General features: G+C 37.4%; 3 protein-coding genes across 10 annotated transcripts in view; 2 read left to right on the forward strand and 1 right to left on the reverse strand.

Moving 5' to 3' along the window:
- LOC124392213 (histidine--tRNA ligase-like) overlaps positions 1–1335 on the forward strand; it is a 7457-nt gene extending 6122 nt beyond the window's left edge. For 5 of the 6 annotated variants that reach the window (XR_006927123.1, XR_006927125.1, XR_006927124.1 and 2 more), the window contains 2 exons: positions 1–141; positions 1199–1335. The exon at positions 1–141 is cut by the window's left edge and continues 12 nt beyond it. Coding sequence is in view for 1 of the 6 variants with exons in the window: in XM_046858979.1 (XP_046714935.1) it covers positions 1199–1258 (60 nt within the window). In the remaining 5 variants the exon portion in view is untranslated. The remainder of the gene's footprint in view (positions 142–1198) is intronic. The other variant, XM_046858979.1, reaches the window with a different exon arrangement.
- A 21627-nt stretch (positions 1336–22962) lies between these two features.
- Positions 22963–36460, forward strand: LOC124392453 (histidine--tRNA ligase-like). 2 transcript variants are annotated; one of them, XM_046859514.1, is made up of 14 exons: positions 22977–23117; positions 23943–24258; positions 25376–25465; positions 25569–25688; positions 28841–28936; positions 29795–29920; positions 30089–30196; positions 31364–31462; positions 32586–32679; positions 32994–33121; positions 34162–34437; positions 34912–35028; positions 35291–35437; positions 36368–36460. In XM_046859514.1, the coding sequence occupies exons 2-14, from the start codon at positions 24148–24150 to the stop codon at positions 36425–36427; spliced, it is 1572 nt and encodes a 523-aa protein (XP_046715470.1). In that variant the 5' UTR covers positions 22977–23117; positions 23943–24147; the 3' UTR covers positions 36428–36460. The 2 variants fall into 2 exon arrangements, with proteins under 2 accessions (XP_046715471.1, XP_046715470.1); XM_046859515.1 differs by lacking the exon at positions 23943–24258 and having other exon boundaries at positions 22963–23117.
- Positions 36461–37727: 1267 nt separating this feature from the next.
- On the reverse strand, positions 37728–51862 carry dnd1 (DND microRNA-mediated repression inhibitor 1). 2 transcript variants are annotated; one of them, XM_046859517.1, is made up of 5 exons: positions 51663–51862; positions 51257–51362; positions 46292–46753; positions 38729–39252; positions 37728–37835 (listed from the first exon to the last, which is right to left on the reverse strand). In XM_046859517.1, the coding sequence occupies exons 2-5, from the start codon at positions 51360–51362 to the stop codon at positions 37746–37748; spliced, it is 1182 nt and encodes a 393-aa protein (XP_046715473.1). In that variant the 5' UTR covers positions 51663–51862; the 3' UTR covers positions 37728–37745. The 2 variants fall into 2 exon arrangements, with proteins under 2 accessions (XP_046715473.1, XP_046715472.1); XM_046859516.1 differs by having other exon boundaries at positions 51585–51861.
- Positions 51863–72089: the final 20227 nt, after the last annotated feature.

A 72089-nucleotide genomic window follows, 5' to 3' on the forward strand; every position in this document is an offset into this window, starting at 1 on the left:
TATAAAAAAAAAAAAAAAAAAAAAAACTGCTGACTCAGCTTCAGCACTGTGAGGAGAAAGGCATCCCCTGGTGGCCATTTTGGTGATCACGAATAACAAAATGGAATATTTAAACTCAGCAATGTGGCCACCAGAGATGAGGTAAGAGCTCAGCCAAAAAACCATCAGAGCTTTAGCGTTTAACTGTATTACATCATTATTCACTTTTTCCACTCAGTGTGCTGCTTCAGTGAATATCAGAATCAAATGAATATTGATTTTTCATCAGTTCAAGAGCCGAAATAATCAGATGTTAGTTTTCTAGCAAAAGGCATAAAAATAATTAGTCAGGTCCAGGTGGTTCATTTCTTTCAACGAATCAAAATAAATACATCAGTTAGTTTTTTTTGGTCTTAATAAATGGCTTGATAAAACCAAATTAAAAGGACCCACAGTGGTGTTAAGAAAAAAACTCATATGAAGTGAAGACTGGGGCTTATTAGTTATCTGTGTAGCCCAAACTAAAGAATCAGAGCCTGTCATTTACTCTTGTGTCAAGTGATTACACCAATTAAAACATTTCCAAAATGTAGTGTCCATTAAGGCCACTTTACACTTACACTTTACTTGTCACTGTAATGAGAATAGATTGAAATAGGTGCAAGTAATAATAATCATGTACATTCTCCATACTGAGTTACAACTCGTTTATCTATACTTGTGAGCAGTTGATGGTTAAGGTCCTTGCTCAAGGGCCCAGCAATGGCATCTTTGTTGATGTAGGATTTGAACACATGACCTGATCAGCAGTCCAACATTCACAGCATTGTAGAGACTTGAGTGGACACGATTTTCCCACCATGCTTTACTGTATGGCTGGTGTTCTCAGGGCGTAGCACAAATGCAGCACTGTTTTGCAGAGGCTTCAGTTAAGTTCAGTTTTGCAAGCTTCTTTTTTAGCAAACTCCAGAGTATTTGAAAACAAATAGCAAATATATTGTATCTGTGCACTACATGGAGTCGGTAGCTCTGTGGTAAATATGTTGAAATTCTGATCAGAAGGCCACAAGTTTAAATTCCAGCACCACCTCACTTTCACTATTGGACTCTTCAGTAAGGCCTTTGCCCCCTTAACTGCTCAGATGTATAAATAATATAATTATGAGTCACTTTGGTAAGGGTGTCTGCCAAAAGTAATGTAAATGTCTGTCCTACACAGGTCAAGGTGTCCAGGGAAAAAGTGGTCGAGGAGATAAAGAGGCGGACACTAAATGTTTAAATTGTTCATTATAATTCTTTTTGTTAGTTCTGTTCAATAAAAATGTTCTAATACAATAAAAATGTTCTAATGTTCTATTGGTATTTGTGTTTCTTTAGTTTGACTAAATTTGTGTGTAAATTAAGGTATGTTGGTCAGTTTTAGTCATGTTTTATTTTGGTCTGTTGCCAAGTTATCACTAAAGTTAAAAAATACAAAAACCCCAACATACATGACACATACAGGGAGAACACTTAATTAGGAGTCCCTGTAGAACTGCTTGTTCATGCAATTATGTAATCAGCCGATCATGTGGCAGCAGCGAAATGTGTAAAATTTTACAGGAAGATGCAGGTCGAGAGCTTTAATTGTTAATATCAAAATGAAGGGAAAAAAATCTGTGATTTTTGACCTTTGCGTGGGCCATCACGGTTAAGATATTGGAAGTCTGACCAAAAGGTCGAGATCAAAACTCAAGACCACAAATCTGCCACTGCTGGGCTCTTTAACAAGGATTTAACCCACAACTGCTCATTTGTATAAATTAGTTTGTATAGTATGTATATTTAGTGTATAAAAAGTCGATTTGCCATGACTGGAGGTTTTCAGAAATTGCTGATATCCGCAAATCATCACACTAAATGCTTTAGGGATAAAATCCAGATCCCCACAACCCTGACCAAGATTAAAATTAGGGAAGTTTGTTTATGCTTGATTTGTTAGAGAGTATCTTAAGATATTACAGTAATGTTTAAAGTGAATGAAAATCAGAAATTCTGCAAATCCCTTTTCATGCATATCCCATCCAGTACATGTGACATTAACTTTGACTTCGTATCAGTTATTTATTTCAGTTTAAACGACCCTCTGATTTGACACCTTTCACTTTGCAGCAATTTTGTGATAGTTTTCTCCAAACTGATAGACTAGATCAATTTCACACTCTGTAGGGTTTTTTTTTTTTACTTTGGCTTTGCCATTTCCTCTCAACAAACAGTTTTTCCAAGGAGACCTCACCCTGAATATATCTGAATAAATATTTCTCAAGGGAATTTTTTTTACTATATTAAGAATTATTGACTTTTAGGCAAACATTTTTATCCCATAATCACCATCAAATGTATAAATGCAGAGGTGGTAAAACTTTCTTTCGGCTTCTCCCGTTAGGGGTCGCCACAGCGGACCATCCGCATGTTTGATTTGGCACATGTTTTTACGCTGGATGCCCTTCCTAATGCAACCCTCCCCAATTTTTCCGGGCTTGGGACCGGCACTGAAAGTGGCTGGGGTTGGTTCCCTGACCGGGTATCAAACCCGGGCCGCAGCGGTGAGAGCGCCGCATCCTAACCACTAGACCGCCAGGGATATAAATGCAGAGGTGGTAAAATATTGAAATTTAAGGTACCAACACTCTTGGTCTTTGTCGGGTGGCAGGACGGGTTCTGCATGTCCTGACTCAAACATTTTCTGCATAAAGTTCAAGAAATGTTCTTTCATGTGGGGCTTTTTGTCAAGCACGTGATGCAGTGAATTGAGACGTTGACCGCTTGGTCTTGGTTGTTGGGTAGTCTGTGCCTGTTTGTTTTGAAGGGTAGTGGCGCCACTCAGCTGTCGGACTCATCCATAAACATTTGCTCATCCATGATCTCCAGGAAGAGTTCATCATCCACTGACATGGTGGGTTTGTCATCATGTGGGGTTCTCATGAGCAATTTGTTAGTGAGACAGTCGTTTTTGTCGGTCAATCAAGCTGGTCGTGTTCGAATAGTTAAATGGGAAGTCAGTGCTCAGGACCTTTTCTTTGACATGTGATGAGTTGGGGCAAGAGTCCAAAAGAGATGTGCGTCCGTTGCTCAACACTGTTGTGCGGTAAACACTGACTTTGCTTGGCACGTGAGCACCCCCAAGGCAGACCTCTCCTATTATGACCCAGCCAAGGTCGAGGCGCTGGGCGTACGGAGCATTGTGGGGCCGTTGTAGTGTTCTCTGACCTTGTGCACTTGTGATATATATCGTCCGAGGAGGACCAGTATTGAAGCATTAGGGTCCAAATCTGGAATCTCGTCTGCCAGATGCTTGAGGTGAGTGTGGTGTATTGCAACCTCCGGTGTTGGGATCTCAGACCGATCATCTGGGAGCATGTTGCACTCGATTAATGTGGGAAGCCGGACGCTAGTGTTGCCGTCGAGAGACTCAACCATGAAACCTTCAGCTTGGCATGCCCTTGTCTCACTTACACCTGAGCAGGCTTTCAACGTGTAAACTTTGGTGCCTGTGTTAACGTTAAAGATCTCAAAGAATTCTGTCTTTGCTAAAGACCTATTGCTTTGCTCGTCTAACACAGCATAGTCTTTCACTGCCTTTTCTTTGTGTCCAGCAGGATTAATGTTTACTAGACAGATTTTGGAGCATGAGCGTGAGCTATTACCTTTGCAACAGATCTCTGTACATTTGGACACAATGGCTTGGATAGAACTTTCTGGTTGCTACTCGCCATGCCTGTCTGGGGCTGCAGATCCTGGAGCTTCCACTTTCCAGGGTGCTGGTCCAAGGTGCAGCGTGATGGTGAAGTGATCGCTTTCACACTCATTGCAATGTACACTTATGTTGCAGTCTTTTGCCATGTGGTTGATGGAGGAACAGCACTTGTAACAAATATTATTTTCTTTCAGAATGGCTTTTCTCTCATCCAAGGTCTTTGCTTTAAAACCACGACACTTGCGGAGGGAGTGTGGTTTGTTGCAGAGCAGGCACAGTTTATCTGGTTCAACCATTTATTTTTCACGATAGCCCTTTGGAGCAGTTATTTCAGTTTTTTGAACAGATACTGCAGATTTGAAGTTGGGTTTGTTCAGTCTTTGAGGCCTATAAACACTTGGGCATCCAGTAGAGAGCAAGGGGGCAAAGCTTCGGTCATTGAGAGTTTCAGCTGCTTTAGCACATGCTTTTGCTGCCAAAACGCCTGCATTGGACCATTGACTGGCACGTGAGATGTTGGAACAGTTCGATCCCACCGGTTTCCCACCGGTCTCCAACGTTGCTGACTGTACTTTGGTGGTCAGGAACAGCAGTGTTGTCTTCTGCATCGACTTTTGGCTGACCTTCCATCTGTCTTTTTACTATTCTGCCTTTACTAGTGTGTTTACTAGCTTTACAGATAGCTAACAGTCTCCAATAAAGAACCAGGAAGCATCTTGCTCTTTTAGTGTGTTTTACTGGAAGGACTGTAAAACTGTAACATACAGAAACAAAGAGAATGCATATTACAATCTCAGTAGGGCGAATAGACAATGCAAATGTAAAATAAGTAGCTTAGAATTAACTAAAACCCTCAAAAAACTATTAACTAAATTAACTAACAGTAATAGCGCCACATATTTTCTTACAAATTACAAATAGAAAATATGCTAAAATGACTAAATTTGGTATCTAATGGAAGCTAATATCACTATTAAACAAATACTTACAGACAGATATTTTTTATGAGCCAAAATAATAATTTACAGACTTTAACACTCTGGAGTATGACTTGCTGTAGGAATGTTAGGAGAATAACTGACCGTAGCTCTTCATGAACAAAACACAAGAAACTCAAAACACAAATAACTCTTCCAACAAGGGGGCAGTACAGTTTAAAACAGTTTAAAACAAACATAAATCAAACATATCCTCACAGTGCAGGGCCACTTTTCTATAAAAACAGGTCTCATTTTCTGCGAATGAGAGCTCACACCTCAGACAATGTGGCACTTGGAAATTATTTTATTTTAAAGTCTGTGAACAGAGAAAATAAAACTTTTTAAAAACAATAGCAAAGTTCACCACTCTTTTTTTTTTTTAAAACCTTTGTATTGCAATACAATAAGATGCAATGATGTTTCTCTGAATTTTCTCATTTTTCATGACGATAAAGTGAAAAGTTCTACATTGCAACTCTTTTAAATACTTAATTCTAACATGATTAGACATGAAATATAAAATATTCATGTACATTTAGAATAAGAGTTTATATATAAATGATAGAAAAATAGCAAAAACATTAAGTCTTGCTGAACCATTATGAGGTCTACACAGCATTTTAAGGTATGACAACAAAACTGATAAACTGTGCTTAAGTACAAGTACCCAGCCTACAATTAATGTATAACAATGTACAAGAATTTTAAATGTTGAATTAAATTACTTTACATGTATTAAGATAAAAATAATAAGACAAAAATAATTAAAAATAAAGGGGATGTTGTACAGGAACTAAACATACCTATGAGCACAATGATTTTGTGAGGGTCCAACTGGTCATTTGAAATTTGAATACCACATTTCCCTGTGAGTTTGCAGCTTGCTAAAATTTATTTTTCAAAAAGTAATGTAAGCAGGTCTTGGGTAAAAAGAGAAACTCGTGATTTGTTGAGGCTTTCAAACATCCTCTTTGGGACTGCAATATCAAAATCAGCAAGGGCAATAATACACATAATAATGATCTTTGTAAATAGCATATGACCACTTTAAACATTTGTTTCCAGTCTGAATAAAAAATCTGAAATTAGACAATTGGAATGAAAAATGTTGCTGTGTTAGAAATCTCCTTCTTAGACAAATTGACAGCTAACCTTGCTCTATTAGGTCAGATTTGAAAATCTCTAAAATAAAGGTAGCTTCAATCTCCACTGATTATTGATGGATCCTCTGTGGAGATCGTCAAGAGCACCAAATTCCTTGGTGTTCATCTGGCAGACAACCTCACCTGGTCACTTAACACCAGCTCCATCACCAAAAAAAGCCCAGCAGCGTCTCTACTTCCTGAGAAGGCTGAGGAAAGCCCACCTCCCTCCCCCCATCCTGACCATGTTCTACAGAGGGACCATTGAGAGCATCTTGAGCAGCTGCATCACTGCCTGGTTTGGGAATTGCACCGTCTCGGATCGCAAGACCCTACAGAGGATAGTGAGAACAGCTGAGATGATCATCGGAGTCTCTCTCCCCTCTATCATGGACATTTACACCAGACGCTGCATCCGCAAAGCAAACAGCATTGTGGACGATCACACACACCCGTCACACACACTTTTCACACTCCTACCATCAGGAAAACGGTTCCGAAGCATTCGGGCCGTCACAACAAGTTTCTTTCCACAAGCCGTCAGGCTTCTCAATACACAGAACTGAAACAGAACTCGCACACACTCACTCACTCACACACACGCACTTAAATGTGTGTTACCGAACTGTACAACCTGGACTAAACACAATCATCACTCATCTCGATCCACTTCACCACCATTTATCTATTTATTATTATTTATACTCGCACCTTGTACTACAGTAGAATGTTTACATGCTGTCTTTGCACCTCCTTGCTGCTGTTTTTTTGCACTACATTGTTCTGTTCTGTTCTGTTTGTATTCTCTCCTGGGTATAGTTTTTACATTTCTCCTTCACAGTACTGTATAATCAAGTATACAGTAGGTTTACTAGTCGGCGCTATACTTGGTTTATCTTTTGTCTTGTCTTGTGTTGTCTGTCTGCACTGTCTGTCTGTACTGTTTTTTGTTTGCACTGTTTGCACCAGGTTGCACTCGATGCACTTTATGTTTGTGTTGTAGCTCTATGCTGCTGTTGTTTAGTGTAGCACCAGGGTTCCGGAGGAACGTTTTTACTGTGTACTGTGTACCACTGTGTATAGTAAAAATGACAATAAAAGCCTCTTGACTTGACTCTTTACTTGAGCTTGCCTTTTTTAATAAGAACTTAATCAGAGAGAAATATACCTTTTACATTATTTGATATGAAATTAAAATATTGCTTACTGCTCTCTTCCTTGATCTTCTCTGTTCTGAAACAAGTTAATTTCAGTGTCATCCAAGCCATTCGACAATGGAGTAACAGGAGCTGTTTTTTTCCTGTGCAACATCTCTTTTTAGTTGGTCTTCCATTGCAACATTAGCTGAATTTTGAGATACATGCAGTTGTGGTTGAGATTTTGAGGTACTTGTGACCTAAAAACAACATGTACATTTACAAAATTAACATTTTATCCCACCCCAGGTAAGTCAAAAAGGAAGGAGGAAAAAGGCAAGCAAATATTGCCTTTTTAAACTGTTAAACAGTACAACAATCCTGAATAGAAGATAATCGCAAACCTTTACAGCCTCAATGGGGTTTTTCCTTGCTGTGTACTGGGCTTCCAGATGTCTTCTACTCTCTTGAAAGCATCCCCTTTTTTCAATTAAGTTTTTGTACACATCTGTAGTTACAAATATATATCAATCAAAGAAAGGCATTATAGTTGTCAGACTGGGCTGAATGAACATAAACACAAATTAAAAGTATATTCCACCCAAAAATGAAGATTCTGCCATCCTTTATTTGCCCTCATGTCAATACAACCTGTATGCATTTATTTGTTCTTATGAACACAAAAATTATATTTAGAATTTTATTTTTAATATTTTTTATGTCCAAACAATGGAAATTATATTTAATGGAAGCTAAGAGGTCACATAACGACATGGGAAGGGAGGCATCCAAATTGTTGGGGAAATAGAGAACATAATACAACTTCATTTACATACACAGAATAGCGTCAGCAATTTTCCATCCTCTGATTGGTGTTACAGCTAAGTTCAACTAACAAAACACGTCTGTAGCGCTCTGCACACATGAATACATGTGAGATAGACTTTTGAGAGATATGCCTACAGAGGAAGAGAAATTGATTTGGTCTCGGACATACTTAAAAATAAATTTTCAAGAAAAGCTAGAAATCGTGAGAAGAAAAGCTAGCTTGTCTCAGGCCGGGAAAGGGATTGTTCTCCACTTCCAGACCAGTGAATACGAGCGGTACCACTGACTTACAGCCTCTGAGGTTTTGGACCTCCGTGGTGGATGTCACTCCACTCCAGGCCTCTGCAGGGGATGTCACTCCGTTGCAGATCTCCATAGGGGCGTCGCTCTGTTCCAGATCTTCGCAGAGGGCATCGCTCCACCTCAGAAGTCTACAGGGGACATCGCTCCGCCTCGGCTCCTTCACGGCCTTCCCCGGTTTCTTGGCGGTGCGTTCCAGGCCTCCTCCTTCGACCCTGGACCCTTCCTCTGAGTGCCCTGGCACACCTGGTGTGGGTGGTTTTGGGGCATCAGGTCCATTCCAGAGTTTCAACAAACGTGCTGCTTCGCTCCAGAGTCGCTCAGCTCCCGATCCCCGCCGAGGGCGTCGTTCTGCTCCAAACTCCCGCATAAGGCGTAACTTGGGGGGTAATGTCAGGGATCCACCTGCCACGCCCCCCCTTTGGTAGCTGTCACGCTGCCTCATTCTGCCGCTCCCAGCATTAAATAGAGACATGTGTCTCTCGTTACTGATCTTCCATAAAAGCTCTCAGTTCCATCTCACTTGTGTCGGACCTACTCTATGGCTACGGACACCGACTGAGTTCGTGACCGCCAGCATTCCTGGCTGGTTCCGAGGATCGCCTTAGTTCCGTGGATCATCCTACTCCTGTGGATTACTATCCTCCTGTGGATTACTTGCATGCCATGGAATATACCAGCCCTGTGGATTATCACCCCATCGGATTCTACCGGCTTTACGGACTAAACCCGCGTTCCGGTTCGCATGCTCCCTAACTCTGCGTTGTGCTCTGTTTATTCTCAATAAATATGATAGAGCTACTCCCGCTTCAGATTCATGGTTCGTATCCAGACAGCTGCACACCATCTGACTGTAAGTAAGATGTCATAGGTAAGATACATTTGTACAACAAACCAAATACACACACAGCCCACTTTATAGAAACCATTTCTATTCCTCGTGTAATAAAATCAAGTAATAAATACACAAGATCCAGAAATAATCTTATTGCTGTTAAAACTGGAACATGCCAGATAAGCAAACACAAAAATGTTCTAAAGCTCTTCTAAACATTATTTCACTTGCACCCAAAGCACTTATTGTAAATTAGATGATGACAGATCTTAATCTCGATGCACTCTGTCTCACTGAGACCTGGATTAAACCAAATGTTTATATGGGTCTAAACGAGTCTACACTGTCAGGATATGCTTATAAGCATAAGCCCTTAATGTCCGCTTAATGCCCTTAATAAGCTTCTTAATGTTAGTCAGAGATTAGGATTCAGGTTTAAATCATTTTAAGTGCTTGATCTTAAAGTTGTACTTTCAGATCTTTATAGAAAACCCCTACTGTCGCTCTGGCCACCGTGAGCAGACCCCCAGGGCCCAACTGTGATTTTCTTTTAAGAGTTTGCTTGTTTTCTTTCAGACCTCTTGATCAATTTTGATGAAGTGCTGCTTGTAGGAGATTTTAATATTCATTTATATGATGCAAATGATGCCCTAGGACTATTATTTGTGGACTTATTAAACTCTTTTGGGGTTAAACAAAACATAACCAGACCAACTCATTGTTTTAATCACACACTAGACTTAATAATATCCCACAGACCAGACGTCACTGATATAGATACTTTACCTCAGAGTGATGACATCACGGACCATTTTCTCATATTGTACACACTATATGGTAGAGCATATTAGCCGTGTTTCACCACGCTGTCGACTTGGTAGGACTATTGTTCCGACCACTAAAGACAAATTCAGAAATAACCTGCCTGATTAATCTCAATTTCTCACTAAACTCATAAATCAGGGGTGTCCAACTCAATTGCACAGGGGGCCAAAACTCAAAGCACACTTTAGGTTGTGGGCCGAACAGGATAAACATTTATTGAACACACTAAAACAATGTTTTTTAACATAAATATGAATAAAAACAGACAGGAATATTATTCCAGAATAATTAAACTTAAACTTTAAATAACTTAAAATATTTTGCGCTCCATAAAAATATCTCCTGTCAAAATTATACAAGTTAGAAATATGAAAGTGCTGCAAAAAAAACCTAAAAATCAATACAATTTGTGCTTTTAAGTAAACAATAAACAACAACAAATAAAAACAATCAGATTTCTTATGCCATTTTATAAAAAATAATCTTAAACTTTAAAATATTAAAAATATCTCCTGTCAAACACAAAACGTCTCACACCTTCATCATGCAGCTCTTCAGAAACTCTCCCTCGGTAAATAACCGGCTGATTTGGCTCTGATTTCTCCTCTGCCACAATAAAACTTGGTTTGTGATTTTGCTCTGGTGAAATACTTCTGCTGAAATGTCAGATTCTTCTTTAACTCTTCTACTTTCTGTATCTTCTGATCTGCATTCAGGTTTTTCAGCTTCTCCTGATGTTTTGTCTTGTAGTTCCGTCTTAGATTCAATTCCTTAATGACAGCCACATTCGCTCCTCAAATAAGACACACGGGTTTACCGCCAGTGTCAGTAAACATATACTCAGAATCAGTGTTGGGCAGTAACGCGTTACTAGTACTAGTACTACTAGTACTAGTACTTTTTACAGTGACTAATACTGTAACGCGTTACTTTTAAAAATAAAGTAACTTCTTAACCGTTACCGTATGGTGCGTTACCCTTTTTTTTTTTATGAAATAATTTCGGCTGAAGTGTAGACTACAGTCTAACCTGTTTACAGCAGCGTCGCATTGTAGGATTGGTGGATTACCGGATTATCCTCTGTATACATGAAGAAGACACACTGTGGGCGTGTCTCTGTTTATTCGGTCTGTGTGGCAGTAATGGCGAGTCGAGGCGAGAGCAAGACGAGTTTCTCAAAGTGGAAATATGATCATTATTTCACTTTAGTTGAGTATAAAGACAAAAACTTTTAAGGCAAATGTAAACTGTGTCTTTCTGGTTCGAAGCTCGCATCTACTGTGATAAACAGTAACTCCAATCTGTCGAAGCTCCTACAGAAACTCCATGCCTGAAGAGCTAGAAGCTAGAAGCTAACTCGGTGTTCTGTTCTACATTGCTGATAGTTTTTATACTTCAGCTGTGAAAGAAACATTTTTAAGAGCTCAACACAACAGCAGAAGCCACTTTAGTTTTTGATTGTGAATATATTATTCAGCTTGTTTTGTTATTTATTTCAGAAATCCTTGTGATATATTCAGTTTGTGCTGGTCTGACTTTAATAAAATAGTGTTCAAAAATTACTTTGTGTTTAAGTCAGTTTTGTGTTTGTAGACCATAATGCATAAAAGGGCATTAATGGAAACATTAAAGAAGGTTCTTTAAAAAAGTAACTAAAAAGTTACTTTTAACAGTAACGCATTACTTTTTGGTGTAAGTAATAAACAAAGTAACTAAGTTTTTGAATGAAGTAACGAGTAACTGTAATTAGTTACTATTTTTTTAGTAACTAGCACAACACTGCTCAGAATCCCATAGGTTTTGAAAGGCTCTGTTTTCAGAATCAACTTTTCTTTTTGCCATTGCGAGGGGCTTCACAATAACTTAACAATAGAGTTAAATACATCAACCAAAGCTCGATTTGATTGACGCAGGAATGTTCCCAGATAGCCTAGCTTCCGGTAAGGCAGCTGAAGCGCTGCATCATGGGATCTGTAGTTTGTGTTATCAGTGCTTCATATTGCTGGGCCATTTATAACAATAATAATAGATCTATATAAAATCATCTTGCGGGGCGGATATAATTGTACATCGGGCCGAATTTGGCCCACGGGCCTGAGTTCAACACCCCTGCCAAAAATGCTAACAACCTTGATGAAATGGCTAACAACATAGTCCTTATCCTCACTAGCACATTAGACACCGTTGCCCCCATCTGATTAAAAAAGGTTAGAAAAAAGCACCTGCACCTTGGTATAATAGTCTTACGCATGCCCTCAAGAGAACAGCCCGTAATCTGGAAAGAAAATGGAGGAAAACCAAATTGGATGTTTTTAGAATTGCGTATAAAGAGAGTATGCTCAGCTACAGGCGCTAAATGTTGCTAAAGCTAAGCACCTGAGCAAACTCATAGGATAACTCAAAACAATCAAGGGTTCCTTTTCAGTACAGTAGCTAAATTAACTACAAAGCTGGTATCTGAAAAATGTGTTCCATCACAGTTTAGAAGTAAGGACTTTATGGATTTTTTCACTGAAAAAATGTATAGTATTAAAAAAATAATTGTGGAGGTCCAACCTCTGACAGCATCTCCTGATCCAATCGTACCTAAAACTTCACAATTACATTGCATTACATGTATAGAACAGAAAGAGCTGTATGGTGTTATTATAAAAGCTAAATCAACAACGTCTGTATACAGCTGGTGAGCCTTTTCTCAATATTATTAACTCCTTACTATCTTTAGGTCATGTCCCAAAACCCCCTAACGCTAGCAGTTTTTAATCCCCTCATTAAGAAATCTCATTTGGATCCAAACCCACTATCAAATTACAGACCCATTTCAAATCTCCCATTTATGTCTAAGATTTTAGAAAAGATTGTCTCTGCCCAGTTCTGTTCCTACTTACAAGAGAACAATATCTTTGAAGAGTTTCATTCAGGTTTTAGGCCCCATCATAGCACAGAAACTGCTCTAGTTAAAATCACTAATGACCTGTTTTAAGCTTCAGACCAAAGCTACATCTCTCTGTTAGTTTTACTAGATCTTAATGCTGCATTCGACACTATAGATCATGATCTTCTCCTTGATCGCTTACAGAACTACATCGGCATTCAGGGACAGGCATTAAGCTGGTTTAAATCCTCCCTATCTGATTTTTACCATTTTGTAGACTTAAATGGAAAGCTATCCAGGTTAATGCAAGTAATTTATGGGGTGCCACAAGGCTCAGTTCTAGGACCCCTGCTTTTTACATTATACATGCTTCTGTTGGGAAATATTATTCATACATCTGATTAAATGCACATTATTAACTTGTTAATATCATATACAGCAGCTACCCTAATCCCTCTCCACTGCTTCTCTTTCTCAATCCATCCCGAGGTATCCTGAGGTTGTGCCAGCCCCAGTCACTTTCCACCTCATAAAGATTGTGGATCTTTAAAGAAGTAGATGCCGACCTTGCAAACATCCCGAACCATCCAGAGACGTACCAGCGCCAATTGGATCCCACTTCATGTGGAGTTTGTACACTGGACCTTGCATCATTAATAAACAAGCTACAGTTAGTCCAGAATGCAGCAGCCAGGGATCTCACAGGGTTGAGAAAATATGATCATATAACCCCATTCTTATCATCCCTACACTGGCCACCTGTTAAGTTTCGAATGGACTACAATCTACTGCTTCTTACTTACAAAACAATAAATCGTTTAGTACCCAATTATCTTTCCAGTCTTCATGCCGAACCATCTAGGGACGTACCAGTGCCACTTCATGTGAAGTTTGGACACTGGACCTTGAGTGTTTAAAGGCTCTGGCATAGAGAAGCTGGTGTTGGATCTATGATGATCGCAAATGTTCAGCCATTTTATGAGTTGCTCAGTAGCTCCTCCTAATCAAAATAATCGATATATTAATTAACGAAAATACTTTTCATATGTATCTTTATTATATGAAAATTTGTGAAAAAGTTGTGGTATTTTAAATTATGAAAACCAATATAAGAAAAATCTGCTTAAATACAGTAACGAAGTATTTGTAGTTCTTCTGATCTCTGGCTGTTAAGGGCGCACAATGAAGTGGGTTTTTTGTCGGACGTGCGCCCTCTTGTGACCACTGTGCGCTCGTACACTCATATATTAAGCAAACTTTTGATAGATAGATAGATAGATAGATAGATAGATAGATAGATAGATAGATAGATAGATAGATAGATAGATAGATAGATAGAGTAGGGGTTCCTCAGGTTCCTGTCAGGAATCTAACATTTAGCTAATAATGTGTCTTGTTTATTTATCATGTGTTTAAATGTTATTTTGATTATTAAGTCTTGTGCATCTAAAGTTAAATTTTAATTAAACTTTGTGAAATGTGAAATAAGATATAAAACTGAAAAACATCCGTGTTTTTTGTAATAATAAAATGCTACCCTCCAGTGGTGATATGAGGTATTTCACCCACACTTATGTGCAGCGGCGCATTTAATTTAAATAATCAAAATGATCGATATATTTATTAACGCAAATATTTTCTATATGTATCTTTATTATATGAACATTTGTGAAGTAGTTGTGGTATTTTAAATTATGAAAATCAATAATTTACTGAGCGGAACTTTTGCTATATTTGTTATGTAGAAAGTACAGATATTTGTGTAAAAATAATGAGTGAAATTAACAAGTTGTCCAAAAAATAAATAGGGAAGTAAAGAACTGATACCAGAAAAATCTGCTTAAGTACAGTAACGAAGTATTTATAGTCCATTACTGCCCACCTCTGGTTGTTAAGGGCGCACAATGAATGGGGAGCGGCGAACAAGTGTTTTTTTTTTTTGTTTTTTGTTTTTTTTGTCGGAAGTGCGCCCTCTTGTGACCATTGTGCGCTCCTACACTTGTATATTAAGCAAAATCATTTCTGCAAAATAATTAGTAATTTTACTACGAATGAATCATCGAACTGATTAAAATATTGTTAGAATAAAAATAAAATTGACATCACCTAAAAATCACAAGATTTGATTTATATGTCATGTTGGATGCATTATTTATATATATATATATATATATATATATATATATATATATATATATATATATATATACGTTATAAGCACTCGTTATATAATCATCACGGTATTATCATAGCGTGATTATAATGCATTTCCATAATATATTCATTCTGCATAGCGCACACCGTTATATATATATATATATATATATATATATATATATATATATATATATATATATATATATATATATATTGCTATTTATGTGCATTTAAAAAAACAGTGAAAAATGAATATGATCAGGGTCACAAGACAGGAAGTAGGAGCAGGAAGCAATATAACGGCCTTGTGTGTGTGTGTGTGTGTGTGTGTGTGTGTGTTTACATGTAATATTTAATGTTTTAAAGATATCTTATACATAACTATTCTACTTATTTCTGCATATTTTAACAAATGTCTTCATTCCTTCAACCCTTTATTTATTTACTTCCCTGATGTGCTGAATTCTCTTAATTCTTTCCTTTTAAAATAAATTATTGAAGCAAATGCTAAAGAATCCACATTGCATCAGATCAACCAATGTTCAACTAGTTCTCTAAAAAAGGCAAGTGAACAAGTCTGTCCTCCAAGCTGGAAGCAGGAAAAATGGCCAAGCATAAGGATTTAAGAGAGTTTTACAAGGGCCAAATTGTGATGACTAGACGAGTGGGTCCAAAACTGCAGCTCTTCTTGGGTCTTCCAAGACGGCAGTGGTCAGTATTAGGGCTGACCCAATAGTTTTTGCAATATAGAGTAGATAGATAGATAGATAGATAGATAGATAGATAGATAGATAGATAGATAGATAGATAGATAGATAGATAGATAGATAGATAGATAGATAGATAGATAGATAGATAGATAGATAGATAATGTGAAATAAGATATAAAACTGAAAAACACTACCCTCCAGTGGTGATATGAGGTATTTCACCCACACTTATGTGCAGCGGAACATTTTATTTAAATGATCAAAATAATCAATATATATATTAACTAAAATACTTTTCATATGTATCTTTATTATTGGAAACGTTTGTAAAAAAGTTGTGGTACTTTAAATGATAAAAAAAATCAATAATTTACTTATCGGAACTTTTGCTATCTTTGTTATGTTTCCAGACGGACAGTTTTGAACATAACGGTCCTGACCTGGGCATCATGGCGAATTTTGTTGATTAATTTGAGACTTTGCGCGTCATTAAAACAAATGTTTAGTGTTTAAAAATAATTTTTGGATGCAGTTTATTTTTTAAACATCTAAGTAAAGAAAGAACGTATGTGTGATAACCTACACATGCACCTGTACATGAAATTAAGTAACACAGCAGAGCAAATTGACACACCAACACTGGCAAACATTTGGCACTACTTTATCGTGGCACCTTAAGCAACAGCCTCATTCCATCATTATATGCTACATTAATTTTCTGCATGCTGCTGCCATAAATGTGCAGTATACACAGGGGTACAGTATGCTCTATAAAGTACAGTCTTTACAGGTCTCGAGCAGATACTAATGACACTTGACACTCTAGATGTAGAATCAGGTAAAATGCCATGAACCAAGAACCCAGTAAAACAAAGCGCAAGCAGAGGACAGTTTTCTACTTGCAAACTTAATCTACTCCACCTTCCTCCTGAAACCTATTCAGGGCCGGCTCGTGGCATAGGTGCAATAAGCTGTTGCATACAGAGATGGCAAAACTACACAGATCCTTTACTTAATAGAAATACAGATAGTCATGTTATAAAATACTCTGGTAAATGTTGATGTACTGACTGATTTTTTCCCATTTTAAAGAAATTCTTGAAGCAAAAGCTAAAAAAATCCACATTGCCAGTATTAGCAATTGCAGGAAGTGGCATTTTGCACATGTGCAAAACAAAATCTGAGCTTTGCGACGCACTACAAATCGTATTTCCGGTACAAATTGAATAGCTACAGTGACATTGCGATAACTTGTAGTTTCCTTTTTATACCCCTGGCATTGTTGTGTATGTTTTCAAGATTAATAATAATAAAAGAAAAACAGTGACACTAAACAACAGTGTGAGGCAGAGACTATACAAAATTGCAGTTCGCCACTTAATATGTTCTCGAAGGAACTCGTATTTTAACTATTTTCCACAAATAAAATGGATTGCATTCAGTACACGTGTACACAGTACACAGTACACCCTACTAATCCATGAGGGTGTGATGGTGTGAATGGAGCAGAGGGATACCATGAACATGTGAAGTGTTTCGGCTCTTCTGTATCAGTGCTTGAAAATCTTGTTTGGGTTCAAACATATTTGATAAATTTGGATAATAGTTTTAAATATGCAGCATGTAAATTCACTTTGTATTTGTGTGGGTATGTGTAAGTGTGTGTGTGTATATCTAGGTATCTACATGGCATGGGTATATTTAAAGAACAAAACGAAACAAACGCTTTCTCTTTGTCTGTCTTTACTCTTTATTTCTTTCTGTCTCTGAAATAAGGAACCATCCTTAGCAGCAGCAATCAAAAGAACTCCAGCCAGAGATAAGGTGCCAGGATGAATCAGTCAGATCCAGAAGGGACAGGATCACTGGTACCTCAGGAGCATTTACTGTGCCTCAAATTACAAAGAGAAAGATGATGGTCTCTGGTGTCAGAGTTTTGTAATAGTCAGTTTGTATGGCAGGAGAGAGAGGAGTTTGTTCTTTCTCATGACAGATGTCTTATTAACGTAGAGAGAGAAAGAGAGAGAGAAAAAGACATGCCATTAAAGAATCTCTAAATATCAGGTGTTTTAACGTTAATTATTGGATTCCAGATGGATCTCAGATACTAAAAATATACAAATAAAGGCTTGATTCATTGCACAGTGATGTTTAATAAGTCTGAAGCTTTTGTGCTTGCATAGTGCAGTGTTAATGATATTTTGCAGATGCCATTCCTGCAAATCACACACACACACTCACACCTCGGATCCTCTGAAAATATTAAAATTTATAGCTTGGTTGATATCTGCTTTTTCTCAAGCTCAGGGGATTCATATCACCCAACTGTTTTGGAATCGGAGTTGTACAGTAATGATAAACATGTACATTTTCCAGAGCGACTTACAATTAGTTAATCTATAGCATGGGTCTTCAACCCGGGGGGTCTCCAGCTGTAGTGCAGGGGGTCAGCTAATTAATGTTAAATCACATTTGTTAAAAAAAATAAATAAATGGTAAAAACATCAAAGGTAGACAATTACATTTTCAAAACATTATAAATTAAAGCTGAAGTTTATGTAAATGTATAATTATCCACCTGACAGTAAAATTTAATGTTAAGTGGTATTAAAATTAAAATTAAAGTTCATGTAAATGTATACTAGTCCATCTAATAGTTAAAGGAAAATGTATAAAACTGTCAATCTATTTGAATAAAAAGGGAAAGTTTATAGCACTGTGGTGAGATCTGCAATGTTGTACGGTTTAGAAAGAGTGGCATTGAGTAAAAGACAGAAGTTGGATCTGGAGGTAGCAGAGCTGAAGATGTTGAGGTTTTCGTTGAGAGTGACAACGATGGACAGGATTAGAAATTAGTTTATTAGAGGGACAGCGCATGTAGGACATTTTGGAGTCAAAGTTAGGAAGGCGAGATTGCGATTTTTTTGGACATGTGCAGAGGAGGGACATGGGGTATATCAGTAGAAGAATGCTGAGGATAGAGCCACCAGAAAGGAGGAAAATAGGAAGGCCAAGGAGGAGGTTGATGGATGTGGTGAGGGAAAAGATGCAGGTAGTTGGTTTGAAAGAGGCAGATGTAGAGGACAGGGTAGTGTGAAAACGGATGATGCGCTGTGGACACCCCTAAAGGGACCCCTAATGGGCATTATTAATGAATTAATTTTGATAGCCCAAATTTCTATTAATATTAGCTGCTATGTTTGGCACATTTTTACTGGGGCTCCCTGCCTCATGTCTCTATCGCTAAAGGGCCCTTGACCTAAAAACTTTGAAGATCCATGATCTATAGGGAAAGTGGGGGAATGGTGGTACTCAGTCGTTAAGGGCTCCTTGACCATTAAGCCTCTGCACTCCAAGGGGTGCTGTATCTTGGCTCTGACTACAGCTACATGAAATTGCTTAGATATGTTACTTCTTAACATTGCTGGGAGGGATGCGAATTTCACTGTTTGAACACATTACAATCAAAAGTCCAACATCCCAACCACCAAGCTACTGTACCACTCATTCACAGCACTGTAGAGGCCTCAGTCAACACGGTGCTCCCTCCATCATGCTTTACTGTATGGCCAGTGTTCTCAGGGTGTAGCACAAATGTAGAAACTGTTTTGCTGAGGCCAAGAAGTTAATATATTGTGTCTCTGCACACCATGGAGTTGGTAGCTCTGTAGTTAAAATGCTGAAATTCTCATCAGAAGGCTGCAATATTAAATCACAGCACCACCCTGCTGTCACTGCTGGGCCCTTGAACAAGGCTCTTAACCCTCAACTGCTCAGGTGTATATATAGGATAATTATAAGTCACTTTGTATAAAGGTGTCTGCCAAATGCTGTAAACATAAGATAAATGTCTGTCCTACACCGGTGGATGTGTCCAGGGCGGTGTGGAAGAAATCAAAAAGCAGACATCACAGGCATAATCAGTACCCACAAATATATGTTCTATTATATTACTGGTGTCTGGTATTGCTTTCATTTCACTTGTATGTAAATTGATGTGTTTGTTGGTCAGTTTCTGGCATTTTTAGCAGCGTATGTTTCAACATGGATCAATCAAAACTGAACAGCCAGAAATCCAGAAAGGAGTGGGAGTCTTTACCTGAATTTAAAAGGTGGCTATAGCCAATAGTTGTTTTGCAGTTTTGTGTTGCGATTACGTAATGATGTAATCACAGTAATGTCACAGCATCACTTAGTAACTTTTAGCAACAAATCAACCTGCCTTTAGCAACTGGGAGTTCAGGCCACTTCCGGTTCCGAGTTCCCAAGTGGAGGCGCAACCAGCACAGCAAGCAGGCAGTGTACATAAGATTTTCTTTTATGGACAACGAAGCATTGTGACTGGAGCAGAAATTGAAGAAGATGAAAGACAAGAAAAGGAGAAAGATGGAAAGGAAAAGCAGGTAGAGAGTAAGAATGAAAATCAGACAAAGAAAAGGAAGGCTAGAATAAATACCAGTAGTAATTATAGAGGACAAAGTGATGTGTGTACATTGAAACAATATAAAGTAGTTATTAAGTTTTTGGGAAGAAGGTGGAGTGAAGGGTGTAAATCTGCTTAGATTGACAATGGCATTAAATAAAACGATTGGTAAATTAATTGGAGCATGGGTGCTAAGAAATGGAAGTGCATTGATGACTTGTAAAGATGTCAAAAAGATCGAGCATTCAACCTGGAAAGATTAAGGCGGTTTCAGGTGAATGAAGTCTTTGAATTTCTCACGCATTTTGATTAGTCTCTTCGGGCCCTATTTGTGTTGCTTGCTCCCAATAGTAGTTCACTTTGTATCTTTTATCAGCAATCAGTCGCTTACTTTTACCTGTCCCTGATTTACTGTATTTAGTTCTGTCTATGCTTCGGTTAGTCTTTCAACTGGGTTGTCATTTGTGTTCTCACTGAAGAAATATATTGTGCAGGCAATCACTGTGGGAGATATAGGTTGCTCTGATTAAGTCTGTTATAGACTATGATTATATAGCATATAGAGATGCAAGAACTACACTGGCTAAATTGGAAGTTATACAAACACAAGCATTTAAAATATGTAGTGGAGCGTTTTGGACATCACCTGCAGTGATATTGCAAATAAAGATCATGAGATGCATTTACATTTAAGGCAGCAACCATTAACAGCCAGCTATTGGGCAAACCTACATACTAGGGATGTGCATCTTTAACCGAGTCTGATGCGATTCGCAACTCTATGCATAGCCGATGATACGATACATTAAAGATACATATGAAGCAGCAACCAATGTGATACAATATGATTTACCCCTATTACAATGCAGTGTAATCAGATTTCTATACGATTCGATGCAATATGACGCAATGGAAAAAATATGATGCTATGTAATTCAGTATTACAAAAACAGCCTTCTTCCATTTTAGAAATATTGCTAAGCTAAGAGACATGTTGTCTATATCTGATGCAGAGAAGCTCGTCCATGCATTCATGACCTCCAGAATAGGCTATTGTAATGCATTACTAGGTGGATGTCCTGCATCATTAAAATAATTTTTCATATTACCCCAATCTTATCATCCCTACACTGGCCACCTGTTAAGTTTCGAATCGACTACAATCTACTGCTTCTTACTTACAAAACAATAAATGGTTTAGCACCCAATTATCTTTCCAGTCTTCATGCTGAACCATCTAGAGACGTACCAGTGCCAATTGGATCCCACTTCATGTGGAGTTTGGGCATTGGACCTCCTGGAGTGTTTAAAGGCTCTGGCATAGAGAAGCTGGTGTTGGATCTGTGATGATCGCAAATGTTGAGCTATTTTATGAGTTGCTCAGTAGCTCCTAGTTATAAAACCACAATGACTGTATAAGACTGTAGAAAGAACATTACTCATAATCTTACATTCCAGTGCTCATGTTAGTTCTCACTCTCCAGTGTTCTGTATTGTTTAAAGACTATAATCACAGTCTTGATGTCACCCAAATGAGGATGGGTTCCATTTTTGAGTCTGGTCCCTCTCAAGGTTTCTTCCTCATAATATCTAAGGGAGTTTTTCCTTGCTACAGTCACCATGGCTGCTCATCAGGGATAAATGCACACCATTCACCTTAACTCTTAAACTCTTTAAAGCTGCTTTGAGACAATGTCTGTTCTAAAAAGCGCTATAGAAATAAACTTTGCTCCGCTTTAATTTCTTTAAATTCAAACAGACAGCAAACAGGCCTTTGTAGTGCAAAAAAAAAAAAGAAAAAGAAAATATTAAGTAAAACCAGACATTAATTTCCTGTTCTGTCTCCAGGAAGATGCAGCTCTACCTCTATCATGTAAATCTATATTCTATATGACTTTCAGGACACGCCTTGGTCTCTGTAGTGTTGTGATACATCATATTCACCTATCAGCAGTGCTGCTGAGAGATCATGCTTGAGAAACTGTTTAGTGAGAAAAAAAATCACTCTACATACTGTATAAAATATTGGTCAAAGATTATTGTTCACTTTATATAAAATAAAAGTATAATGCATCTACTAATAATTAAATATAAGTAAATCGTTTTTTACTAGGGGTGTAACATATATTTATACCCATCTTTTCCCACTTCCGGCCATCACAAACGCTAACTTTTATTTAGCATTTTATGTACAGGTTCAAGAATTTCTTTTAAAACAAGAAAATCCTGACAATTCTGCATATCGAGGGAGTGGATGAATGAAAGATGGAATGAAATGAAGGAATTATATACTTTACTTTTATTTTCTAGAGAACTTATCTTTAGAAAATAAAATATTAAATGTAAAACACACACACACAGAATACCCAAATGGGGTCTAACAAATGTAAACTTAAATTTTTCCCTCAATTTAATTGATTACTCAATTTAACCAACATAATTAAAAAGTGTATTGCATTCATTTGATTAATTCCAATGTATTTTCATATATATATTTTATTTTTATGAGATATTATAAAATACTAATTTGTATATTATTTATCCATTATGTATTTTATTTTATTTTTTTATTTTATTTAAGCTGTTGGTGTTCACCGATGTTAATAATATTAAAATGTGTTAATAAAAAAAACACAAGCAAGTTTATCTTTTGCATTTCTTCCCCTTCACAGTAACTGTACCGAAATTTAACCGAACCGTGACTTAAAAACCGAGGTACGTGCAGAACCGTAAACTTTGTGTACACTTGCACCCCGAGTTTTTACCGATGGAAATATGTTAAAAACAATGCATCACGATACAAATGCGTATCCGAAATGCACATTTTTAAATCTATGCGAAACTTTTATGCCGATGCACCGATGCGAAACGGTGAATTTGACCATCCCTACTGCAGGTCTCCTGCGTCTGCGCATGCGCGCTCGTGCACGTACGCTTTTAACCCTTTCAGGGTCCCACCATATCTTCATTCCCTCTCTTGTGTTGTGGGAATGAAGATATGGTGGGACCCTGAAAGGGTTAAAAGCGTACGTGCACGAGCGCGCATGCGCAGACGCAGGAGACCTGCAGTCTCTCATAACGGCGGTTAATGCAGAAGCACCATGGCGGACAAATCGCAGATCCAGGAGGCGCTTAAAGTGCAGGGAGAGTTGGTGCGAAAACTCAAGGCAGAAAAAGCCAACAAGGATCAGGTCTGTGTGTATTATGTGAGATTATATTCCGTTTTTAAAATAGCAAATACGATACTATAATGACCCGCATGAAGTCATTGCTTATCCCCTGGTTACTAACATGTGCTTTTAGATTTGGATACAATCAGCAGCAAGGCAGGTGTGTTTATCTGTCTATATAAATCTCATTGTATCACGGTGTACACAGTGACTCAGCAATAACACATGCAATTTAGAGTCTAGCTTCAGGACGCTTAGCATTTTGCTAATCAGTGCTAGCAAGGAGCTGATGCAATATTCGGATAGAGCAGTCAGGCAGCAGTGCCACTTCCTCCTGTCTTCTGCTTTTTCTAGATCTTTACCTGAGATGACCTGATCCACTTTAAGGTGATGATCTAATCACTGGATCATGATAAAGCTACAGTATAAACCAAAATATGTATAGATCTCTTCATTTCCTGTTTGCTCATATTGCATTTGTCATTCTTTTATTAAAGGAATAAAATCCAGTCTCATATATTAATCTATAGTTAATGAGAATTATGGGTCTTTCATGACCCATTATTCTTCTTGCTGATTGATTTGCGAGATAGAATGAGACAGTGATGCAGAGGCTTTCGGTTTTTTTTTTAGTCCAGCTTCCTTGTCTTCTGTTCAAAATTCTTCTGAATATCCAAAATATCTTCGCTCTGTCCAGTTCAGATCAGCCTGTGTGTCAGGTTTGTTAGTTGATGAGAGGAGCCATGTTCCTATATGATTGTGTTGATGCACAAGAAGATTAGATTGCGCTTGATTTTGACGTCCTGCTCTCATGTTTTGCTTCCTTGATGCTGTGATGCCCCCTAGTGCTAGGGTCGCTCACCACTTTTCTCCTGTTCTTGCTGCTTGCTGCTGTGATTCCTCCATATTTCCTCCATCCTCATCATCGTGGGCGTCATTGTCCTCTTGTTCTCCTGAACGCTGGTCTCCTGAATGCTGTACAAACACTCGGATTTCACTATTTCCTGACCCAAATTGTGGGTGATGACCTGCTCCTGAACTGTGTGTGAAAATGACTGCTCTCGGCTTGGCTTGTGTGCGTCTCTGTGCTGGATTGACGTTACGCCGGGCTTCACCGTGGCTCCGTCCCCTGCGTTGCCTTTCTGGGATGACCATATCTCAGGTAGGAGAGATAAAACCTGTGTATGAGCTTATTTCCTCTGTCTGTTTTTGTTTTTTAATAATATGTGATTTTAATTAAGAAACCCTTTATGCAGGAACAGGTTTGAGTCTCCTAGTTGAAGTAAAAGGGAAAATTTAATGGTACCACATTAGAGTTATTGCTATCAATTTCTTTAGTAATCGAGTATTCTTCCAATTATTCCAATGATTATTTAAATAAGAAGTACTTTTCTATATTAAAGAGCAATTCTCTATATGAAATCCTGTCCAGAAAGAAATGAATTTGTGAACTTTGACCAAACTGACCTTTTAAAATAGAACGAATGATTGGTCATGGATTATATCTGCAAATGGCTGGTGATTTTTCCTTCTCATCAGACACGAGCCGGGAGCATGTGGCATAATGGCTCGAGATACGTCACAGAGTCACTGCTGCTTTCAATCCAAATAAAATAGATCGAATTTAATATGTAAAAAAAACATCACATGAAATGTTTCTCAGGTGCCTCCCATTTCTTTTGATTGTTGCTGAGATGTTTCTACACCTACATTAAAGTCCAACTGTGTAAAAGTGTATCGATTAGACATGATTTGGAAAGGCACACACCTCTCTATGAAACAGCTGATGATGCATATCAAAGCAAAAATCAAGCTATAAGGTCAGAGGAACTGCCTGCAGATCTCAGAGACAGGACTGTTACAAAGCACAGATCTGGGGAAGGCTACAAAAAAACTTCTGCTGCACTGAAGATTCCCAAAAGCACAGCAGCCTCCATAATTCTTTATAGTTATTTACAAATGTGAATAATGACATTCAATATGTCAATATTGACTTCTACAGGACTTTGCACATGCGTTTCTCCCATGTTTGTGTCACACACTGCACACGTTCTATATGTAGATACTGTACGATTACATTGTACACTTTCTGTATACACATACTTGCATTTGCACAACAGTCAATAAACTTCTAATTTATTTATTTTTATGTCCACACTGTTTGCGGTACATATGACAAATCCTGAATGCCTTGATATCCTACTTCTGTTCTTGGTCTGGATGTCCCACAGTTATAAATGTAATTATTTGTATTCATTGATTTTTATTTTTTCTTACAGATCGATGAAGAAGTTGCCAAACTGTTAGAGCTGAAGGCTCGGCTCGGAGGAGACGATGGCAAACAAACTTTTGTTCTTAAGACACCGAAGGTAGGCGCAAGAGTGTGTGTATGTTTATATACAGTAGTACTCTGGTTAAATTGCATATTTGAAGATGCTGGAAATATTTGTGTGTGTGTGTGTGTGTGTGTAGGGGACCAGGGATTACAATCCAAAACAGATGGCCATCAGAGAGAAGGTCTTCAGTATCATTATCAGCTGCTTTAAGCGCCATAACGCTGTGACCATCGACACTCCTGTTTTTGAGCTCAAGGTATACACACACACACACACACACACACACACACACACACACACACACACACAAAGCTTGGAAGGACATGATAATTTATGCCTAGGCACTAAAGTCACAGTTCGGTATTTTAGATTTTATTCACAGTTTGGTTTAATTTTGGTACGGTTACTGTAGGGGGAAGAAATGCAAAACATAAAATTGCTTGTCTTTTTTAATTAATGCAGTTTATCATTACATTTGTAAACATCAACAGTTTACATTTTCAAAACAATTTTAAATAAAATGCCTGCTTGGTTAAACTAATATGAAAATAATATTACACTCTATTCTCTAATACTCTCTCTCTCTCTCTCTCTCTCTCTCTCATTCATATATATATATATATATCGATATATCTATATCTATCTATATATCTATATATCTCTATCTATCTATCTATATATCTATATATATATATATATATATATATATATATATATATATATATATATCCGATTCCAAAAAAGTTGGGACACTGTACAAATTGTAAATAAAAAAGAATGCAATTATTATTATTTCATGAGAGCTACACATTCCAAAAAAGTTGGGACAGCAATAAGAGGCCGGAAATGTACATATAAGGAACAGCTGCAGGACCAATTTGCAACTTATTAGGTCAATTGGTCAACATGATTTGGTATAAAAAGAGCCTCTCAGAGTGGCAGTGTCAGAAGTCAAGATGGGCAGAGGATCATCAATTCCCCCAATGCTGCGGCGAAAAATAGTGGAGCAATATCAGAAAGGAGTTTCTCAGAGAAAAATCGCAAAGAGTTTGAAGTTATCATCATCTACTGTGCATAATATCATCCATAGATTCAGAGAACCTGGAACAATCTCTGTGCTTAAGGGTCAAGGCTAAAAAAACCATACTGAATGCCCGTGATCTTTGGGCCCCTAGACGGCACTGCATCACATACAGGAATGCTGCTGTAATGGAAATCACAACATGGGCTCAGGAATACTTCCAGAAAACATTGTCGGTGAACTCAATCCACTGTGCCATTCTCCGTTGTCGGTTAAAACTCTATAGATCAAAAATAAAACCATATCTAAACATGATCCAGAAGCGCAGGCGTTTTCTCTGTGCCAAGGCTCATTTAAAATGGACTGTGTCGAAGTGGAAAACTGTTCTGTGGTCAGACGAATCAAAATGTGAAGTTCTTTTTGAAAAACTGGGATGCCGTCACCCGGACTAAAGAGGGCAAAGACAACCCAAGTCGTTTTCAGAGCTCAATTCAGAAGCCTGCATCTCTGATGGTATGGGGTTGCATGAGTGCGTGTGGCATGGGCAGCTTACACATCTGGAAAGGCACCATATGCTCCCATCCAGATGTCATCTCTTTCAGGGAAGACCTTGCATTTTCCAACATGGCAATGCCAGACTACATACTGCATCAATTACTGTACCTTTTCACCCATAGAAAAGAGACAAGAATGGGGCAACATTTCTATTCCAAAACTTGAGCAACTTGTCTCCTCAGTCCCCAGACGTTTGCAGGCTGTTATAAAAAGAAGAGGGGATGCCACTGTGGTAAACATGGCCTTGTCCCAACTTTTCTGAAATGTGTTGATGCCATGATATTTTAAATTGACTTATTTTCTCAGTTTGAACATTTGATGTCATCTATGTTGTATTCTGAATAAAATATTGACATTTGAAACTTCCACATCATTGCATTCTGTTTTTATTCACAATTTGTTCAGTGTCCCAACTTTTTTGGCATAGGGTTTGTATGCAGTAGAATGTTCTGAATCCTGATTGGCTAGGTTGCTTTTACTAAAGCAGCAGCTCTGGCAGAAGTTCAAACTTTAAAGCACTTCATCAGCTCTTGGTCAGAAGCTTGGTCGTGTATGTAGCAACAGCTGCACAGCGACGTGCATGGATTAAAAATGATAATCACCTAATCTTATGTAGATATGGTGAAGTGTGGAGATGTGGGTTTTCTGAGTCTTTTTGCTGTGAATTAGTCAGAGAGAGAAATTTGTAACTGTAGCTGCGTCATCTGTATTTGTCGTTTAACCACCTCAGAGAGGCACAAATCCGAGTCTGGTGCAGGAACAACTTTTCTTGTGGGCTTTCCATAGTATAAAGAATTTATTAATTAGTCAAATTTTGGGTAAAAAAACAGGTCAGGGGACAAAAAGGTGGGGGTGTAGTGTGGTAAGTGTAACTGATTGTTAATTCATTAGATAGAACAGCACACTTCCATTTGTTGCAGAATCACTTGAGAAAAGAATCTCATGATCAGAATTTTGACCAAATTTGGGTTTTAATGTAAATCGCACGTCTCACACAGATGTGTTCAGAGAAGTTGACAGTGTGGTACTGCTGAGCAGTGAAAAATCTCCAGGAAAATTAAAAATAAACTCCGTCAGCACATATTATGTCTGTAAGACATGGTTATTGTTACCTCCACCATTCTCTGTGTGTTTGTGTGCGAGAGCATTTCATCAAATGCAAGTAGTTATGATTCCCTAAGAACAGATCATCAGATAATACAATAAATATGGACAAACGTTTGTGGACACCTAAACATAAGATTAGTATGTACTCTTTAAACATTGTTTGCCCATTTGCTTTTATAATAACCTCCACTCTTCTGGGAAGATGTTCTACTAGATTTTGGAGTGTGCTTGTAAAGATTTGTGCTCATTCAGCCACAACAATGTTAGTAAACTTGGGTACTGATGGAGGTGAGGAGGCCTGGGGTGCAGTCAGTGCTCCATTCATCTCAAAGGTGTTCAGTAGGGTTGAGGTCAGAGCTCTAGAGCAGGCCACTCAAGATCTTCCACCTCAACTGTTAACATCATATTGTCAAGGAGCTGGCAGGTTTGGGTCTCCTAGTTCAAGTGAAAGGAAGATTTCATGCTACCACATCAGAGAAATCCTATAACAACTGTGTTCCTCCAACTTCGTGGTAACATTTTGGGTCAGAACCACATATGTCTAAAAATTTCAAGTGTCCTAATACTTATAGTGTATGTTTCATTGGTGTACAATGTCTACTGTTAACCCTTCTTCATACATATGGAATGTAATATTATATATTATTATATCATATATTATTCTAATATATTATATTAGAATATAATACAGTCTGAATAAAGTGTATGCTTGTTTTTGTACTTAGGAAACATTGACAGGGAAATATGGTGAAGACTCCAAACTCATTTACGACCTGAAGGACCAAGGAGGAGAGCTGCTGTCTCTCAGATACGACCTCACCGTATCCTAGTTTAATGATTGATGCTGACACTGTGCTCTGATTGACTGTAAATTTTGGATTTTTATTTAGGAAGTTTTATGGCCTGGTCTCGAATCAGTTTAAAAATAAAATACAAGGCTCCCTAGCTATTAAACATAAACACATCCAGGTAAATATTAAAATTGTAAACAATCTAGTTAAAAATGTAGATTTCTTTATTTCCATGATCTGGAATTGGGGCTTTATACATATTATCAGTGTTTAAAGTAATTTGTTAATTCAGCATTAGTTAGAAATGGAGATTAGGCATAAAACTTTATTTATAGTTGAAGTGTGCCTATGATGAAAATTACAGGCCTCTCTCATCTTTTTTAAGTGGGAGAACTTGCACAATTGGTGGCTGACTAAATACTTTTTTGCCCCACTGTAGGTTGGATTGTACTTTGAGATAACCAATTAATCAACTGATATTTTTATAATGGATTCTGGATAACAAACACAACACAACATGGAAAATAGTAGTAAAATTTTACAAACATAAAAAAACCCAGTACTGAATAAATAAAATTATATAATTAATAAATATATTTATAGAATTGATAAATATACTTGTATAAAAATAATTAATAATAAATAAGTATATAATTTATGTTATAAATAATAAATATAGCGTTCTCCGCGCAGCACGCATTCTTAAGTGTAAAAACAAACAGCAAGTGGCATCAGTTATCTCGTAATGAAAGCGGACCAGAACCTGGAAAAACTATGGGTATGGATTTTTGCAGATAGTTCCAGCAATTAACTATTGACTTTCAATTTTTTTCTTTGTCTACCATCGCTGTTGTGCGTGTTGTGTTTTCTTAACTGCTTCCTGTTTAGGTTCCTTTTGCTCGCTACTTGGCCATGAACAAGATCACAAACATTAAACGCTACCACATTGCTAAAGTGTACCGCCGAGACAACCCAGCCATGACCCGGGGCCGCTACCGCGAGTTCTACCAGTGTGTGAGTGTTTCCTGTACAATACACGTCCTAAAACAATGCTGATCCTAAACACCACATGGGAATTTATTTAAATACAGCTTTTTTTTTAAAGCACTGCTTTATCAGTTGAAACTGTTTAGTTATCATTTATCTAGTATATTGTAACCCTCTCTTTCCCCTATGCTATAGGATTTTGACATTGCAGGACAGTACGACCCAATGATGCCTGATGCAGAATGTTTGAGAATTGTTTACGAGATCCTGAGTGAGCTGGACCTGGGCGACTTCCGCATTAAGGTCAGACGCCATAAATCTAAAAATGTATTTGCCAAAATCCAGTTTATATTTTTCACATACACCAAATCTATTCAGTAAACCAAGATGGCAAAAAAAAACACAGATAATCTGTTTCATAATTAAGATCCACTGTCTTCGTGTAAGTCCTGTATTTAAAAGTAAAACGATGTACTCTAATGAAGTTTTTAATAATGTTCTTGTTCATAACAGTTTTTTTTACAAGTCTGTCTGTGTCTTTAAACATCTCCACCTTACAAGACCTCATCTAATTAGGTATAAAAAAGTGATTACAGTTTTTTAAATGGCCACCTCATATCTACTGTCCACAGTATCTCTCTCCCCTTCTCTCTCTCTTTATATGTATTTGTACATAGAGAGAATTGGAGAGAGGGGGTGGGTGGGTGGTATGGAGCCTGATAATCTGCTTTAGTGACCCCTAACAGTACAGCCAAAATGGAAGGTAGGTAGGTAAGTAGGTATCTAGGTAGGTAGGTAGGTACTATGTATGTGGACACTAGGTATGTACTAGGTAGGTACTACGTAGGTAGGTACAACTTACATACGTAGATACCGTGTAGGTACTACTTATGTCATACATAAGTAGGTACTACGTATGTTGGTAGGCATGTAAATTTTGAAACCTGCAATCGCTGTTTTTCTTCCAATTAGAAGAAGTGGTGTAAATTGGATATATTGCCTGCAGTCTTATGTCAGGTGAACTAACTGCAAAAAAATGTTTAGTCACCACATCAGCAATCAACAATAGTTCTTAAATCTGTTCATTTTACAGCATTGATGTAATTTGAAGGTTTATGCCAAATGCATAAAAGTAAATTGAAGATCTAAACACCGCAATTCATTACTTAAAAAAAGTGTCTTTAACAATCCCCAAATTATGATTGTACCATACAGTGTGTTGCACAAGTATTGGAACATTTCCACCCAATAGAAATAGACTTAATTGTATTTATGTAATGTCTTTGCTTTCGAATGGATTTATTAAATTTTTTTCCCCTCCCAAGTGGAACTTAGACTCATATATATTAAGCAATAAAAATACAAATGTAGTCTACTGTAATATATAATATAATGCTATAAATAACATTTGCTGACCATTCCAGTAAAATATAACTTACTGAGTGTTACTTGGTTGTCATGGCGTTACAGGTGAATGACCGGCGAATTCTAGACGGTCTGTTTGCGGTGTGCGGCGTACCAGAGGAAAAATTCCGCACCATCTGCTCAACTGTGGACAAACTGGACAAGGTGAGAAGCTTGATATCATTCAGGTGAAATCAGTGTGAAGTTCCAATAAAATAATCAGCTGGAACCGTGTCGATAAAAGAACCTGAGGCATCCAAAAGAGTTATTTACTCACTAATCTCATAAACCACTTTCCTTTCATTTCCATACATGTGATCGCTGTTACATGTCTCATCATACTTAAAATATTTAGTCAGTTGTGTATGAACCAGCCGTAATTTGGTTCAGTAGTCCAGCTCGTGTTCTCCCTGTTCATCAGTAACTCCTTTAAGGTCAGGTTTTTTTTCTAGAGCTGTATTTTTGTCAGTTTTTGAAATTTGTCCATGAAATAGTTCTGAAAACCAAAAGGGGAAAAAATGTGATAAAATCATGGATTGTGATCCAACCTGAAAAATGAGGTGATATTTTTGTTGCAATTTCTTAAGATCTAATTCAGGATCATGATTTAGATCAGGGGTCTTCAGTCTTGCCTGCAGAAGGCCTGGTGTGGCTCCAGTCTTTTATAACTAGATAGGACTTAATAATTGATCAGTGACTAAGATGAACTGAATAAACAAGTAAAACACTTCTATTAGAAAGATCATAAGTTCAAGTCCCTGAGCCACCAAGCTGCCTGCTGTGCCCTTGAGCAACGCCCTTAACTCTCAACTAAAAGTTATATAAATGAGATGATTATAAGTTGCTATGAATAAAGGTGTCTGTCAGATGATATAGATGTAAATGTAATCCTAAAGACCCTCGTCAACCGAGCCAGATATTGCAGTGCCATGACATGTTCAGTCTTCACTCCAGTCCCAACATTAATGTGACACCTGATCCTTGTTCACTAATTAGTGAGTGTGATGAAGTGAGTGGAGCAGAGGGAAGACGTGAACAGGGACAAACACACTTATAAAGAAAATCTTATACATTGTCATTACCACATTATCTGTGTAAAGCTGCTTTGAAATATTGTTCATTGTTGAAAGTGCTACAGAAATAAAAATGAATTGAATTAAACATTAGTGTTTCAGCTTTTCAGGATCAGAACTTGAAAATCTTTTTTGCGTTTAAGCATGTTTGATATATTTGGAAATAGTTTTAAATATGCAGGGTGTAAATTGACTGTGTGTGTGTGTGTGTGTAGCTGCCATGGGAAGATGTTAAGAATGAGATAGTGAACGAAAAAGGTCTTTCTGAGGAAGTGGCACATCAAATTGGGGAGTATGTCAGTATGCAGGGTGAGTCTCTCTCTATCTCTCTCTCCTTACTTCTCTGTTTCTGTCTAACTGTGCATCACTTGCTCTCTCCCTCTGCATTGCACACATCTCTTTCTCTATCTCTCAATCACAAATTGTAGCCCCACCCCTTCTGGACCTAAGAGCAGGATGTGATTATATACTGTGAAAAAGGGTCCAGATTTATTTATTGGGAATTTTATTACAGTATTAATGAACTAAATATACATTGCGATTGTATCTTCTGCTTTAAGGAAACTTTTTCCTTGAATTCACTTGAGCACGATAGTGACCTTTTGTCCCTTTGTGTGTCACAGGTGGACTGGACCTGGCAGAGAAGCTGCTAAAGGACCCGAAGCTGTCTCAAAACGAGCAGGCGCTTGCTGGACTGACTGACATGAAGCTCCTGTTCAGTTACCTGCAGCTCTTACAGATCACAGATAAGGTGAGATCAGAGAGAAGACTGGATCATGTCATTCTTTTTCTAGACATTTGATTAAATTCAGTTGTATTTGTAAAGCACTTTTAACAATTCACATTGTCCAAAAGCAGCTTTACAGAAATAGATTACTAATATACATTTTTAATGTATAACTTAGTCTTATACCTGATGAGTGATCGAGTGGAAACAGTGGCAGGGAAAAACTCCCTGAGATGGTATCAGTAAGAAACCTTGAGAGGAACAGACTCGGAAGGGAACCCATCCTCATTTTGGTGACACTCAATGTCTTTATTATAGTTGTATTATTGTTGAGGTGATCAGCAGGTCACTGATGGAGACTTGAGTGTAAAACTATTCATGGTGATTCTAAGCCTTTGTAACACTGTTTATATTAATTAAAAAATTAGTTTAACATTTCACATTAACCTCATGGATCTTTAGGCTGTTCATGAGGAATCATCCTTAGCAGCAGCGAGTGATCTCCAATCGAAAGAACTTCAACCAGAGATTTTGAACTCCAGTCAGAGTTTTGTAATAGTCAGTGTGTATGGCAGGAGAGAGAGTAGTTTGTGCTTTCTCATGACAGATGTCTTATTAACTCAGAGAGAGAGAAAAAGACAGGCCACTGAGGGATCTCTAAATATCAAGGGTGTTTAAACATTAATTATTGGATTCCAGATGGATCTCTAATACTCAAAATAAACAAATAAAGGCTTGATTAATTGCATGATGTTTAATACATCTGATGTTTAATACGTCTGAAGCTTTTGTGCTTGCATACTGCAGTGTGAAAAATATTTATGCCATCCTGGGAAAACACACACACACAGAGCTTTCTCTGAAAACAATTTAATTGATAATATGGTTGAAATTTGCTGTTTCTTAAGCTCAGGGTATTCAGATCAACCCCAGTTAATTAGATTTATTTACATTCTATTTATTGAGATGAGAAAATCGAGAGCTGATCTGTTTGTGTTGATTCAACTGTACAGCAGTGTTTAAACCAGTAACTTTCTAAATCGATTCTCTCTTTGTGTGTGTAGGTGGTGTTTGATCTTAGTCTGGCACGTGGCTTGGACTATTACACCGGTGTGATATACGAGGCTGTGCTGTGCCAAGCGCTGCAGCCAGAGGTGCCGGCGGTTAAGGAGCAGAAAGGAGCTGGGGATGAGGCTGGGGTGAATGTGGGCAGTGTGGCGGGCGGGGGGCGATACGATGGATTAGTGGGCATGTTCGACCCCAAGGGAAGAAAAGTCCCCTGTGTGGGTGTCAGCATCGGGATTGAGAGGATCTTCTCAATAATGGAACAAAAGGCGGAGGTGAGCCGAACACATCATACAGTACACACCAGAAAGAAAGAGAATAATTAAAACTCGTGCTTCAAATGTCTGTCTGTCCTCCAACCTGTCTATCAAGCTATCCATCAAACTGTAAGTCTGTCTGTTCTGTCTGTCAAGCCACCAACCTGTCTGTCTATCCATCAGTCTCTGTCTGTCTGTCTGTCTGCCTGCCTATCTGCCTGTCTAGACAATATTTCAGTCTCCCTATCAAAGATGTCAGGGTTGGATTTAATGCTGTGTTCACATGTGCAGTATTGATTTAAATATTGTCACAGAAACATTATTTCCTGTTGGAATACCTGCTGATAATGTGTCTAACACGCTACTTAAATACCCAGTATTCCTGGGATAAGCTCAGGATTGAGTGTGACGCTGACCAGCATAAAGCACTTGATGATGAATAAATGAATAAACACTGTTCATTCTGGTGTTTTACGCTCTGCTTCTCCCCAGATGTCTGCAGAGAAAATCCGTACCACAGAGACACAAGTGCTGGTGGCATCTGCACAAAAAAATCTCCTGGACCAGAGATATCAACTTATCACTGAATTGTGGACTGCAGGTATTAAGGTAAGTGCACATGTGAAGATGGGAGACCGTATTCTCCATTTCTTTTTTTTTTTTGCATGTTTAATTATTCAATTAATTTTTATTTGTATAGTGCTTTTATTTTTTCCCAAATGCATCCTTAAAGCGCCTGTGTTGCTCCATAATTTCAATGATCTCCAGGCTACTGATGCAAAACCATCTCCAGCTGCACAGAGTGTCATCCATTTTTAAGAGAACCCCATCCAGAGGATTAATTATTTATTTCTCTCACTCTGTCTGACAGGCTGAGATGCTTTTAAAAAAGAACCCCAAGCTGCTTAATCAGCTTCAGCATTGTGAGGAGATGGGCATCCCCCTGGTGGCCATTTTGGGGGAACAAGAAATCAAGACTGGAGTTGTAAAACTCCGTAATGTGGCCACCCGTGAAGAGGTACGAGTTCAGCCATAAAACCATCAGAGCATTAGCGACTTTTTACTCTTCCTTATTCATTTTTTCACCTCACATTCATTGAATGTCAGAATCAAATGAATATTGATTTTCAATCAGTTCAAGAGCTAAAATAATCAGATGTCAGTTTTCTACCACAAGGCATAAAAATTTAGTCAGGTCCAGGTGGTTCTATTTCCTTCAACAAATTGAAATAAATACAATAGTTAGTTTTCTTTGGTCTTAATAAATGGCTTGATAAATTTACTCTCATGTCAAGTGATTACACCAATTAAAACATTTTTAAAATGTAGTGTCCATCAAGGCCACTTTACACTTACATTTTACTTGTCACTGTGATGAGAATAAATTAAAATAGGTGCAAGTAATAATAATCTTGTACATTCTCCATACTGAGTTACAACTTGTTTATTTATACGTCTGAGCAGTTACTGGTTAAGGGCCTTGCTCAAGGGCCCAGCAGCTGCATCTTTGTTGATGCAGGATTTGAGCTCATGACCTTCCGATCAGCAGTCCAACATTCACAGCATTGTAGAGACTTGAGTGGACACGATTCTCCCACCATGCTTTACTGTATGGCTGGTGTTCTCAGGGTGTAGCACAAATGCAGCACTGTTTTGCAGAGGCTTCAGTTAAGTTCAGTTCTGCAAACTTATTTTTAGCAAAGTCCAAAGTCTTTGAAAATAAATATCAAATATGTTGTATCTGAGCAAACCATGGAGTCGGAAGCTCTGTGGTTAATATGTTGAAATTCTGATCAGAAGTTTAAATTGCAGCACCACCTCGCTTTCACTGTTGGACCCTTCAGCAAGGCCTTTAACCCTCAACTGCTCAGTTGTATAAATAAGATAATTATAAGTCACTTCGGTAAGAGTGTCTGCCAAAAGTAATGTAAATGTCTGTCCTACACAGGTGGATGTGTCCAGGGAAAACGTGGTAGAGGAGATCAAGAGGCGGACACTAAATATTTAAATGTTAATGCTCAATAAAAAATGTTCTATTATATTACTGGTGTCTGGTATTTGCTTTTTATTTAGTAACTTTGTACGTAAATTGATGTTTGTTGGTCAGTTTTAGTAATTTTTAGCAGTGTTTGTTTTCTAACTCGATTGTTAATCACACTAGAATAACTTTTATTTTGGTCTGTTGCCAAGTTATCAGTTAATAAACACGACACATACAGAGGAAACACTTAAGTAGGACCCCCTGTTGCTTATATCCACAAATCATCACACCAAGTGCTTTAGGGATAAAATCCAGATCCCCACAGCCCTGACCAAGATAAAAATTAAGGTTTTTTTTTTTATGCTTGATTTGTTATAGACAGTATCTCAGTGAATTAATGTAATGTTTAAAGTGAATGAAGATCAGAAATCCTGCAAATCCCTTTTCATGCATATGCCATCCAGTACACTTTGACCTCGTATCGGTTATTTATTTCAGATTAAAAGACCCTCTGATTTGACACCAATCACTTTGCAGCAATTTTATGATTTTCTCCAAACTGAGGCGTCGTCATTCTCCCTGACAAATAGATCAATTTCACACTCTGTAGGATCCTTTATTTTTTACTCTGCCTTTGCCTCTCGACAAACAGTTTTTCCAAGGAGACCTCACCCTGAATATATCTGAATAAATATCTCAAGGGGATAATTTTTTTTTTTACTATATTAAGAATTATTGGCTTTTAGGCAAAGATTTTTAACCAACAAATTCATAAATGCAGAGGTGGTAACAATATTAAAATTCTAAATTTGTGAATCTTTTATAGTTTTTCATTTTAACTCAAAATTTACTCAAATGTACTACATGGACAAAAGGATTTGGACACATTCAGCCACAAGGGTTTTAGTAAAGTCAAGGGTGCAGTCAGTGTTCTCTCATATCTTCAGGGAGCTTGGCATACAATTAGCACACTGGAACAAGTTTGGGTTTTCTCATTTAAGTGAAGGAAAAATATAATGCAAACAAATTCAAAGACATTCTATAAAACTGACTCCCTTGTTTTGGTAACAGTTTGGGGAAGAACCGCAAATGGCTGGAAAAGACAGGTGTCCCAATACTTGTGTCCATATAGTGTATAACAGTAGACAAATAAATGACTAATGCTAATTCCACTGTTAGCACAAAGTATTGAACAGGGTGTACAGACATATTGCTATCAGGGCCAGAGAAAAGGTGGTGTAATACACTCTTTCTGAAAACTGTTTTCCAGTATTTAACAGTATATTCTGGAATCTTCCCTGAAAATGTATTAAATCAATAAAAAGAGGACATTTAAACAATTCTTTTAATACGTTTCAACACAAAGCAGCAACACAACCACAGCAAAATCACTCCAAAAACTCAGAAAACCAAACAAATCAAACATCACACAATGCTGCAAAAGAAGTGAAAAACACAAATAATAATAATAAAATATTAAAACTTTATAAAACACCGTATGAAAAAGTAAAATTTAACATTAGGTAATTGAGGTAGATCACAAAAACACAACTTCCAACATCCTTTCTGATCTGAATACTGAACATGAACATTGAGGAGAATGTGTATTTTTTTCTGTTCTTTTTTTTATTTTTTATTTATTTTATTTTTTTTTTATAAAAGTTGAACATGTTCCCTGATCAATATCTTATCTTCTTTCCAAAGCCAATCATTGAACTGTCAGTGTAAGATGGACAGACAACTGTTTCAAGTTGGCAAGGCTTTGTGATACAACGTGATTAATTTAGTTACACATATACATATATATATATATATATATATACACACACACACATATATATATATATATATATATATATATATATATATATATATATATATACATACACACACACACACATATATATATATATATATATATATATATATATATATATATATATATATATATACACACACACACACATATATGTGTGTGTATATATATATATATATATATATATATATATACATACACACATATATATATATAATATTTTTATTTTTTTACTTCATTACTCCCCCCCCCCATTAGTACAGACATTACCAATCCATGTTCCTGTTATGTAGTAGATGCAAACGGTTCTGCTAATACATCTACAAGTTTAATCTCCATCTCAATCACACTGTGACGTCTTTTGATATTTCTACTTTCAACTGATCCAGGGCCATGTTCTACTTAAAAAAAAAATATATATAAAAATAAAAAAAAAGTAAAAAAAAACAACAACAAAAAAAAGTTACATTCTCCCCTGGAACAGATGTGGTCAAAGCTCACGAATTACTTGCCTTCCGCATGGCATTGAGTAGCTGCTTGGCAGCTGCTCGATGAACCTCAGCCTCTATGTTGCTGGTGGAGGTGCTGGGCAGGACATGGGTGATGCCGTAGAAGGGTATGGCCAGCCCTGACACCACCACCTTGTAGGTGAAATACAGGAGACCGTCTGAGCCTGTGTGGTCGTATCTCACATTGTAGAGCGGCATGCCAAGCCCGTGAAGCTCACACAGCCAACGCAGCTGGTACACCGAGTCATGTAACGGCTCCTCCTTGCTCAACGGCAACATTCTGCTCATCACCTGTGAGGTCGGATATCCATCTGCCCGCGAGATGACTTGCGAGTCAAGGAGAGCGGCTGGAGAAGGTTTAGGGTTTTGGCTGAGCTGAAAGCGTGGAGGTGTTAAACAATTTATGGCCATTGGTTTCAGACCGGGAGGGATGAGAGGATTCTCTTCGCCATGCTCCTCGTGTCTGGGTTTGCCGTTCCCAGGTGACCATCGGACGCAGATGCTCATGCCACACAGGTCCTTTAAGGCTGAGAAAAAGAGAAAAGAATGAGGTTGAGTATGGAACCTGCTGCTATTTTTGCTACATACTAAAACACTGGAGAGGATACACACTTTAAAGTGGGTCAAGTCTCAATGGAGTAAAACCTTCAGGTTTTATAGAGCATGCATATATTTTTTATATGTATATTTGAAGCTATGATCCAGTCAACCTCAGTGAAAGGGATATTTTCATCAAAGCAAATACGAACATAATATTGGAGTGATATAGGAGACTTAATCAGCCATTACTGCTCTGATGTTTTTAAGATCTGTGCGTGTTTACGCCTCAGCATCCTAGCTGCGTCTTAGCATAGCCGTGCTGACTCCGCCCACAAAAGTTTCACTTCTGTCTAATCTCCGCTGCAACTGTTCTAAACTAGGCTAAGGCCACACATCAAAGTATCGCAGGCAAAACCAATTAAAGTCAATATGAATCTGAATAATTCCTGTCATCCTGTTATACTATTCAGTGATTTATGTTCGGATTCTGATTGCTCTTTGCTAGGCCTTAATTATTTTCCCACCTCTGCTGTGTCATGATGTGGAACGGCGGCTTTCTTGATTTGCATCAGATTAGCATAAATTAGCATTAAGCTCGTCAGCGGAGGATCTGCTCAGCGTGGCGTTTGAGAGACGTGCGCTGCAGGCACCCTGCTCTCCGCGGCGCGACGTGACGAGCCAAACCGTCAGCCTGATGCAGCCATGAAAACCTCCTGCGTTTCACGCGGCGCCCGTTCGCTCGAAGCTCCCACCCCATTCGATGATTGTATGTTTGAGTTGTAAACCGACGCCTGAATCAGACACCAGCTCAAACGGGCTGAAAACTTGAGCTTGGAGAATGAGAAATTTGTTTATTTCTTGATCAAACTGTAAATCAGAAGTGTTCTATAACCATGAGTATAAGCTCATTATCAGATGGTGAGAAAAGATCAGAAAATGTGTTTGTAAACTAGAAGTTGGAAAAGTGGAGGTGCTACAAATGTCCTCGCATAAAAGGAGAGGGATGGATATCCATGCCAGGTGGAAATTCACCAATAGAAAAATACAGCAAACTTGCACCGGAATAACTAAACGTTGTTTAAAAAAAATTCATTAATAAACGCAAACCCCAATAATAAGTTCAACGCTGTAGCATTTTTGCAGACTGGTCCCATGTTCTGTGACCCAGATATCCAGAGCATAAACTGCACTGCTGCCCTGTCCTCTGGCAGTCGCCACCGATCTCACACATCAGTTCAACAAATCAAACAAGCAAAATATCCCAGTGCTGTGTATCCCAGAATACTTCCTGAGGTTCGACTCATGCTTTTAATCAAACTGCAGGTGGTCTCAAAACGGCTTGTTTGATTCCACCAGCCTAATTATAGTGCATGTAAAAAGTGCGCCTTGTGAATTTTAGTATTGGATTTATATGCATTACATTTACAGACTGGTGTTTAGATTTCATCTGAAGCATCAAGTCTTCGGCTTGCGGAAAAATGAGGAGTTTGGGCTCTGCGGTAGGCATCAGGAAAAAGAAAAAAAAAAAAAGGGTTGTCTTGAATAGCCAATAAAGTACATTTCACCGAGCCTCCATGTTCTTCCTTCACAGTCACATGTACACATTTAATCACCAATTAAAATTCACTAAGAAATTGGTACACTATTGTTTCTGTATATACACTGCACAGGAATGTTTTTTATCCTTCACTTAAAATGGCTGTCAAAAGCCTGCCAACACCTAGTCTTTTATAGTTTTTAAAGAGACACATGCATGTGCCTTTTGTTTCTATGCAACAAACTAGGTCATTTAAATGGTATGAAGATTTACCAAAACAAATATATACATGTACAGATGTTCCACTTTAATTAATAATAATTAAAATTAAAAAAATCCTCCTTTAGCATGAATAACAGCTTTACATAGTTCACACATCTGGACAGTTCATTTCTCCAAACATTAAGCTGAAATATTTTGCACAGGCCGCTTGCAAAACTTTCCAAAAGTGTTCTTTATTTAGGGGCAGTGACTGGGCAGGCTGTTCCATGAAGGACAGCTGACTGTTTGCTCTTTGAATATTGCTTGGTACTGTATGCTTTGGATCATAGTATGTATGTATGGTGAAATCACAATTATCTGGAACTCAGATAAATTGCATGGTAATGGAACAGTAACCATTTTGGTTCAGGATTCCTTTCACCTGGAATAAGTCTCCAACTTTATCTGCTCCAGAACAACCGCAAACCATTAAGCTTCAACCTCCATGTTTGACTTTGGGGGTTGATGCAGTCTTCTAACATCATCTCTCCTCTTCTTTATCCTACACAAGTTCTTCTGTTAGAGCCCAATAGGTCACATTTGGACTCAACTGTTCACAGAACTTTATTCCAGTCATTCACTGTCCAAAGTTTTTGCCTTGGTTTGTTGCATAGAAACAAGAAACATGCACTCAAAGTTAAGAGACTAGGTGTTTTCAAACATTTGAAAACCATTGTACTAACATATATTTTATTTGTTACTATATTCTACATTAATGTTCTTTGTTCTTGTACTGTAGGACAAGGAAATAAGAAAACCCGCACATATGTAATATGTGTTGGACAATTAAACATCATTGAACTGGCATATCGTGGCACAAAATACTGGCTAGACAAGTTTGCTGCTCCAATTGTGTAGAATAGTGTAACTGTTCTCGGCAGCGTTGGCTTCTACTTTTACATTTGCGGCTTTTGCAGACGATGTTGTCCGGAGGTGGTTTAAAAGTGCTTTGAGACTCTAGCAATTACTAAAGCTACACTGGTACGCTAGATTACAAACTTAATATAAAATCAGACTATAACTTGAATTTTTAAAAAGCAAACTTGGAAAGTGCTAATTTAAGTGTTTCAGGAAGAGGTAGGTCTTCAACCGTCGCTTGAAGATAGCCAGGGACTCCACTGTTCAGGCATCTAGGGGAACTTAATTTCACCACGAAGACTTGAAGTTTACTTACCTCTCATTCTGAGAGAAGGTGGTACCAGTCGAGCAGTGCTAGGGGATCTTAGACAGCGTAGTGCAGTGAGAGGTGTGATGAGGTCTCTGAGGTAAGAGTGTGCTGGTCCATTTTTGGTCTTGTAGGCGAGCATCAGGAGTTTTGAATCTGATACGTGCAACTACTGGAAGCCAGTGGAGCGAACAGCAGTGGGGTGGTGTGGGAGAACTTTAGGTTGAACACAAGTCATGCAGCTGCGCTTTGGATCATTTTTCAGTGGACAAATAGCGTTCAGAGGTCGACCTACCAGCAGCAAGTTGCAGTAGTCCAGTTTTGAAATGACAAGAGACTGAACAAACACCTGAGCAGCCTGTGCGTACAGAAATGGTTGAATCCTTTAGCTGTTGTAGAGAAGACAAGAACGAGACACATTAGCAACATGTGAGGAGAAGCACAGTTGACTGTCCATAGTTACTCAAGGTTGTGAGCAGTGGCGGAAGGGGAGAGCAGAAAGTTATGAAGAGTTATTCCGAGATCCTGACCTGGAGAATCACCTGGGATGACCAGCAGTTCGGTTTTGCTTGGGTTGAGATTCAGAATGAGATCCATGAAGATATGCTTTACATAGGTTCAAATAGAAGATCTCGAGTGGCCTGCTAGAGAGATCTGACCTCAACCCTAGTAAGCAACTTTGGGACGAGTTGGAATGCTAACTTCAACCCAGGCCTTCTCGCCTTTACTAACACCTTTGTGGGTGAATGAGCCGAAAGCTCCACAAGCAAAAAGGTTGTTTTTTCCCCACTGTGTATCCCAAACTAATTTTTTCAGCAAAATGGCTGCATTTTTTGCTTCTGTATGCTTTCAGCTCCTGTCATCCAGCTTAAAACACATGATAATTTTACTTTACTTCCAAACAAGTGGGCACCCAAGTATGAGTCTGGTTCACATTCATAGGAATCATGACATGGTTTCAAGATCCCATTCACAAATTCAGACCACTGCCTAAAATCGTCTTTGGTTCAGTACACAGAAAAGCATACTTCCTTACACATTACCAAAATTACACACCAGGTGGCAGCACCATCAATATTAAGGTCAAAAGTCTACTTATAAAGCACCATTTATAACAAGCCATTAACAAAGTGCTCTACAAATCAAAAGTACTCATTAAAACAATAGAGCATTCACAACCAAGTATCAACATACACAAAAACTGAAACATAACATACCATTAGGACATTTTTGAAATTTTTTGCTAAAAAGGTTTTAAAGATTTAAAAGTAGCCAAATTAAAGCTGACCTCATATCTAAAAACAAATTAATCCACAGTTTTGAAACAGCCACAGCAAAATCCACAGCACGGATGAATATATTTTCATTTTCTTTGTTTATTTTTTGGGAGGCCGTGTCCATATCTCAGAAAATTCGTAAGTCTGAGTTCGTAGATCGGGGGCTGACTGTAATCATTGGGGAAAGACACTGTTTTTATGACGGAGTTGAGCTGTTTGTCTAAAGTAAGGTTGCAATAACAATGCTCCCAAATTCCTTATACAGGGTTTTATGGATAGAGCCAATGTAAGTGTTAATGGGGCTAGTGAAGGCAAATTAAATAATTAGGAAGTTTAATGCCAGCCATGATTTTATTTCAATAAGGTCTGTACAGATCCATTCCTTTTTGGTATAATATGAAGATAGAAATGTGTATTATCTGCATAGAGATGGTAAAGAATGCCAGGTTTCTGAGAAATAGACCCTAGAGAAAGCAAATATAGTGCAAAAAGAGCTCACATGCATTCTTAATAGTTCATGTTCTGAGATGCAGGTTAATGCTTTCATTCTTTTAGGTGGGACAAGAAAAAAAAAAAAATCCTGGTTGTTTTCCTGATCTTTACAGTTAAATTGTTAAATGTGCTCAACAATGGTGCACAATGTTTATAATTCCTAAACTTGACTAAAAGAACGAGTATGGAGACGGATACGCTGTGGCGACCCCTAATGGAAGAAGCCAAAAGAAGAAGAAGTAATAAAAGTAAAAATAGTAATCTATTCAAACTATTTTTAAATAATGGCAATCATTAAATTTTCCTGTGCATTATACAGTTTTTCTCTTCTTTATACACTAGTTAAAACAGTTTTCGAGAGGCTTACGTCATTTTTCTGTGTCTTGAAGGACCAGAGATGTTTGGGCACTGAATGTCAGATAACGAATTTTTAATCACATTTCACATTAGCTGAAAACTTACCAGCAAATGCTGAAAATCAGTCTTTTCTATAAACAGAGTCGTGCGGTTGTATTGCTACGTGTTAAGATTTTCAGGTCACACTGATGCTGGTGTCATACACTCAGGTACTTTTGCACCATGTCTAACACACACACACACACACACATATATATATATATATATATATATATATATATATATATATATATATGGTGCAAATTGTCTCTAATTGAACACTTTGATGATTCTAAACCTGTGTTACCACTGCATATGTTTAAAATTTATAAGCCACATTTAGCTTTCTTGGCTCTCAGTTATTTGCTATAATGGCACGTAAAAAAGGATGCAAGTATATGTATATGCATGTACATGTATTTTCTATGTAACTCAACCGAATATCCACATCATGTGATTCTAAACTGAATCAACATAGATGAAAAGTGTACATGCAATAAGGTTGATTAATTTCACTTAAAGAAGCTGTATGTGAATTTATATACTGTATGTAGTATATGTAGTAGGGGTAGTAGGGCTGTAACAGTACACAGTCGTACAGAAATCTTTATATACAGGGCAATCAACAAATGCAATCCTTTTTATGTGCGGAACAGTTAAAATCCCTCAGAGTTCCCTCAGGAACGTATTAAGTGGCTGACTGCAAGTTTGTTTAAGGAAACAAAAAAAAAAAAACTAACTAAAAAAAGGATTTCCTGTATATTCTTTAGAGAACTGTGTATCCACTTTCTATATTCTTCTGAGTGCATTTCATTAAACATTTTCTAGATATGGGTTTGAATGATTTCTGGGTCCTGGTATGAAGTATGTAGGATCAAAGAGACACAGAGTGTATCCCAAACACCCTCAACTCTGCATCCTTCAGCATGTAAACCAGAAATCAGTTAAATGTATATATTTTTTTATTATTTTATTTATATATATATATATATATATATATATATATATATATATATATATATATATATATATATATATATATATATATATATATATATATATATATATATATATATATATATATATATATATATATATATATATATATATATATATGCGCATAAACGATAGTGACAGAGGATAAGAGTCATGTTTGTGCTAAACTGATCTAAAGCATGTTTTTTTGAAATAAATTATTTCGTTGCAAAACTAGTCAACATCAAAACAGTAGTGAACCAAAGTGTATTTAATCGCTGCATATTGTATTGTCTGAAAAGTAGAGACTCAGATCTCCGGTTAAATAAAAAAATAAAAAAGCTAATTAATCATTATTTCAGTAAATAATTGGTACAAATAAAATACTTGGAATCAAGATAACTTGCAATATATCTTGCTTTATGAGCCGCCTGAGAAATGGATGTGCCATATAAGAACTTGAAAGCAAGTGAAGCAGAAACCCAGGATCAATTAGAGCAGGGGTCACCAACCTTTTGAAACCGAGAGCTACTTCTTGGGTACCGATTAATGTGAAGGATACCAGTTTGATACACAAGTCGAAATATCCCACAAGTTCTGAAATAACAAATTTGCTCAATTTACCTTTAATTATATGTTATAAATGAATATCAATAATTATTAACAATATCTAGTCATCTATATTTTAATATTATCATTTTCAAATTCACACCAATGCAAGTGTGATTTAAAAAAAAAATAGCAACAAAAAAAAAAAATGTAATGCAGCTCACTGGTAAGTGGCGCTATGGTGAGTTAAAAATAAATAAATAAATAAAAAGGCCCACGGGCGACTCATGTGGGCCTTGTGGGCACCATGTTGGTGACCCCTGAATTAGAGCATAAGAATGCTCCCCTGTTCTAGACCACATTTCCCAGCTTACCTGCGACTAACACTTTCTTGGCCATGGAGGCAGTATAGTGGGAGGAGTAGAGCACAAGCGCAATGACGTCTTTTTCCTTAGGCCCGGTGGTCCTCATGGTGACACCCTCCACTCCGTCAGCGATTTGCCGAAGCACTGTCAGCAGCTCCTTGCTCTTCGTGTTCGGAGGCAGATTGCTAAGACACAGCTGCCTCTTCTCTGTGCTTCTCTTGACAGCGAGCTTGAAGCCACCCTGAAGTGGGTACATGTTTAGAGCCCGGATGGCGGCGGTCATGCTAGCCACGTCTCCGTATTTGGCGTAGGCGAAGCCTCGGTTCTGCCCGCTGAAGTTCATCATGAGGCGGAACTCGTACAGCGGAGCCACACTCTGGAACAGCGGGATCAGCTCATCCTCGAATACATCCCGTGGGATCTGACTTATAAAGACTTCACAGCCTGGACCCGGCACTGGACCAGTCCATCCTGGCAGATGAGGAAGAAGAAAAGTGTTAGAAAAGAAAAAAGCTGGCAAATGCCGTTCTTGAGAAAAATAAACGCGATATAACTTTTAAAAATAGGTGGACTTTGCAAGCAATCCACAGGTCAACATGGATAGGAAGCCTATCGCAGGAACACTGGGCATGAGGCAGGATTCAAAGAGCACCACATATGCAGGCATTCAAGAAAATTTACAGAAACATGCAAAACCCTGCAAGCTCAAGACCGACCAAGGACATCTGAATCTGTAAAATGACAATCACCCCCCAAAAAAGTTAATAAAATACATCAGTAGCAAATTCTGTGCATTTCTATGCAATAATGATATAGCAGATTTGTTACCATGATACCGGCACCCACAAAAACACATGCGGAGTGAAAGCTGTGTTCACAATTCATGTGTGCAGTGTGAAAAACATTGCAGATTAAATAAATTGTGCGAGTGCATTTAAGACACCAGGACATTATCCAGACACGCGTGTACACAATTGAGAAAAATTGTAATTTGACAGGATTATTCATTATTTTCACAACAAGCTCTCTGTTAAACAGTACGTTAATATTCAAGGCATTACACTAAACACGAGGTTGATTCATGCCTTATCTCCCATTAGATTTACAAAAGACTAAGATTCTGCAGTTACGTGACAATCCTTAGTATTTAATGCAACTCAACATACAACTAGTCCTTAGTTGGTTTTGTAAGAACATAGTAACACACACACACACAATAACTCAATGCCACTCAATATATTTTAATTTCTGCAGCATAACAGTGATAAATTCCTAAAGACAATTATATAAAGTGATTTTTAATGTAAATGTTAAAATTAACGAAAGTTAAACTCAATATGTGGCTTTCGCTTTTTTAAGGTACACTTTTATAAATAAAAACCTGAAATTAGGGTTTCATATCATTAAAATAAGCAAAATGTCAAATTTAAAAAGAGATTTTTTTTGTAATCTGATTAATCGATAAAAAAAAAAAAAAATCGTTATTTGACCCCTAATGGGAGAAGCTGAAAAAAATAAGTTGCAGCCCTATCAGTAAGCATTATTTAGACAGCAAACAGTTAACGACTAGAGTGTTATTTATGAGGGAACGACCTGCCCAATCAACACACCTAAATACTATTAAACTACTCTAGGATGAACTGGATCACACAGTCAAAAAGAAATGTATAACTACTAAAACAACCTTTGGCCAGTTTTACTGGACCAAGTATTTCAGCTGAATGTTTAGAAAAATGTACTGCCCACATCCCAAGAGCATGTTATGCTGTTCTTCATGCTAAGAGAGGATTTTTTCTATGAAAATGAAGTTGATATGTACATTTATTATTTGGTTTGGTCAAAGTAAATACTGTAAAAGTTGATTGACCTAGTTTGTTGTATATAAACATGCATGTTCCTTTTAAAACAATAATACTAGGTGTTTTGAAACTAATTTACTAGCAGATGTACCCAAAATACATGTATTGCATAACATACCATATATGTAAAGTTTTACCTTTTATTCTTCCTATGTTAACCTACATTATTAGGTTTAGTCCAACTTTATTGTCCCTATTAGAGTACAACCGCAAAAACATTTACTGCAATTAGCACACACTCTTATCCAGAGCAAATTACAAAAATGCAATAAACCAATAAAATGCAGCCTTAATCAGATCAGTAGTGCAAATAGCAAAGAAAGGGAATGCTGAGGTTATAGTTATAGAACACTGTATAGGTAAAAGTAAATTGTATAATGCATGTCCATAGTGCAAATGGCATTAAATAAGAATCAAGGTGAAACAGGTGGAGGCAGATGTTACAGAATGATGCATGCTAGAGATATGAATCTCCATAACTTTCTGCCGATGAAATTTGCATCTCGATTCATAGTCAATTATATGATTAGGGCCGAAACTATTGAGTAAATTAAGTAATTAAAAAACAAACAAACAAACAAAAAAAAAAAAATCAAGGCAAATAATTTTGTTTATTCCATTTAACTACACATGGAGCATTGAGTTTCCCTACAAACCATTACTACTGATGCACCACCCACTAAACCCTGGAGTGCTCTGGACAGGTAAACACACGCTGCAGAATGAAAAATGGAGGAACGTGGAGAAAACAGCTAGGAGCAAGGAGAAGAATCAGGCCAAAAAAAAAAAACGACAGAAAGTTTCCAAATTTTAGAATAATTTTAAACTAAAAAGATAAAAAGACAACACTGTGCAATGCGTTTACCTTTTTAGAGTAATTGAAAATAGATTTTTCTATTATTATTTATATATTTGTATTTATGTAATATGGCAATTAAATGCACTAAATAGGTTTAGTTTTCACAGATATTCTTGAATGCAATTTCAGCAATAAAAATGTACTTGTTCATTTTAAGACACCCGTTGTATTTTCCCTTGCATATTTAGTATTGCTCTTTAATAAAGAAAAGGTGCTTCTTATCTGATTAATCGATGAATTAATAAAAAAAAAAAAAAATCGGATGAAAACTTGTTTACTAAAATAATCAATAGCTTCAGCCCTACACACGAACCATTACAGATACTGTACATATGAAGCAGCTACTGATGCGATGGGCTACGATTTACCCCTATTACAATGCAGTGAGATCCAATTTGATTAAACACAATGCAATTCAATGGAGAAAATATGATGCTATGCAATTTTTTAATGATAGATACAGTAATCCCCTGCTTTACCGCGGTTTTAATCTCATGCCCCCAGTTTATCACAGAATTGCATTTTCCACATAACCAATTTGTTTCGCTGATTCGCCTGGCCAGTTTTATGTTGAAATAATGAAATTTCTGAATAAAAATATAATTACTGTATTCTTCTAAGTTTTCTGTGTGTTTAAAGTGTGTGGGAGAATAATTTACAGCTTAAACAATATGAAAAATGCATTTTTGGGGTGGGGTCTTTTTATCGTGGGCGGTTTTGGAACGTAACAGGGGGATTACTGTAGTTTGCTTTTATTTCTTTTGTTCAGACAGACAGCAAATCATCAATTTACTTAAGTGCATTCTGACTTCTAACGTATGGACTTTTCACAAACACTCCTTTGTAGTTCAAAAAAAAGAAAAAAAAAAAAAAAAAGTGTATATATATTAAATTAAACCATACTTTATTTTCCTGTTCTGTCTCCAGGAAGATGCAGCTCTACCTCTGCCATGTAATCTATATTCTATATGACTCTCCGCACACTCCTTACTCACCGTAGTGTTGTGATGTCATATTCATGTAGCAGCAGTGGTGCTGAGAGAACGCACTTGAAAAACAGTTTAACGAGAAGAACTCAAAATATTGGTTACAAATTATTACCGAAATCCGTGAATCTAACCATCCCTAATCCATACAGTATAATGCAGGAGATACATACTGCAATACGAGCGCCAATCTAATGTGGATGTGTAAAAAATCTAAATAAATAAGTTTTCATTCCAGAATTTATTTGGCTGAAGAGAAAAAGCTGTTCTTCTTGATACTTTATAAAGCCTACTGTTGTAGAACAGTGTAATGTAGTACAGTGTTAAATATGGGGCCTAGAGACGGTGAAGCAGATTCAGAAGGAGCTTCACAATTCCAAGTGTATTAAGAACAGAAACACAAAAACAGTCAAGTGTGTGTCTCAGAGAGTCATTTGTCAGTCAAAGTCAACGGACATTGAGTTTCAATAGCACTTCTAACAATGGACATTGTCTCAAAGCAGCTTTACAGAATTTAAGAGTTAATGTGAGCAATGTGTGTTTCTCCCTGATGAGCAGCCATGTCGACTGTGGCAAGGAAAAACTCCCTTGGATGTTAAAGGAAGAAACCTTGAGAGGAACCAGACTCAAAAGAGGAACCCATCCTCATTTGGGTGATAAAAGGGGTTGTAATTTTTTCAAGATTCACACAATCAAGCTTAAAATGTCAGACATTACAGATTTACAGTTGAACAATTTAAAAATGTAATTGTTTTTTTTTTTTTGGTGGAGTGTTTTTCCCTTGCTTCTGCCTATTAGAATATTCTCACAGAGCTGAATCTCATGACGGTACTTTCTAACGAGTTCAGACACACTAATAAGGTTTGTTAAGGTGCTAATGAGTTGAATCAGGTGTGTTAATCAACCAGGAGACGCTCAAGCGAATTAAAGGAGATCTGCAGAACCAGTCATTTGGAAAGAAAAAAAAAAAAACCCTACTCTTTTCAATTAAATAGATAAGCAAGCAGCCTTTGGAAGTGCTTGTTTTACAAAGCTAATTACTTGCAGGTATGAAGGAGCTGAGGACTTCTAGAGCCATGCATGGTCTTTCCTTCCTTCAGCATGGGGCAGGAATTTTCTAGATAACGATTGAGGGGAGGAACTTTTAATATAGAATTGGTAGCTTGAATTTTGGAGCTTTTAGAACTTAGGGTTATGTAAAATGGATTTATAAAGTATGTACTGGGGAAAAATAACTCCAATGCGCACTAGTTTATCATCTCACACATACCTGGAGGAGGAGCACCATATCTGCGCTGTCCATTAATCTGTGTTAAGGTGATTTTAGTCTCCTGAAGCCACCTCTCCAGAGACTTGATTCTCTGCTGATTCACCATCTGCATGCACAAATCAAACCAGGAGAAAAAAACTTTAAAAGAACCTTAGCGATGCGCAAAAGTTTAAATAAAATTCGAGAGAATTTTCAAAGCCTTTGAGTACGTTTTTTTTCCTTTAATGTTTGCACAACATTAATAATATTGCTTAAAAAAAAATAAGCAAACAAACGCTCCAAACTCGCAATAGTGAATCAGTCTGCTGTGTACTTAATGAGCAATTACCTGTAACATGTCTAGTCCTTTTTTTCTTTTTTTTTTTTTGTCCAGTTTTCCAAAAGGGTAATTAGAGCAAACACTAACCTGTAATAGTGGTTTGTATTTTTTTTCTCTCTCTGCAATTTATCCAGCAAACAGCTGCAGGGGAGAGGAGGGGGCAACACGGGCGGGGTTTGAAGGAGATCTCAAATTTCTGCTCACAAATGAGAAGCGGCCATTCTTCCCAAGCCAGGGTTCATTGGTCGGTCAGGTCATTTTGAGTCAAATTGATGGCAGTCCTGGACTTTTAACTGGAGATCATCACTGTGGTAGAGATTTTGCTTTTTGCTTTAATCAGCAATGAAATCCTCATTGCACATGCATCAATGTATAATAATGCTCTATGACACCTGACTCAAGTCTCTGTTACATTTCTTAAATAGCAAAAAAAATATAATAATAATAAAACAACAATAAACAAACAAATTCATTAATTAACTAACACACACGTTGGAAATCCATTTTCTGTAAAATTAAAACTTGTGACAGGTGACGTGAATAACACTGATTATCTCATTACAATGGCACCTATCACAGGGTGAGAAATGAGGCAGCAAGTGAACAGTCAGTTTTTGAAGTTGATGTTAAATATAGGAAAAAAGGGCAATGTGTAAGGATCAAAACAGCTTTGAAAAGAACCAAATTAAATCCTCTAAATGACTAGGTCAAAGCATTATATTCAACATATTTACATTTTCAGTTTATGGCAGATGCCCTAATCCAGAGTAATTTACAATAGGGCCCAGCATTTGCAATGTAGTGGTGTTGGGATTTCTACTCACCTTTCTGATCAGAAATCCAACATCATAACCACTAAGCTACCCCTGGCAGGTGCTGTGGGGTTTTCCTGGTTTACCTAACAAAAGTGGTCCAAGGACAGCGAATGGATGACAAGAGTGTATCCCTTTCCTAGGGAAGACATGGCACCAGGATATAGTATGGAGAAAGAAGAAATTAGCCAATTAGCCATCTTATTCTGGTCAGGTAACTGCATGAGGTGCTGGACAAACAGTCTCATCCATGGAGGCCCTACCTCACAACTTATAGGACTTGAAGGATCTGCTGCTGCTGTCTTAGGGCCAGATGCCACAGAACAGAGGTCTTGAGGAGTCCTAAAGGGAAATGTAGTATTTTAATTAGAGGATTATTTTATTCATAAACTAGTTTTGAATGAATCACCAGTCCACATTCAGATTGTTTTTGAGAGGTGGACATCAACCAGAAAACCCTGTGGAAATTCACATAAAGACATGCTCACCATGAAAACTAGAACCTTTTCATCCTTGTTTATGAGGTAAATATGAACAAGGATGAAGTCTTGTTGGGGGAGTGGTAGCTTAGTGGTTAAGGTGCTGGATTTGTGATCGGAAGGTCGGGGGTTCAAGCCCTGGCATCGCCAAGCTGCCACTCTTGGGCTCTTGAGCAAGTCCCCTAACTCTTTGTGCACCATGGGCACCGTATCACGGCCGACCCTGCACTCTGACCCCAGCTTATGAGCAAGCTGTGATATGCAAAGAACAAATTTTACTGTGCTATAATGTATATGTGACAAATAAAGGCTCTTCTATTCTTCTATGAATCCATTCAGCAACCAGTCAGTTTCTAAAAACTATAATCATACACATAAGAGCTAAATATAATCTTTAATTCCCCTCAAACACTGACAATATTGACGTTTAAACTGTTCTACCTCTGAGTCAATTTATTTGAAACACATAAATGTAGGTTGGGGCAGTGTAGAGAAAGTCAGGAGCAGGAAACATTGTTTTAGTCAAATAACATCCAGATAGCTGCTGGTGCATGCAGCAGTTGAGTATATATGTTTGCACACCCTCAGGATAAAGTTAAGAATACAAAATGGCAGTGTATTATAGGTTATACACTTAATCTCCAAGTATTAAAGTCAGGTAAAAGTATGAATATTTAATCAAATGACTAAAAAGAGAAGTATCCCATTTACATCCATGGAACTAAATTTACCTGACTTCCAGATTGCTGATCTTTGCCCATTCATTTTGATATTTATATTGAAAAAATACCAGAGAAATTATTCACAAAATTAAAATAATTTATCACATTAATGTCACAGGCTAAAATATCATGGCCTGTGTGGACATTGATTGAAATATATCACCGAAAAATAATATACATGTAAATCTTGTAAATATAGCATGTAATATGAAGTGTACTATACAGAATACATACATGAATGTGCACAATTTGTTCATTTGTATCTATATATTTATATTTCTTTTATTTCATTGTTTATTTATTTCATTTTTTTAATTTTCATGCTGCTTTTTCTAGTATCTTTACAGAATATAATATTTTATTGTTAGCTTATAAACCAAGAAAAAAAGGTTAGAGAGCCTTGTCATTCTAGCCTCATACGAGTACACAGTGGAATGAAATCACATTCTCTAAAGCCCTGGTACAATATATTATAAAACAAAACAACAGAGTGGTACAACATAATCAAAGGACAACATGTAGCGCAAATGAGAAAAGTAGCAGTGCAAATAGACAACAAGCTACAAGACAATAAATACATGCTGTGCAAGTAAACCCTGTACAATAAGTACAACACAGTGTGTGTGTGTGTGTGTGTGTGTGTGTGTGTGTGTGTGTATATATATATATATATATACAAGGAGTGCAGAATTATTAGGCAAGTTGTATTTTTGAGGATTAATTTTATTTGAGGATTTAATTTGAACAACAACCATGTTCTCAATGAACACAAAAAACTCATTAATATCAAAGCTGAATATTTTTGGAAGTAGTTTTTAGTTTTAGCTATTTTAGGGGGATATCTGTGTGTGCAGGTGACTATTACTGTGCATAATTATTAGGCAACTTAACAAAAAACAAATTCATACCCATTTCAATTATTTATTTTTACCAGTGAAACCAATATAACATCTCAACATTCACAAATATACATGTCTGACATTCAAAACCAAACAAAAACAAATCAGTGACCAATATAGCCACCTTTCTTTGCAAGGACACTCAAAAGCCTGCCATCCATGGATTCTGTCAGTGTTTTGATCTGTTCACCATCAACATTGCGTGCAGCAGCAACCACAACCTCCCAGACACTGTTCAGAGAGGTGTACTGTTTTCCCTCCTTGTAAATCGCACATTTGATGATGGACCACAGGTTCTCAATGGGGTTCAGATCAGGTGAACAAGGAGGCCATATCATTAGATTTTCTTCTTTTATACCCTTTCTTGCCAGCCACGCTGTGGAGTACTTGGGCGTGTGTGATGGAGCATTGTCCTGCATGAAAATCATGTTTTTCTTGAAGGATGCAGACTTCTTCCTGTACCACTGCTTGAAGAAGGTGTCTTCCAGAAACTGGCAGTAGGACTGGGAGTTCAGCTTGACTCCATCCTCAACCCGAAAAGGCCCCACAAGCTCATCTTTGATGATACCAGCCCAAACCAGTACTCCACCTCCACCTTGCTGGCGTCTGAGTCGGACTGGAGCTCTCTGCCCTTTACCAATCCAGCCACGGGCCCATCCATCTGGCCCATCAAGACTCACTCTCATTTCATCAGTCCATAAAACCTTAGAAAAATCAGTCTTGAGATATTTCTTGGCCCAGTCTTGACGTTTCAGCTTGTGTGTCTTGTTCAGTGGTGGTCGACTTTCTGCCTTTCTTACCTTGGCCATGTCTCTGAGTATTGCACACCTTGTGCTTTTGGGCACTCAGTGATGTTGCAGCTCTGAAATATGGCCAAACTGGTGGCAAGTGGCATCTTGGCAGCTGCACGCTTGACTTTTCTCAGTTCACGGGCAGTTATTTTGCGCCTTGGTTTTCCACACGCTTCTTGCGACCCTGTCGACTATTTTGAATGAAACGCTTGATTGTTCGATGATCACGCTTCAGAAGCTTGGCTATTTTAAGACTGCTGCATCCCTCTGCAATATATCTCACTATTTTTGACTTTTCTGAGCCTGTCAAGTCCTTCTTTTGACCCATTTGCCAAAGGAAAGGAAGTTGCCTAATAATTATGCACACCTGATATAGGGTGTTGATGTCATTAGACCACACCCTTCTCATTACAGAGATGCACATCACCTAATATGCTTAATTGGTAGTAGGCTTTCCAGCCTATACAGCTTGGAGTAAGACAACATGCATAACGAGGATGATGTGGTCAAAATACTCATTTGCCTAATAATTCTGCACTCCTGTATATATATATATATATATATATATATATATATATATATATATATATATATATATATATATATATATATATATTTGTGTGTATGTATGTATGTGTGTGTGTGTGTGTATATATATCTGATGAGCCAGATTAAGAAAATGTTATATACACTGACCAGGCTTAACATTATGACCAGTGAGTGAATAACACTGATTCATGGCATCTTTATCATGGCACCTGTTAGCGGGTGGGATATATAAGGCAGCATTTTGTATTCAAGTTGATAAAGTTTTATAGCAGGAAAAATGGGCAAGCGTAAGGATTTGAGCGACTTTGACAAGGGCCAAATTGTAATGTTATGTTGATTTCTGTAAAGCTGCTCTGAGACAATGTCTGTTGTGAAAAGCGCTATAGAAATAAACTTGACTTGACTTAATGGCTAGACGACTGGGTTAGAGCATCTCCAAAACTGCAGATCTTGTGGTCCGCAGTGGTCAGTATCTATCTAAACATGGTTCAAAGAAGGAACAGTGGTGAATCAGCAACAGGGTCATGTGCGACTAAGGAATTGGTGCACGTTGAAGGCGAAGGCTGGCCCGTGTGGTCTGATCCAACAGACGAGTTACTGTAGCTCACATTGTGGAAGACAATAATGCTGTTAATGCTCGATGGGTAAGAACTGTTTTGGCAGCAAAAGTGGGACCAACACAAGATGGTCATAATGTTATGCCTGATTGCTGTATGTATCAGGTCATGTATCAATGTTGCTTGCATAGTAAATAAATAAAAATAAATGGGAGTTTTAAATATCATGCTTTCTTTTGTTCATAAAATTGTGCATAGAATTTCACTTGCTTTACCACATTCTGTGTAAAGCTGCTTTGAGACAATATCCATTATAGAAATAAAAATTTATTAAATTGAATAAAATCTAGTTGTGTAGTTTTATGAACATCTCTGTTTACAAGAATGTTGAATTATGCACAATTTTAAAACTGTTAATATTTTATATACTGATTAATTCATAAAAAATGGCATGCTACTTGCTTCTGACAATTTCTTTTTTTACCACAAAGTAGCTGAGATATACAAAAAGTAAGATATAACAAGATACTTATCCATCATGCAATGCCATCAAGGAGGCGTCTGATTGGCCCCAAATATATTCTGCAGCAGCACAACAACCCCAAACTTAAAACCAATGTCATTAAGAACTATCTTCAGCAGAGAGAAAACCATGTAAGGCCTGGAGGTAATAGTTTCACCCCTACAAACCCCTGATCTCTACTTCGTCGAATCTGTCTGTGAGTACATGAAGAGACAGAAGGATTTGACACAGCCTACATCCACAAAAGATTCTCCAAGATTTTTGGAACAACCTACATGCTGTGTTTTCAAAATTTTAACTAAAAAACGTACACCTAAATAAATGTTTGCTGTTTTGCAGGCAAAGGGTGGTCACACCAAGTATTGTTTTGATTAAGATTTCTTGTTTATTTTTGTGAAGTGAAAAAAAAATATATACAAAATGTTAATTAGATTTTGCATTGTTACTTTACAGCTATCGCCACATCTGCATAAACCTTTTGCATATGTATGTAACATCTACATTCCATTCACAGCATTTGGTAGACGCACTTATCCAGAGAGACTTACAACTGAGCAGAGGAGGGTTTAAGGGCTTTGCTCAGATTTCTCAGATTTGAACCTGTGACCTTCTGATCTAAAGTCCAATGCCTTAAACACTGAGCTACCTCCTCCTCCTACATAATGAAATCCTTTCGCTACAGATATATGCTCCTACTCATTCCACAGTGCAACATGAGACATGACTTCTTATGTCCTACAAAAAAGTATTAAAAGTTAAAACAGTGAACAGAAAGAAGACTAGAATAAAATAAAATGATTGAAAAATGTAAACAGGTGGCATAGTAAAAGATATTGCACACACTACAACGACAGAGTCTGATATCAGTCGACCAGTGTTGTTGATTGTAATTGATGATAATGCATTATTTGATGCATGGATGATAGAGTGGTTTGTGTTTGTGGTGGTGTTACTGGATTCAGTTGAGTTGGGTGTATAACGTGTAAGATGCTGTACTTGGATTTACTTATTGCATTGTATGTACTAAGGGACACTGCAGAATTTAGTTTACACTTAAACTGATCCCTAGTAAGATTAATTTATATTTAGCTTTGCAAAACATTTTTTTTAAATAAAGTATCCGAAATGCATGATTGAGGGATGTAACCGGACACTGATTTGAGTGAATTGTTCTACTGTCCACCACAAGATGTCAGGCATGTGTTGTGTTCATTCGCTTGTATTTACACCATCATAAAGGACATGCAGCCTTGTACTCCAAACTAAACCAATGAGGATCATTCAGTTTAAGAAAATCCTTAGAAACAACTAGAAAAGATTGTTAAATCCAAACAAACGGAAAGGTACACAGTTTAAAACCTGTGCCGGTTTGAGTTTTTTTGGTACACCTAGCTTTTTCAGTCACTTGGGGTTCTTCGCCAAAATGTTACCACAGGTTTTTAGGCAAACAATTGTATAGAATGTCTCCTGATGTGGTAGGATTAAATATTCCCTTTACTTTATCTAGGAGACCAAGCCTGTTCCAGCATGCCAACTCCATGAAGATATGGTTAAAATGGGTTAGAGTGGAAGATCTTGTTCCGTTATAGCGCTGACCTTAAACCCTACTGAACTTCTTTGGGATGAATTGGAATGCTGACTGCACCCTAGGCATCTGCACCCTACATCAGTACCTGACTTTTTCAATGCCTTTGTGACTAAATGAACACAAATCTCCACAAGCACACTACTACCATTTTCCCAATAGAGTGGAGGTTATTATAACAGCAAATAGGGACGAAATGTGGAATTGAATGTTAAAATGGATAAATCTTTCAATTAGTTGTCCACAAACGTTTGTCCATGCAGTGTAAGTTTCTTTTTTTTTCATTAGTTCAGTAAGTACATAAGTATATCAATCTCACCTGGATACTGTAGATTTGTAGCTAATAACTTCTGCTGTAATCATAAACAGTGTCTTGTTCTCATCCCAGAACATTTATTATAACACCATATATTCATTCAGAACATCCTCCACAGTCTGAAAGAATGTCTGTCTTACCTCCTTTACTCTTCTACACCTGTATATTGTAATGAATACAATATACATATATATATATATATATATATATATATATATATATATATATATATATATATATATATATATATATAGTATCAGCATCTCCTAAATATAACCAGATGCTCTGTGGGGAAGATTTTTGTCACTGTGACCATATATTTGTTATTGTTCTTGTTGATAAAAGTATCAATGATGGTGCAATAATAAAACACCAACTTAGTGGTAAACTAATGTTTATGTCCTTTCCAAATAGCTGTACAGAGGGACGTTTCTAAGTTCAGACAGTTCAATTTGGGAAAAATCCGCTTATGGCTGGAAAATTCCGGTGTCCCAAAACTTTTGTCCATATAGTGTATCATTTCTAATTGTAAACATTTTCAAAGTGGTCTATAAGCTACAGTAATTTAGTCTTTGAACTGTAGTTTCCACTGGACAGACAGCAGAGTAGTCTTGAAGTCTAATTCAAACTTGCACAAGAAAAAATCTGTCACCTTTTTCACACTTTCACACTCAGAATGTGAGTTCACATGAACATGACATGTTTATTTTTACTCCACATTCATAGAAGGTTCTTGAATTTTGAATCATGGGTTATGACAAATTTGGATTTAGTGACATTCCAGATGGCGGACTTTTCCAAAAAAAAAAATCGAATTACTCACTTTCAGAGCTGCGAATGGCGGAACTTAAGAAGGAGCTAGCACCTCGTTGTGAGGTCTAATGTTGGAATAATCCTTCTTTGACTTCACGCTGCTATTTGCACATCAAAAGCTACGTTTGCTGGCATGTATTTTGCATTCGTCCGAAGAATTCTCATCTCGACATGTTCTTCGAATGCTTTATTCAGGAAAAAGTGGACATGTGGTGATGTGAGATGGATTAGGTCTGCTTGCACAAGATGGCCACTGGCTACTTGAGCATTAGCTGGGGATTTTATTTCAGTCTAACTGCTATGGGAATCAGAAACAGTAGACAATTACATATCACAAATTTAAAGCTGGTTGCAGGTTTTAAGGTTTAACCCAATGTTTGACCAATAATAATTAAGATGAAAAGTATACTGCCTGGACAAAAATGTCACCCCATGGATTTAACTATGCCCATACACCTGCTGTGATAATATGCAGGTGGAAAGTCTGTGGAACCACAACTATTCATCCCTGACCAGGTCGATTATGAAATATTCCACAGTGCATTTTGAGACTAATAGAAAGGAAGGTAAGACTGAAGCCAGTAGTAACTTGAAAAGAGTTGCAGGATGACCTGAAAGCAGCAAGAACAACACTTACACACAGAATATTTATCTATGAACTACACTTCAATAATTATTTTCTGTTTTTAAATGGAGCGATGTATTAGGACATATTAGAGGAAAATGTTACAACCCATGATACAGTATCTCGCTGTGGGACTACTGCTTGGTGTGTGTTTGTGCAGTGTTTTGTGTGCAGGTCTAAATCCTGTCCGACGTTTCTGGTCTGCCCTCATCCTGGCCCCGCCACGAACACATCACTCATAGACAACCATATTCAAAGAGGAAGAAGAGAAGAAAGGAAGAAGGTGGAGGAAGTAGTTGTTTATTTATTAGGAGATTGTTCACGTGATTACAATAGAATTACTTGGTCTGGGTTTTGACCAAGATTTTTCTTTTCCTTTGAATTTGCTACTGTGCATATATCACTGTATATAGTCATCTTGTTGACCAGCAGTAGCAGTGTGGCTGCCAAGTCTTTTGGTGGTGGGTTCCTTTTTTTGTCTCTGTTTTGCATTAAAGAATTTGGTAAGTAAGTTGTATTTGTCTTGCTTTTCTTTTCGGAAAGGAAACTCCAAACATATTAAATTCTTTTGTTTATTATTTTGGCATTGGCCTACCCTGAAGTCTTGCCTGGTATAAGTACTGTGAATTCATCAAGTAGGTAAGTGTATATGTATATGTGTCCCTCATTTCTAGCTCCCTTTATCTCGAGCTGTTAAACTCTGTGTGGGGTCATAACACTAGAGGAACATTTTTAAATCATTGCCCAAGAAACTCTATCTGGGGTGGTGATCAGTTTTTCAAAAAGAATATGAAAATTGAAAGTGTCCATATACCTTTTCCTATCAATGTATATTGATTGATCATTATACAATGTCAACTGTAAATCTGTTTTGGAACTGGAACTGCTGTCATGGTTCTAAAAAAATGTATCAACACCAATCAGAAGAGAGAATTCTTTTCATTTTGTGGAAAGAAAATAATTAGAACATTATAGGTATTTAACAGGTTAAAGGATATTAATATTATATTAAGATATAATGTCAAATCTCTTGTAACATTCCCAGTTTATTTTCTACAACAAAAAAATCTCTATTATAAAAAATGCTCTCAAACCCACCCACTTGTATATGTATGGGCTCAATCGTAGTCATACATTTTGCAAAATCAAGAATCAACAACAATTTCTTTGTTCGTTTTTTAACGTCTTTCTACGAGTGTTGTTGTGCAGAGATGTGTCAAAATCCAAGTTAACCTGATAGGGCTACTATTATTAATTTTGCTTCCAGTCACTGGCAGCCATGATTTCAACATGTAACAATATTGTGAATACCCTGATCTCGTTACTTTCCTTAATCTGACAGTGAAATAATCTTCTACTTTGCATAAAATTCCATTCTTTTGTTTGTTTCGTTCTCATTATTCTCTCTTAATGTTTAATGCAGGATTTCCTCCAGTCTACATAGTAAATAAATAAAACATTTAAATGTAGAATTTTGTGTATGCTTTTCTGGCCTGGAAATATGCTTTGACCACATCTAGAACAGTGATATTAAAATAAATAGCTGCGTCTCTTTTCTAGATGGTCTCAATCCACAATCCAGGCAGTTTCATTTACAACATTTGGAAGGCAGCCTTATCCAAAGTGACTTGCAAAATTCTTGAACAATAAATGCACTCATACTGGTTAATGCAGAAGTGGTAGAGAATTGGAAGGAACGTGGAGCAGTGTGAGGTGATAGAAGCACTGTGAGGTAGAGGGGTGCTGGTCTGTTTTTGACTTTGTAGACCAGAATCATGGTTTTGAATCTGATGCAAGCAGCTACAGGAAGCCATTGGAGGGAATGTAACAAGAGGGTGTTATGGGAGAACTTGAATGCCCCTCAAATTCAGACCTGACAGGATCGATCTGAATAGTTTAGTGTAGAAATGACAAGAGAATCAAGCCTTTATAGAAATGGATAGACTCTTCTACTATTGTAAAAAGAGGAAATAAAAATGAAATGCATGTTAGATTATCTGACTAATCAAGGAAATAGTTCTCCTACTGTGTTTTTTTCTGCATTTTGTCTAATTTAATTAAAGTGTGAAAACACAGTGTAAGACCAAACCAAAAGAGACTAATATAGTTAAAAGCACCGTAAAAGACAAAGCTTTTAGTCAAAGGATTGAAAGAATTGCAGTTGGAGGAAATACGAACTGCCCCTTTAAAATTATATGAAAAAAAAAACTATCCCATTAGGTGCAAATAAATAAAGATAAGAGCTACGAGTTTAGAACAACAAAGTGACAGTGCCTGCATTTGTTCAGGCTTGTGAACGTGTCTTCTTACAGCTAGAGCTCATGATTCAAGAAGCAGTTGTTAATAGCCTTTAGTGAAATGTTTTACGTCTCTAATTCCTTTGTTTACTTCATAATTGTTAGATTCGGAGAGTCCTGATGGAGCAGGACAGTTGTTCTCAGCTCTGGGGGGGCGTGGGGAATGAGCCGTCTGTAAGAGCAAACGCGTTCACGCCATAAAGGTGATTTAAACAAAATGAGTGTGTTCTGTAGCTCGTGGTCTTTTCTCTCTGATTAAGACACTTGGGAAAGGAAACTAGCTTTGTTAATGAACGTTTAACCAACGCAGTAAAAAAACTCCAGGGCTGCTGCTGATGTCTTCAGCGCAGCATATGGCTGCTGCAGCGCACTGTGGCATGCTGAGAGCCATGGCCGTTGGCTCAGAACGCATTGTGAGACGCATCCCTCGTTCTTGTATGAGAGTTATTTAAAAAGCTTTTAGCAGAGCGGCAGTTACAAAGGCCGTTTCACTTTTGAGAGAGGAAAAGAAAGGACAGCACTTAGCCTGCTGAGTTCATTCCAGGTTCCATCGGTCCGTGTCCTATCTCTGCCCTGCTTCCTTTTGTGAAACCCTTCTATCATTCTGTTGCATATGAAAAGTTTTACGGATATTCAAGCAGTTTTCTGATTTGTCTTTGTGCTCTGGATAAAATGGTGTTCACACCTTTGATCATGATCTTTTTTGCTAGTCTCACTCGTTTCTGCTCTCTCTCTCTCTCTCTTCCTCTCTCTTCCTCATTTTCATCACTGGCTGTGCTGAATGATGGGATGTCGTGTGTAGGTGCTGTTTGTTTATGACGGGCTGCATGCTCATCAACACCTCTTAATGCAGAGAAGGTCACTATGGCAAACACATAACACTCAATCACACACGCATAGCCGGCATGCTGATAAGCATATTAAAGCGTCCGGTAGCGACCTTGACTATGTGGTTATGCATTTCCCACTCGCACGGCTTCGCCTATCGATTCTCCCAACTGTATTAGCCAGTCCTCACTGAGTGTAAGGCATCGGCGGACAGGGAGTAAATACACAGACAATAATGGAAATGTTCGAAACATGGAGGCAGGGATAAATAGACAATCAGCAGGATTAATTAAGCGTGGCCAAATAGTGCTGAACATCCCATTTATTCATCTGACAGATGCTTTTATTTGAGTGGCTTGCAAATGAGGCTGAATCCAATCCAAGTATAAAAGTGAACAAGGCTGAATTTGACCAACTGGGGTCATGGTACATGGAGAACTTTCACTGCAGACTAAAAGTGAGAACATGCCGTAAACTCAGCTGTTGACATGGTGCTTTGTCTTGGACAGGCTCATGGTGGATCCAAAGTATGTTTCTTAAACACTAAGCGTTTTTGTGGCAATATAACCAAGATTTGATGCTTTTCCACAAACCATATGGACACAAGGTTGTGGACATGTGACCAAGTTTTGCATGTGTTTTTTTGACCATCGCATTTCACATTTAATCCCTATTTTCTGTCATAATATCCCCACAGTTCTGGGAAGATGTTCTACTAGATTCTGGAGTGTGCCTGTGGAGATTGTTGGTCATTAAGCCACAAGGGTGTTAGTCAGGTACTGATGTAGGGTGAAGAGGCCTGGGGTGCAGTCAGCATTCCAATTCATACCAAAGGTGTTCAATAGGGTTGAGGTCAGAACTCGATAGCAGACCACTACATCCATGTAAAGCACATCTTCATAAAGCTGGCTTTGTGCACAGGGGCATTGTCATGCAGGAACATGTTTGGTTCATTATCCAAGTGAAGGGAGAATGTGAAGTGAGAATGTAATGCAACATGTTATTATATATATATAAATAATAATCTATATATATAAATAAATAATCACTGCATTTTGTGATATAGTCACAAAATTGTATCTATTTATATAATCACACTTTTTTGTGTCACTGGGGAAGACTTTCTATGTAATGTATTTCAATAGGAAGTATTTTTTCATTTTTGCCTTACTCTCTGATAAAAATGGAAAAAAATGATTACCTTTAGCATTGCTGTCTGCATTACCCATGATCTTCTGCTTCTGTTGCTAAGGAGGCGGAGCCAGACCAATGCATGAACAAGAATAAATAAATTAAAGTTTGTGACTATTTTAGGAAATGCATTGGGTATATATATATATATATATATATATATATATATATATATATATATATATATATATATATATATATATACACATTAATACATACATACATGGTATTGATTGAAAGCATCGCTGCACCTTAGAGAGAATGTCTTTCAATCACAGATACAAATGATTATTCTAACCCAAAGTTCGCTTCTTTGGATAAAACACCATTTTCAAACAGCCATAGGATATTTCATATATCATAAGAAATAAAGAGGATTCTAAAGGACGATCTTCATCATAATTAAAATATAAATCTTTTTAGTGCTTGATTCATTAAACCCCCACAGAACCCCTGAGAATCAATTTTCCTCTTTTCTTTTAAGTGTGCACTGTATTGAATGCTTATGAACACTCCAGGTTTAAACAAAAACTCCTAAAGATTAGCTAATCAACAACTAACTTTTTCATTTGACCTACAAGGAGCCAAAAAACTTTGCTGCAAAAATACTAAATCCAGCTAATTAGCGTTTATTTTTTCTTGATGGTTTTTCCTTCTCCAGCCTTTTTCTTTTGCTATTTTAGAGCTGCAGGTCATCATGGTGCCCCTTTGGCACATCTTTAATGCCAGTGCCTTTCAACTTGTATTCTTTGTTCTTTTCAGACTGACTGCAAAAAACGAAGCCCCTGACTGCCGGAACCATAGACTCACTGCATGTTTTTCACAGAAAAAGAGACAAAAAAGCTGCAACTTAAAAACCTTTATTGAGACTGCTTAGACCACTAAGCTGCGCTAATGTGAGTTATGAACCTTGTTTAAAGCTTTCTGGAAGAAAGAAAAAAAACGTTTGATTGATGGATATTATGCTTTTCTACCTGACCCACAGAGAACAACAAAAAATTCTACTAGTGTTCAACCATTATGTTGCAATCCTTTCAAACATAAAATTTTGACATTTTCTACTATATATGTAGTTTTAAAAGTACCTTTTTCTTATCCTATCAAGTTCTAGCAGTAAAAAGATCAACTATTAAATGAATGACTTATTTCTGACTTCAGCACAGGAGCCTCAGGCCTGGACATTGACATTTTTTATTAGTATTTGATTATAAAGTGATATATGCTGATTATGATAGTGCTGGTTTCACAACAGCATGTACACTATATATAATGTTTGTAGACACCTGACCATAAGATTTGTATGTGCTTTTTAAACATTCCTTTCCACATTAGTCCGCATTTGCTGTTATAACATTCACTTTGTGTGAGATTCATTCAGCCACAAGCATGTTAGTAAAGTCTGGTACTGATGTAATGGGGTGCAGTCAGTGTTCCAGTTCAATCCAAAGGTGTTCAGTAGGGTTGAGGTCAGAGCTCTACAGCAGTAAACTCAAGATCTTCACCATCAGTACACCATATCTTCATGAAACTGGCTTTGTGCACATGGGCATTGTCATGCATTAACAGGTTTGGGTGTTCAAGTTTAATGCAACTACATCCAGAGACATTCTATACAATTGTGTTACTCCAACTAATTGCTAACAGTTTGGGGAATAACCACCTATGTCTGGAAGTCAGGTGTATCAAAACTTTTTTATTTTTTTTATTTTTTACTAAAGCCATTCAATCTCCACAAGCACACTCCAAAATATAGTGGAACATCTTCCCAGAACAGCAAAATGGAAACTAAAATTGGAATGAAATGTTTAGAAAGCACATACCAACCTTATGGTCAAATGTCCACAAACCATTGTTCATACAATATATTATATAATGTTTGTATTGTGTTTATGTGATATATTTGGTGCCTTCTTAATGTTGTATTTTCTGAAGAGGTCACACCATCGTGTATTGATCTCCTATGAGTCGTGATATGTGGGAGGTGGTAGCTTAGTGTTTAAGGCATTAGCGCCAAAGATTTGTGAGTTTAAATCCCAGACTCACTAAGCTGTGACTCTTGGGCCCCTAAACAAGGTGAGAAAAGTGTAGTGTGATCACAGATTTAGTTTAGTGTCTATTCCTTGTCTCCTGTCTGATATTAATTCCTGACCTTTCTCATCTCTTTATTTACATCAGTCACATTCCTGTGAGGAGTCAGCTGCACGGTGACAGGAGCTCTGTTGCCGTAGGGTTGGCACATTTGCACATCTGTGAGCCCTAAACTATAAACTCATACACACACACACACACACACACACACACACACACACACACACACACACACACACACACACAAACACACAAACACACAACCTCATCTTGAGACAAGCAGGATCTTCATTTCCACTGGAAGGCTCGCCACAGGCTCCTGCAATCTGTCCACTCTTTAAAATCTTTCATCTTCAGCTGTCACCCACAGTTAACTTTTCAGACTTTGAATGTGAGCGACAGTCAGAACGACTTTGCTGTAACTCCTCGCTTTGACACTCGCTTGTTTGATAACAGTAAAGGTGAAATGGATTAATCGTCGATGCAAAAAAGTAGCCTGCGTTCCTGTGTTCCTGTTTTCCGTCTCATTATTAGTTTTTTTTTCTTGAGCCGCTAACGTGATGTCTGCAGGGGAGAGAAAACAGGATGGCAATTTAACTGCCTGTGCTGGGAAACAATAAGCTTTTTTTCCCTCGTGCTCATAGCTACTCGGTTATACCATAAAAAAACTAAGTGCTAAGCTAGAGTAGCTGCGGGCCTTCCTCCAGCTGTACGCACGAGAGAAATCGTTTCTCCCATGCATCTTCGTAATAGACCTGTGATTTCTGCGCCGCATCCAGATTATGATGCACACTGATTGAAAATAGACTCATTAACATTATGCACTATTCTGATTTAGAACAAAAGCGCATGCTGGAGGCTGTAACTGTCATGCAGGTGCGGGTGTGTGTGTGTGTGTGTGTGTGTGTTTGTGTGTGTTTGTCATTGGCATGAGGATATACTAAAATAATGCAACATGATTCAATTATGACCAAATCCGAGACTTTGACAGAGTACACGTGAACACAATCAGAGCCGTGATTAATGAAGTCATAGCTCAATGGAAGCCTTTGAAATATGAAATCAATACTGTCACAAGAAAATAATTAACAATGGAGTGCTGTAATGTGCCATTACCGCTGTTACCTGTGCGAGGTTGGTTCTTTCCTAATAGTAGCATACCCCAGAGTGTTTTATTCATATCTTATACTACAGCAAAAAAAAAGAAAAAATTCAATACGTTTATACTGTGTTTCTATACGGTCTTTCTCAAAATGTTACCACAAATTTGGAGGCACACAATGTCTTTAGAATATCTTTTGAAGTGATACCATGAAATTTTCCTTTCACTTGAACTTGGAGACCAAAACCTGTTTCAGCAATGCCCCTGTGCACAAAGCCAGCTCCATGAAGATATGCTTGACATGGGTTGGAGTGGAAGATCTCGAATGTGGCCTGCTGGAGCTTTGAACTAGAGCTTTGACCTCAACCCTAGTGAACACCTTTGGGATTAATTGGAACACTGACTGCACCCCAGACCTCCTCACCTCAGCTGCATCAGTACCGGACTTTAATAACATGTCTGAAATGAACACAAATCTCCACACGAACACTCCAGAATCTAGTGGAACATCTCCCCAAAAGAGTGGAGGTTATTATAATAGCAAAATGGTAATTAAATATGAAATGGGATGTTCAAAAACATGCATATGAATCTTGTGTTCAGGTGTCAACAGAGTTTTGTCCATATAGTGTAGCAAAGTAAAAAGTAAGATATTACACACTAAAATTGTAGTAACATAATAGTAAAAAAGTATTAAATACTCAAATAAGGTACATACTGTTGCCCACTTGTTACTTGTGTATACTGTATATTATGTTGTGTTTACTGCTTTAGATCCATTACCATACAAATACTGTATACTCACTTGTTAATTCTATTCTACAGTTTGCACTTAAGAGGAAGTAAGTATACATCACTCATTACAGTGGCTAGACTACCACTCAAGAAATGATGAGCATAGAAGCCTCCATGTTTTTTTTTTTTTACCCCCAGGAGGGTGAAAACCTCTGAGGTCCAAAATGCTTGCTAACACTGTTCCACCTCTCTCATGCTTTCTATTAACCAACTCCATAGAGTGCCAGGACCCGGAAACTACAAACTCCTTAGCTTAATGCTTGAGTGATACTAGTTGTTGCTATGGAAATGATAATGATAATAGTCGGAGCTCCTGTCATGGAAAATGAATCGACACTTGTTTGACCCCCTCTGACTACGGTACATATAAATATAGATATATACATCGACAAAGAGTGCAATGTCATTATTTAATAAATTAGGAAACACCAAAAAATTTGCTAATAAGAAAACAATCAGCTTTTTTTTTCTATTACAGTATACCTAGTTCTTTATTCTACAATGAAAGTAACTGTTTGATAGAGAACACACAATGTAAACACAATTAAGTTAGCCTGGAAAGATCTCTCCGACCTGGTTTTAAGTAATCAAATGCACCACACTGTGTGAAATTAGGTCTGTGTGTGTATGTGTACATGAACTAATGTATAGACAGTAACCTGAGAGTGTGTGTTGGTGTTTGTAGGGGTGTGTGTGTGTGTGTGTGTGTGTGTGTGTGTGTGTGTGTGTGGGTTGCTAATGCTCACAACCTTGTTGTGAGCATTAGCAATCAGCTGAACAGACACTGCTAATTCAGCCTGCTGATAAAACGTGTCGATGGCTCTTTGTATCACTGTCATTGCCGAGGCCAAGTTTGGCGTTGGTGCGTGTGTGATCTCGGCCACGTCAGTCAATATTGGTACTAACCACTTTTTTCAAAGGGCCTTTGTTTGTCTTACCTCAACCCCCACCCCAGCACACACACACATACAAACACACACACTGTTTCTCTCTCTTTCTCTCTCTCTTTCTCTCTCTCTCTCTCTCTCTCTCTCTCTCTCTCTCTTACTCTCTCTCTCTCTCTAGCTCTACCTCTCGGTCACCGTTTGTAGTTTCTCGGCTCCCAGTGTTATTTTATGTTTTTTACTTTCATTTCGAAAAACCATTTAGTCGCAGGTACAACACTACCATTAACGAGCAATGGAGCTGCGTACGGATCTGATGTTCTCTCCTAAGTAAATGTGCGTGTTAGTGTGAGCGAGAAAGAGTGTGTGAGTGTGTGTTTGGCTCTTGGGCAAAAGCAAGCAGTCACAGAGACAGTAAACTAAACACATCTGCCAACTTCCCCTTTCAGCCGCAGGTTATCAGAGCCGCACTGAGCAACCGATTAAAGAAAAAAATAAAAAATAAAACAAATACCACTGATTTTAGCTGCAATGCCGTTCATTTCAGAAAGCAGAGCAGAAAATTTTGCATGGAACATAACAATCAAAATGAAATAGTGTCTCTTTTGCATGTGTTCGGTTTAGCTTTGATTGTTGTGGAATATTTGCTTTGCTTTTTTACACAATATACTGTATATGATACATGACAATAGTCACAATAGCTTTATTAACAAAAGATAAATTTTCCCTGAAAATTAAAAAAATGTGTTTTTTCCTATAAGCTTTAACATGCTCCATAGTTAGACCAAATGAATCCTATCACAATACATTTACATTTACTGTATTTGGCAGAATCCAGAGCAACTTTCATTCATAAAACAAAGGCCATATGTCCACACTACGTTTTCATTTGAAAGCACATATTTTTCTCTTAGTGTAGACAAATGGCCAAAACAGAGACGCTGTTTTCAGTCATCAAAAATGTTGCTTTTTGAAAACGCTCTCAAAAGTGGACACATTTCGTGTCACAGTATGGACTGTAAAAACATTTTAGTCATGTGATGGTTCCTTTTTCTCAGCATTGCCATGATGTTTCAAAGAGCTGGAAAAATATATAATCGCCAGGCGGAAATGACACAGGTCAAAGTGTCTTGGATTCTGCTTATGTGCAGTATCATGTGCAGCATTTTTTATATGTGTCAGTGTGTATGAGCAGCTTTTGGAAACAACTGAAATGAAAATGTGGACCTGGAACATTTTTAGCCAAAAATGCTTTTAAATTTACAGTATAGCCTGAGCAGCTATGGGGTAAATGACCTTGCTCAGGGGCCAAGGAGTGGCAGCTTGGTGTGTCTGGGATTTGAACTCTCAACCATCAGAGCTAAAGTCCAACACCTTAACCACTAAGCTACCACCATCTCTTACAGGATGCTCAGTGTTAGATATTTTAACCATTAACCATTAACCTTTAAAATCCTGTTCCAGGGAAATATTTTATATTTCAGTTCAAATTCCATTTTATTTGTATAGTGCTTTTAACATTGGACACCAACCCAAAGAAGGGTTACAGGGATAAAATATGAAATTATATGTTAAAATATAATTATAGCTCCAATGGGCCTAATATTTAGCTTTCCTTATATTTCTTTTCCTGATAATTTATATCAATTCTGTTATATATAATTATATATATATAATTAAAACTGTGTGCAATTTATTACTCAAAATACAATGCATATGCTTTTACTTACTAGTACATGTTTTGTCTAATATTTGAAGCTATCAAGAATTTATGGTGTCCAAAATATGATTCTGTTTTTATTTTTTCCTTTTAATTTAGATTTGAAAAATATTAATTTACTGAAATAATTTAACAGGAACCAGGAATCAGGAACCAGTCTATGAGAAACAAAATGTGGGCAGTAAGTGTTGAACTGAACCTGAATGAATATATACTATGTAAACAAACGTATTAGGACATCTGACGTTTCCAACCATATGTGGTTATTCATCAAATTTGGACACACAATTGTAACTAGTAGACCCAAACCTGTTCCAGCATGATAATGCCTATGTGGATACATGAAGATGAGATTTACATGGATTGGAGTGGAAAATCTTGAGTGGATTGCTATAGAGCTCTGACCTTAACCCTATTAAACACCTTTACAGTAGGTTGCATTGAAACTCCAGGCCTCCTCACCTTACCTTTTGGCTGAACAAATCCCACACAAATCTCCAAAGCACAATCCAAAATCTAGTAGAACATCATCTCAGAAGAGTACCGGTTATTATAAGAGCAAATGGGGACAAAATGTATAGTGGGTCTTATGGCCAGGTGATTTGTGTATTAAAATTGCTATACAAAAAAAAAATTAATTGAATCACAGAAATTGATCATATTTTATTTTTAATATTGTTTTTGTTAAAAAGAAAAATTATGAACATGTACTTCTTTCCATCCAGACCCTTTGGGGATACAAAATTTGGCCTCATATTTACGTTAACATTATTTAATGATATAACAGTAAATTAATAACAGTATCACTCAGCTCTAGTCTGAAATATTTGCAATAAGATTTTTTTTTTATCTAAAAAAAAAAAAAAAAAAAAAAAAGATATGAAGTGAAAATGGAAATGATCGAGTTTAACATAAAGTATCCCCAGTGTGCACCTGTG

The sequence above is a fragment of the Silurus meridionalis genome, chromosome 10, assembly GCF_014805685.1.
Source record: "Silurus meridionalis isolate SWU-2019-XX chromosome 10, ASM1480568v1, whole genome shotgun sequence".
NCBI classification, from domain to species: Eukaryota; Metazoa; Chordata; class Actinopteri; order Siluriformes; family Siluridae; genus Silurus; species Silurus meridionalis.

Excerpts from the sequence above, each read along its gene's own strand:
- LOC124392453 (XM_046859514.1), top strand. The coding sequence starts at position 24,148 with ATGACTGCTCTCGGCTTGGCTTGTGTGCGTCTCTGTGCTGGATTGACG. Across the intron at positions 30,197-31,363 it reads TGGGCGACTTCCGCATTAAG|GTGAATGACCGGCGAATTCT; the intron begins GTCAGACGCCAT and ends ATGGCGTTACAG. Across the intron at positions 33,122-34,161 it reads TCTTACAGATCACAGATAAG|GTGGTGTTTGATCTTAGTCT; the intron begins GTGAGATCAGAG and ends TTGTGTGTGTAG.
- dnd1 (XM_046859516.1), bottom strand. Across the intron at positions 46,754-51,256 it reads ATATGGTGCTCCTCCTCCAG|GATGGACTGGTCCAGTGCCG; the intron begins GTATGTGTGAGA and ends CTCATCTGCCAG. Across the intron at positions 37,836-38,728 it reads TACTCAATGCCATGCGGAAG|CATTGTGTGATGTTTGATTT; the intron begins GCAAGTAATTCG and ends CTTCTTTTGCAG.